This window comes from Oncorhynchus mykiss, chromosome 25 (assembly GCF_057628025.1).
Source record: "Oncorhynchus mykiss isolate SJ-2025 chromosome 25, ASM5762802v1, whole genome shotgun sequence".
Classification (NCBI taxonomy): domain Eukaryota; kingdom Metazoa; phylum Chordata; class Actinopteri; order Salmoniformes; family Salmonidae; genus Oncorhynchus; species Oncorhynchus mykiss.
The window spans coordinates 34849707-34921795 of NC_143046.1; the positions used below are offsets into that span (position 1 = coordinate 34849707).

Consider the following 72089-nt stretch of genomic DNA (forward strand, 5'->3'; position numbering starts at 1 on the left):
AATGGTATGAACAGCAACCTGCAGCTTTACCACACCTTAAGGGAATGAACTCGTAACACACAAACTCCAGCTGACATTGGAATGGAGTGCAGTGCACATTAAGAACCCCGTTCTCTCACAATAGCGCCATGCAGATGTTGATTCTATGGAGTGAATGGTGTTTTTGGATTTGATTGTGTTTGTCATTTTTGTGTGAACAGCCAGATGATACGCAGATTCCTACTTCTCTGCGGAGAAACTGCATGGCATACTGTTTTAATGAGAGGTTGACAGCACTGGAGGAATAGACAGAGGAGAGATGAGCGTGTATGTGTGATCATGGGAGAAAGGCTGGGTTCAATATATAGATTTGCTTATCTCTCTCTGGCGCGTTCGCTGGGGGCATCTCTATAAACATACATTCCCCAGGTGGTGAGAGTCAGGCAACGCTTTTACACGAAGGAAAGGTATTTACTAGGAAATTTAAACACTAATTTAGACTCTGTGTGATCTGCAAGAGAAAATGTACCGGGCACAAGCAACACTGTTTTAATCACAATGTGCAAGCATGTGTTGGAACTGCAAAGTAATTATTTTTTTTGCCTTTATTTCAATGGTCAACCTTCATCAGTGATCATAAGGCGTGTGGGAATGCCTGAAACGATCCCTTTTAACTCTATGCAACATTGTTCTAATAAAATTATTTTATCATTGTGAAACATCTATGTAAATAAAAAGAAAAGCTGCTGCAGTGGTTTCAACTCAAAAACGTTACACTCGTTATTAATGTTCTATAATGCAGAAAGTCAATGTGTTTCTTATTTTAAGGCCCTTATAATGGCGGCTTCGGTACCTATAAAACTCTAATTCCCATCAGACGTTGCGTCCATCCTGCGTGTGTGCTCTGAATGCAAGCGATAGAATATTAGAATGTTTGGAGGCTGAGAGACTGGTTAAGTATAGTAGGCTGCAGCGCTGTGTTGGATAGCAGGAGGAGCCGCGGCTGCTGAAAGAAAGAGAATGCAAAGACGCTGATGGAAAAATTCGAAGATTGCGTTTAGAAACAGATTAAGCTAATCAAATATTGCTTTTGAAGCATAGCATTTGGTTAGAGAGACAAATGGTTTAATCACGGACACAGCAACCAAATGAAAAGGGGGATTCAGCAAGAGGTGAGAAGCCGTAGGCTATACGGTATTTCAAACTGTAACATTGAAAAATGGGCAAACGTTCCACATTTGCTTGAAGTTAAAAAACACTTTTTACATTGAATTTTACAAGATTAAGGGCCGCGTTCAGCTCATTGACCTATTCTTTGTTTGTATGAATGCCATTGTATTTTAGATAGTGTAGGTTTTTAGACTGACTAAAGGTGTTAAATTCTATTCCATTTGAAATGGGTGAGGTTTTTTTTGTCATACAAAAGACGGCGTAGCCCGATCAGTGTTTGGCCCACTTTTCATCGATACCTATGACAGTTTACTACCCCTAATACATATTTGTAGGCTTTTGCTTGCGGTTGCATTTCTTTAATGAGTTTAAAACTGCCTCTTTGTCATGTATTTCCAAAATGAGAGCGCTGTAGCAGGCTATTGGTTACGCGATGAGGTGGGCGCCTAGAAAACAGGAGAAAGGTGAATAACATTTAACAGACATAATACACGTGTTTTAAATTGAAAGACATATTCCACTCACTGTATTGGCGATCTGAAAAGAAACCACACTTCCAAGTTATTTATTTTAGTCATTATTGCATCGTGGGATAGGGAACGTTAATGTCGCTGTATGCAGATAAAAGGGGGTCCTCTCATTTGGAGTTTTTTTTCCCCGGATGTGAAATGTTTGCGATTTAAAGCCACCTAGGAAGGAAGGGAGATCAGTGAGTAGGTTAGAGATACTGAACGAAACCTTGCCAAGACTCCAAGAGTGTGGACCATCTACAATGTCTTGTTAGTTACTGTGTTATAAACACGCTCCCCCATTCTGCAAAGCTATGCATTTTCCAGTGAGAGTGAACTGTGTAATTGTATAGGCTAGATAAAAGTTGAATCTGTAATCTTATTATTATTTTTTTTTTTTTACAGCAAGCTTCTGTTTATTCCAGGAAAGTGACCAGGCAATCAATGTTATTGGAGAGACCAACACAACTCTGGCACTCTCAAATGTTAATGTAATGGAAACTATATACCCGCTCCAGTTTCCCTATGAAATGTATCAAGGGAAACAAATCACTGACTCTCAGGGCTAATTTGATCAAGCTGTGGTTGAGTTTGATAGTGGATGCACTCAAAGCCCTGTGCCCTGTCATGCACAACACCATGTTAAAGCAACAAACCTGGAATAACACTGAGCATTCAGTCCAGCCAATGAGAAAGCCATGGAAGAAGTTAGTGGAAAATGTACAGTACAAGCCTCAATTGTGACTCTTTTTTTGCCCCAGATATTCAGCGACGTCCCAAAAACTGCTTTTCTCGCCCACAGCCATTCTGTTTTCTCAGAAGGGAGCTTCAGTTGCACACTGTCTTTATCACAACACTAAGGACAGCTGCAATCAACTTGGAAAGGCACATGTGGAGGCAAAAAAAAAATGGATACTCAAATTTACAGCTGGCCTACTACTGGGTTGAAAATGTGAGGGCAAGGAAAGCCCTATGAGGAAAAGCCAGAACAGCAGTATCTCAAAATGGCCCAAACCAGTTTGCTGCAGGGGAAGCGCTTTTACTGCAGGGAGTGGGTCTTCCACAAGATCCAGCACTGTCTCCAGGAAAAGACTAATGGCCTGAGTGGTTTGACCAGCACTCCCAGCAAGCAGGCCGGTGCCTCCGGCACTGGCGCATCTAACCCCTGTGGCAGCTCTGCAGCAGGCTCTGCGAAGGCCACCGCCTGGGGGGTGTTGCTGGTGGGGGGGCCTGGGAGTGGGAAGACGGCCCTGTGCACGGAGCTCCTGTGGCCCTCTTCAGCCCAGGGCACTCATCGGGGGCTGCAGCAACAGAGTCTGGCCTTCCATTTCTGCCGGGCGGACGACTCGGACACACTCTGCCTGGGCGGCTTCATCCGAGGTCTGGTGGCCCAGATTTGCCGGAGCGGCCTGTTGCCGGGTTACGAGGAGAAGGTGCGCGATCCAGCGGTGCAGAGCGTCCTGCAGCCCGGGGAGTGTGAGAGAAACCCCACTGAGGCTTTCAAGAGGTAGGTGAAGCCTGCTGCCCCACCCACTTCCCTCCACCCCCCTGTCCTTACCCCACCCCTCCCACTTTTACTCCTCACACACTTCCCTTAACCCTACCCCAGCAGTCCTCTGTCCCGCTACCCATTGACATAGTGTTTGTGTTGTTGTTTTCCCGTTCTGTGGCATGCGGTGGGACTGTCCCCGCTAGCCCTTAGTTGAGAAAAAGGTCAGTTATTTTAAGTGGCACCCAGGCTCAGTTGGCTGGAGGGAAGAATGTACTGCTTGGAAGTGTGTGACTGACTGCCCTATATGACGACGTGGGCTGCACATGTGAGACAAAGTACCATACAGGATCAAGCTTGGTCATAGAATGTGATCCACACAGACTTTTCTCTCTGTAAGACTGGGGCTTTAAAAAGGGGTTTGAACCTATATTTGTAAAGGAACTGCCTTGTGTGTATGCTACTTGCACGACTTGTCAGCACGATGGGTCAACCAGTCTATACTATACACACATGGGATGGAATGCGGTGTTGAACACACATGCCTCTTGTCTGGCCATCTGGTGATGCTTATTGCACCATCTCTACATCACACACTGGGAAAGTGGGTCAAACGTTCGGCGAGGTAAATCATTTTTTAAATGGCCAATGGACTCATTGATTTCCCCGGTCTTTCACATCTTTCCCAAAAGAAGCTGAGGAAGTAGCCCTGTGTCAGTTATTATAGTAATAAGGCCACTATTGATGCCTGGGACTTGACTGTGACATTTGCGATAGAAGGCAGGTTAACATAGGGGACATAAACAACCAGTGGACAGACAGAGGTCCAGTTCTGGTCAGTGTCAAGGGAATGGAAAGCTTCTCACAGACAGCATCACCAACCCAGCCTGGCCTAAACAAGTGCATTTCTTTACCGCTTGAGGTTTGGTTCAGACTCTGTGGACAACGGACAGAATTGTTATCCAACGGAGATTACAGCCTTTTGTTTGTGGAGTAAATATGCACTCTGGAGAATGTCTTATCACCATCTCTGGTGTAAAATAATCTTGGGCACTGTTGTACACAAATACTAGATCCTATCAGGTTGCAGAAAGTTGGGAAGTGGAAGATCTGTATCACAGCCAATATCCACCGCTCGATCTTTGTGTCCGGACATGTTCAATGGGCAAAGCAAGCAATGGAGGATTATAAAAGTGTATTATTTTCCCAAACTTAAGGGTTCCCCTAATTTACTTTAGAAATGGAATCTCATCTCAGGTGAACATGTTCCAAAAACAAGGCTACATTGTTGCTCAATAATGAAAAATGGTGTGTTCATTTGTAAAGGTTGGGCTCCTGGTAAACAGGACTGGTGGAGCCTTGACCTCAGACTCTGTTTTAAGGCCTTACCAGCATGTGAATGCCAGAGGGGTTGGCCAAATTCCTTGGCCTAACAAGCATGTTTGTTGATCGTAATCACTGGTTGTGTCAATACATTAAACCTGGTTCAACCTGGTCTCCATCCTATGCACTGCCATCCTCTCCATTCACCGTTGTGTGTGCTATTGTAGTCACCAGAACAAGTTACATACCTTTACTCTTCATCTAGATAGAAACAACAAGTGTGAAAACCCGGGAGGAAGGTGGGTGGGGCGGAATTCAAGCAGTGTGTAGGACTGTTGATAACCAACAAAACTGCACAAACTTGGCAATATACAATGGAATCTCACCAATTTACTTATGTCATCTAATTGCAACATGCTTTCCCTCTAGCAATGGCCTCTACCGTGTTTTGACCAGAGTACTAACAGTGGAATTAATTTGACCTTGTCGTTTGAAACTATCAAATAGTCTCCCTGCAACATGTCTAGCTTTTTTCCCCAGGACAAAAGAGCACAAATAAATAGGTGGAATAAACTCAGTCATGTGGGCACTCTAAAAGGCACTGGGAAATGTGCTGAAAGGGCAGGTTCTCTTTTTGTTTAGGTGAGAGCTTTTGGGGTTTGTTTGTAAGGGGGATTTTTAAATGAACGTGCAGTAGTTTGAATAACTGCCAGGCAAATCTGTGTGTTGGGAGCAAAGGAACCTTGGAAAGTGATCATGGCTTGAATCTGATAACCAGGTTTGAGTTTCTTGGCAGTATTTTGTTCACTCAGTGGGTCAAAGTGTTTTCCTTTATGATCCTTTTGCTAAGAAAGTTGAAGGAAGTTTTTCTAAAAATTAGATTTCTATTTTCCTCCAAATTAACATTAGCCACTTAATTGAAAATTGAATTGACTCATTAGTCAAAATATATACATCTCTTCAAATGTTTGGGGTCACTTAGAAATGTTAAAATAACATCCAATTGATCAGAAATACAGTGTAGACATTGTTAATGTTGTAAATGACTATTTTAGCTGGAAACAGCTGATATTTAATGGAATATCTACATAGGCGATTTGAGGCCCATTATCATCAACCATCACTCCTGTGTTCCAATGGCACGATATGTTAGCTAATCCAAGTTTATCATTTCAAAAAGGCTAATTGATCATTAGAAAACCCTGAAGATCTCATACAACTCTGTGTAGGGCTGGGCGATATGACAATATATATCGTGTGACGATAGAAAAATGTCTATCGTTTCATATTATGCTCTATAGTTTATTTCATTGTGTTGCAAATCCCACTCTTTACGGGCAATATTTTTTGTCAATTGGACGACGCTTTGCATTCTTCTACTAGTGCCGTGTGGGAGGAAATTTGCAGTACAGACAAACATGGAGGAGAGTGAACGTGACACAGAGCACAGAGACACGGAGCTCGTAATCCAAACGCTCTTGCAAGTCCATCTGAACGTCAAACTTAAGTATAGAATAAATCTTTAAGGTGTTGTTATCATAAATCTTCAATAAAGTTCCAACCGGAGAATTCCTTTGTGTGTAGAAAAGCCATACAGGTTGCTATCATGTGAATTGCGCGTGACCAGGACCTGGCTCTCTGCCAGTAACCTGACTCATTCAGCTCTTATTCAGCCCCACAACACAGTAGAAGCCTCATTCAAGTTTCTAAAGATGGTTGACATCTAGTGGAAGCCCTAGGAAGTGCAACTTCATCCATATCCCGCTGTGAATTCAATAGGGGCTGGGTTGAAAATCGACCAACCTCAGATTTCTCACTTCCTGTTTGGATTTCTTCTCAGGTTTTTGCCTGCCATATGAGTTCTGTTATACTCACAGTCATCATTCAAACAGTTTTAGAAACTTCAGAGTGTTTTCTCTCCAAAAATAATAATATGCATATATTAGCAACTGGGACTGAGCAGGCCATTTACTCTGGGCACCTCTGGGCACCTTTCATCCAAGCTAATCAATACTGCCACTGCAGCCATAAGAAGTTTTAACAATGTCTATACTGTATTTCTGATCAATGTTATGTTATTTTAATGGCCGAAAAATTTGCTTTTCTTTCAAAAACAAGGAAATTTCTAAGTGACCCCAAACTTTTGAACGGTAGTGTATATATATATATATATATTTTAAATACATAGGCCTGCAGCTAGCAGAGCAAGGTAATGTTCTAAATCTTTATACATGCAATGGCTGTAGGCAATGACTAGCTTGTTGCTAACATTTACAAATCAAGTTTGACAGCAATATGCAGCTTTTCGTCTACTGTAATTTGGCACTTCAGATGTTGTTAGTAACATAAGGAGAAACTTTCAGAAACTCTGTAAATTATGGATGCGATCTGGATGTAGGGCTGGGCGATATATCCAATTCATTTGATTAATTCAAATGTATGTTCTAGCGCAATGTTCCAAATGCCTGTATAGCAAGAAACTAGTTTTTTGGGGTTTTGTTCCTTCGGTGCTATGTGTACAATGCACCTTCCCACTCCCACACAGACTCGAAGCCCCTCCCCCTGCCACTCACAACAACAAAGACGAAAGATCACTTCTTCCTTACTGACAACAAGCAGTTTCAACTCACTATTTCAATTCCAGGTTTGGGCCAACAGAATCGGTCATATGGACAACGAAACACACTGAGACATTATTTAACTGTATTAGAGGATAACTTCACCTACTAACGATATGCTTGTTTTGTCTCAACTCCCAACAACTCACATACGTGCGTATCAATGAACATGATTGTGGAAAATGAATGCTCAGTTTCTGTCAAGCACTGTATTGTAAAGTACTTATGCAAAAATTGTTTAAAGTACTACTTTAGTAGTTTTTTGGGATATCTGTTTACTTTACTATTTATATTTTTGACAACTTTTATTCCGTACATTCCTAAAGAAAATGATGTACTTTTTACTCCGTACATTTTCCCTGACACCCAAAAGTAATCATTACATTTCAAATGCTTACAAGGACAGAACAATTTTCAAATTCACACACTTATCAAGAGAACATCCCTGGTCATCCCTACTTCCTCTGATCTGTCAGACTCACTAAATACACATGTTTTGTTTGTAAATTATGTCTGAGTGTTGGAGTGTGCACTGGCTATTGGTAAAACAAAAATCTATTGTGCCAAATGATTTATACTTTGACATTTGATACTTAAGTATATTTAACACCAAATACTTTAAAACATTTACTCAAAGTAGTATTTTAATGGACGACTTTCACTTTTACTTGAGTCATTTAACTCTACTCAAGTTTGACAATTGGGTACTTTTCCCACCACTGGTGACGCACGACATTGCGGTACCACGTACCGCTAGCAGGATGTTCGCCACAGACTGTTAGCGCTAGCTGTCTAGTCTATGTTGTCTATGTTTTTTAAATGTGTAATGAGCATAGAAAGACGCAATTGGTAACACAATCTCATATTGAGAAATAAGCATCTTCTTCACCAGGTTGGCCACTTGATTTCAACATCTAAACAAAGTGTTGGACAGGAAGGTGTGTTCATAAAAGTAAGCAAATAGATGAATGCTGACTACTCAGTAGCACGTGGGCTTGTGCTTGAGAGATTGTTTGTAAGAACTTTGTTATTTTTCTATAATGCCTGCTACCAGACGTTGGTCATTGTGCATGGTTCTGGTTACATTTGTAACAAGAAGTGCATTTTCATAGAGAGAATTGAAAGCAAGGTCAGTGATTATGGCCAAAAAGCAGTTTACATTTTTTGTAATAAAACAATTGAATCATTAGTGGGTTGTGGAAGGCTAACATTTAGCCTAGGTATAATTTAACAAGCCCTGAATTCATTAGATTATTGCTGGCTGTTTGAAAAGCAGTGTATTTACCTTTAATTGTGCAACAAAGTTTATTTTGAGAAAAATATATATTATAGTATATTTTGATTCGTCCATAAGTTTAAACAAATCTACATATGATTTTTAGGACGTATCACCCATCCCTACCTGGATCTATTGAAACTCTGCTGACACTATATGTTCATGACATATGTGACCTGATTCAGGAAACTAGGCGTATGTCGCAAGTCATGACCTCACAGGAGAGCCAATTGAAACGTAAAAAAATATGTTTTTATCAAAATTAACTTTCACGTGGGGCGGCAAGTAGCCTAGTGGTTAGAGCATTGGACTAGTATTCGAAAGGTTGCAAGATCGAATCCCTGAGTTAACAAGGTAAAAACAATGTCGTTCTGCCCCTGAACATGGCAGTTAACCCGCTGTTCCTAGGCCGTCATTGAAAGTAAGATTTTTTTCTTAACTGACTTGCCTAGTTAAATAAAGGTAAAATAAAATAAAAATGTGCCTTAATAACAACCTTGTATGCCATCTAAATACGAATACAATTGTTAAATTACCAGCCTTGTTGGTTAAGCCACAGAAAAGAACAGCAACTTTCCCACTAGCCATGATTGGCTGAGATAATGAGAGGGCTGGACATGCCGAGAGAGGAGTTCGGTTTGGTCTGCCATGTAGAATACATTTGTCTATTTGAGCTGGTCAGTTTGTGTTGGTAATCATGTCGAACTCATATTTTTTTTAAATGTATTGTGTAGTGGAGCTGCATAAGCGTTGCTCTCCACTTTCAAATCAAATGTTATGTCACATGCGCGGAATACAACATGAAAACAGCTAGCTAGCCAGGTAAACAATGAACCTAGCTAGGTAAACAAAGTGAAAGATCACGTAACAGTGAAATCCCCTTACAGTGAAATGCTTACTTACAAGCCCTTAACTAGCTAACGTGAGCTGGCCGGCTCGTTAGCGAACGTTACGTGATGTGTGTGATCTTACAATTTTTTTTAACCTAGCTAGGTTCATTGTTTACCTGGCTAGCTCGCTGTTTTCATGTTATCCAGAGGTTAACAAATTATCAGCCAGAGCACCAAGTGTGCGCTCTGAATGCTCCGAGAGCGAAACTAGATGGGTGGGGCTAAAGCTTAAGAGGGTGTAAACGATGCTGAATGGTTGTAGATAAAGAAGAGCTCTTCAATAGATACCAAAACATTCAAAGGCCATTTTCTCAAAAGTGAGTTTATAAGTTTATCAACTTTCAAAGCAGAATTACTTTCCCATTGTTCCTCAAAAATACAGTGTATGATATACCATTTTTTAGCTCTGAGTCTCTACTTATATCCAACGTAAAAAACTAAATTTCAAATTTTGCTACATAAGACCGAATCCAGGTGGTGAGTCACACATGGTTGTTCTAACCTCACAAACCTGTGTCATGATCATATATCCTAAAAATGCATCTCAACTCTGAGTTTATTGGCAAATTCTTGAATTTGTGCATTCTACAGGTGCAACCGTGGTAAATACCATGAAACATGAAACACTGTACCTGCACACCATGGAAATACATTATTATAAGGGACACTTATTGTGAAGTTGTACCAGTACATTTACTCTTATTGTAGTCATTTCAATTAGTAATTGCTAGTGGCGTTGGGGATTACAGAGCGGCAGTTGGAGCGAAAAAAAGAGGATGCTAATCGAAGATGAAATGCTGCGCGCCCGTCATGCGTTGCTCGGCTGCAGAAAGACTCACTGCAGATTAGGCCACTTTTTAAAGGATGCCGCGATGACTCAGCATTCTGGAGCCAGCCTCCCTGTCCACGTCGCTTTGACTTGGCATACAGGGGCTGTGGGTATGGGAGGGGGTGTTATCGCACTAAAAAGCCCAAACATGTGCATCAGATCCCCTTTGCGTGTTTGCATGACGAACGGGTTAAATGTTAACGGAGCTGTTGCCTGTGCACGTTAGGAGGTCGCTAAGTGATATGAAATGAAAGCCCCAGCTGCGGTTGATCTTCTGTGCTCTCAGAGGATGTCAATCGTGCAATGCTGTGCAGGATATCAGCCTTCTTATTCTGTCTCATTCTAACCCGAGTGAATGGGAGGGGAGGCAGTTACTTACGCTTTGTCTGGCACATTATGTTTTCTTGTGTTTCCTCATCAGGGTGAAATACAGGAGACCATCTCATTGTCATTGTCAGACATCTAGCATGCTGTGTACTGTGTTGCGTGTCCCAGAGTCAAATTTAACAGTGGTATAGAAGAAGGCGCAGGGGGTCGTGGAGTTGGAACGGATGACATTTCAGATCCCACTGACAGTGTTGAATAATTGTCCATCTGACCTGGGAATGCACACCTCGTCTGGGCGTTCAGGGGTTAGTTTTTGTTCATTCAGCTATAGCTTAAGTTGTGCACTTGTTCTGCTTTTAAGCCATTTAAATTCATTTTCGGTTAATACCAAATTGATCTCGTGTTTTGTTTTCTTGGTCCAAAGCACAAAGTAAGTTGCTTTTGTGCAGGTTATTTAATTGTATACGCTAGCCACTTCTGTCTCTATCTTGCATTAACTGAGCTGTCTATTGAGCACTGTTTATTAGACAGCTTGAACATTTTTATTACCAGATGCCCTTTTTGTCCTTAAGCCAACTAATTTAAAATACACAGCACCATTGCACCTCTCACATTCACATTGATACCCCCCCCCCCCCCCCCCCCTTTTTTTGTACACTGCTGCCACTCGCTGTTTATTATCTATGCATAGTCACTTCACCCCTACCCACATGTACAAATGACCTCAACTAACATGTGCCCCCGCACACTGACTCGTTACCGGTACCCCTTGTATGTAGCATCGTTATTGTTATTTTATTGTGTTACTTTTTTATAATTTTTTACTTTCGTTTATTTGGTAAATGTTTTCTTAGCTCTTCTTGAACTGCACTGTTGTTTAAGGGCTTGTAAGTAAGCATTTCACAGTAAAGTCTACACCTGTTGTATTCGGCGCATGTGACAAATAAAGTTTGATTTGATTTGTATGACCAGAGAAAGGGAAATATTCTTACAAAAAACACACAGACTCTAATAATTACAACACAAGCCTACCTATACGCTTTGCCTCATTTATTGAAGCTGCAGTGCAGGTCACACCGCGGGTGTAGAAGTAGATTTTCGTTGAAAGTCTCTCACTAGCCATGGTTTTAGACGCTTTGAAATCACAGTATCAACGAGGAAGCTGCAGACACAGTGATCTGAGCAATCTGATTGGTTAGCGGTAGGCATATATGTGCTAGAGGTCGACCGATTAATCGGAATGGCCGATTAATTAGGGCCGATTTCAAGTTTTCATAACAATCGGAAATTTCTGGACACCGGTTTAGCCATTTTTTTTTTTTTTACACCTTTATTTAACTAGGCAAGTCAGTTAAGAACAATGACGGCCTACGAACGGTGGGTTAACTGCCTCGTTCAGGGGCAGAACGACAGATTTTTACCTTGTCCGCTCAGGGATTCAATCTTGCAACCTTACAGCTAAATAGTCCAACGCTCTAACCACCTGATTACATTGCACTCCACGAGGAGCATGCCTGTTACGCGAATGCAATAAGCCAAGGTAAGTTGCTATCTAGCATTAAACTTATCTTATAAAAAACAATCAATCAATCATAATCACTAGTTAACTACACATGGTTGATGATATTACTAGTTTATCTAGCGTGTCCTGCGTTGCATATAATCGATGCGGTGTGTATCGTTGCTCCAATGTGTACCTAACCATAAACATCAATGCCTTTCTTAAAACCAATACACAGAAGTATATATATTTTAAACCTGCATATTTAGCTAAAAGACATCCAGGTTAGCAGGCAATATTAACCAGGTGAAATTGTGTCACTTCTCTTGCGTTCATTGCACGCAAAGTCAGTGTATATGCAACAGTTTGGGCCACCTAATTTGCCAGAATTTTACGTAATTATGACATAACATTGAAGGTTGTGCAATCTAACAGGAATATTTAGATTTATGGATGCCACCCGTTAGATAAAATACAGAACGGTTCCGTATTTCACTGAAAGAATAAACGTCTTGTTTTCGAGATGATAGTTTCCGGATTCGACCATATTAATGACCTAAGGCTCGTATTTCTGTGTGTTATTATGTTATAATTAAGTCTATGATTTGATAGAGCAGTCTGAGCGATGGTAGGCAGCAGCAGGCTCGTAAGCATTCATTAAACAGCACTTTTGTGCGTTTGCCAGCAGCTGTTTATGACTTCAAGCCTATCAACTCCCGAGATTAGGCTGGTGTAACCGATGTGAAATGGCTAGGTAGTTAGCGGGGTGCGCACTAATAGCGTTTCAAACGTCACTCGCTCTGAGACTTGGAGTGGTTGTTTCCCTTGCTCTGCAAGGGCCGCGTGAAATCACTCAGTCCAAGGAGGAATAAAATGAGTTCCTTTCTGATTTTGGAGGAAGTGAGAGAATTGCTAATGCAATGGGGTAACAGCGCTTGCTGTGTCATGGCTGCCATTTTGCTAAATTCTCAGAATCCACATTGCTCCCAGCAGAACCCCTCACATTGTCTCGCTCAGGTTTATTCGTTAGGAGAATATGATTGGAATTACACCATGCTTTATGTATAAATTAATAATATGCATTTTCCAGATTGGGAGCTGGTTGCTTTTTCTTTCTCCACCCCCTGATGGGGCCATGACTCAGCTGTTGTCATGCAGTCTTTTTCTGCTAATCTCTCCTGACTAAGGCAAAGAAGCTGAGCAGGCTTTTTTCTCCAAATGGAATCGTTAAATGAAGAAATCTTCATTTTCTTCATTGAAAGAGTCTTGTTCAGGTTTCCAGTGGACCCTGTGCTAGTCGCTATTGCCTTTCAATGGGGTCTCTGCAGTGACTAGTTGACCCACCTGCTGTTCTTTTCCATTAATAGAATGGTGTCATGGCCGGCCATGCACGGTATATTGGACCTGAGCCACAGTCTCCCTGCGCCATTGCATGATGAAGGAAATTTCAGGCTCAGCCCCCACCCCATTAAAGCGTCTCAGTAAATGTGTAAGACGTGAGCAAGGTGCCCAGGGCTGCCTGTCGGCCTAAACATCTTCACTGAAACTTCAAAGCGAAGCCCACATTGCACAATGTGGCCGGGCCGTGGAAGATGGGGACTGCAGCACAACAGATGGCGGGTGCGTTAGGGACATTTCACATTCTCTTTCTATCTCTAAATGATAATTGCTCTCCGCTATTTACATATGTCGAAGACGGAATTAGAACAACCAAAATAGTTAGTGTTAACGTGCGGGGCAAAGGATGCGTCACAAAGACACTCATCATTGGCTGAGGCTCTTCGGACGTTAGTCTGGCACCCAGCCCATTGTTGTGCTCATTTCAAGCCCCTGTCTTCGTTCCGGCAGGGAGGTCAGTTATCAACAGTTCTGAAAGCAGTTGATTGTAAGGAAAAGAATAGCTCTTTGTCTCATAACAAGGCCCGCATTGCTGTCTCTGTGAATTTGTTTGTCTGCAGGCGGCGTTGCTGTAGTTGTTGGCAGTACACAAACTCTGCAGATTGGCATTCCTCTTGGCTGGTTTTCCTGTCTGTGCTGCAGATTCGATGTGGGGCTGCAGCCGTCAGAAAGAGCAATCGGCCATGTTTCTCTGAGATGGAGCGATGTAATGATGGAGCTTGCAGGTTGATGACTGCGCACTACCCTCTTTTTCTTGCACTTGAGAAATTGAGCTGTTGGAAAAATAGAGGATTGGAGGGGAGGTTTGGCTGGAAAGTGTTTGCTGAGCCCTTGCATTGGAATTGCAGTCTGACTAAAAGTCATGTTTAAAAGGCTCCAATTGGATCAGCGAGGGATATGCATAACTAAGCGATGTTTTAGCGGTGGCGGTAATTTACAACAGCAAAACAACAGTCTCAAGACTGGAATCAGGCTGGGGGTAGCAGCTCTGTGCTGTACACAGGCACTGAAGTTTTTCCAGCACAAGCATGCAGGTTGGGAAAATAAAACGGGAACAGATACAATGCTGGCTTCATGGCATTTATGCACGCAGTCATAATACACGTTATCATTCGAGCAAATGGGGTCTTCACTTTTCCCTTTGGCTTTCACGCTCATGTTATTTCAAGGTTAATGCAGCATTTAAACCCTTGGGTTTGTGAGTATAGACAAGGATTGATGTGGTTTAATACTGTACATTATTCACAGTGTAGTGAGGCTGTTTTTTTGGGGGTGTGTAGGCTCAAACACAGACAGCGGTTTTTTAACGACTTTCAAAAGATTTTCCTGGCTATTCCAGACAGTCGTCGGCCTTGTAAACTGTCACGTCATCATTTGATTAATATGGACCTGCTCTGTCTGCTTTCAATTGAAATTCAGTTGAAATTCAGTTATTTCAGGTCCCGGCTAAGAACAAATATTTAGGACACAGTCTATATACAGTACATACAGTCCAGTGTTTTCCCCAGGATTTTTTTCCAGAAACATTTGGGGGGGGCATGTCACCTGTTATCTATAACTGCAGGTTTCAATTCCCTAAGGATTTGCATTTGCACTGTGAAGGCCTGTCAAGGGCCTGAAAGCTGAACTGTGGATAGAGAGACAGTTACTAAGATACAGTCAAACATGTGACTCAGACCGACATTAAATCTATTGTTGTTGATGTACGGTCTGCAATCATCCTCAACTCTCTTCAACAGCATCAGCTCGCAGTGGAAAGCGCTAGGTGCACAGAGAGCGTTCTAAATCTCTCTCCTCTTCTCTCTTGCCCTAAAGGTGTGTTCTCCTCCCACTCTTGAGTGCCAAGCCACCTCAGCAGGCCCTCTTCCTCCTGGTTGACTCCATCGACGAAGGCTGTCAGCTGGGTGAGGGAGAACAGAGGTCTTCAGGCTCAGGCACCCCCAGGACCATCGCTGAGCTCCTGGCCAGCCACCACGAGTACCTCCCGCCCTGGCTCCTTCTCATCTGCTCAGCACGTCGCCAGAACAGGGCCATCACCAAACTGTTCACAGGTAAAAATAAATAAATAAATATGTGAGTTCATACAGGCACCCAAATGAAGAGGGTGATGGGGCCCAAATCTGGGATTCACCATATGGTGATGCTTTTGTTCAGTATTTGGTATTACTGTAAAATGTGTTTGTTTTATCACCGAAAGGAGGAAAATGTATTGCAAAATAATTGTTGTTCCCTTTAGATAGCACTGCTGGCCACGCAAACAATTAACTGGGATTTGGCATTTTGTATTGACACTGGTCTGTCTCCTTGAAGAAGAAAACAGAATTCTAACTGCTTTCATTTGCATACATTAACCTGATGTTTTTCAAGAGATGTATGGATTTCCTTTTGTGTCTTCTGTAAGGCGATCCTTGCAAAAGCCTAGTCTTTTCACTTCTATTTAAACTCTTACTGAGCAGGTCATGCCTTGTTCTTCCGCACTACAAACTTTTCTATTGCGTATTGTGATAAATGTCAGCCTTTTCTGCAGCTATTAAACAAAGCACACGTCATGCTGTGCTTCCAGCCGAGTCGGCTCAGAAAAGGCTAATTCCGAAGACATTTTAACATCATCAAATGCTAAAAAGATTAGGGCCTGCCACAGAACGTCTAAATATCACGATGCCTTACGAAAACGACTACTGCTCGGTACGCCATGACAAGTCGAACTAGCAGCCATTATCTAGTTGTCAGAATGCCAGCCCACTATTGGGTGATGAGCAGAGATGCTGGCGTAGCATTAATCAAACCAGAAAGAGAGAGTGTGGGTGTAATACCCGCCCCGCCGCAGAACCTGCACGTTTGTGTGTCCCCTTTACCTCTCCAAACACAACATGTGGGGAATTCAGATGCCCTCCTGTTGCTGCTTGAAACATTATGTAAAACCCCGTTTCAACACCTCTGCTCATTCTGTGCTCTGTTCAGAAAGTGGTTAATAATAATAATAATAATAACAATTAGTTTCCTGAATAGAATTCCTATGCAATGCTAGTTTAGGTGGGTGTTTCTGGAATTGGGCACAGGGTTAATGCAGGGAATCTGGCACTTTTGAACAAGACGATGTGCTGACATATTCTGCCAAATAACTGCAAATATGAATGTAGCTGGGCAAACACATCACAATAAATGTCTAGAGAGATTCTAATATATTTACATGCGCTATGTAAAAATACTAACTTGGATCTCAGTTAAAGACTTGGGATCGAATGGGGATCAAAAGCAACCTTTGGGTTTTGGAAACCTGCCTGAAGCTCTTCTATGGCAGTGTTATCTTTTGTACATGAACAGGAATTTGCTAGAGGATTTTTTCCCCCCTAATCGATATTTTGAACCTATTGTGGACCCGGCATGTTAATTCCGATGGACATAAAATAGATCTGAAATGAAAATGGAAGCATTGCACCGAGACAATTAAATGTAACAGTTGCCGGAAGGTCTGCAGTGGCATTTATTTCTTATTAAACCAGTTTACACCGGTGACCTGGACCTGCTGCCTAACAGTCTTAATTTAACATAACCTAGCAGCGGGTGAATCAGAGCTCTGTCATGTCTCCTTTTCATACCATCATCAACCCACAGAACACACAGGTACATTGTTGAATAGGATCTGAGAGGAAGGTAGGGATGTAATGATTCACCGATACACATCCGCCCCGATTCAAATGTTTAAGACACAAGTGCAGTCCTGGGACCCCAACCCTAACCAAATGTAGCATGAGTCTGTCAGAAAATTCCAACGTTACAAATAGCTGGTTCACATTTTTTGTTGTTGTTCGTATTACATTCTATCTAACCTTCCGAAAATACCTCTCGTCTTTTGTGACAACTGTTGACAGTCATTGATCTCCAAGTCATTTTGCATGCCGCACAACCCCAGGCAATATCAGTAGCCTAGTCAAACTGCACTGTGCTCAGCTTCGCTCGCTGACCAACGCGAGGCAGGCAGTTTGTTCCTGATCTTGCACATCTGCACGGCACCTTCAGCATTCTAATGCTACATGGATTTTGTGATAATAGGCTTTATTAATTGAGTGACAGCCTATGTAGTTTGCTAGGTTATTGTTATCTATGTTGAAAATGTGTTTTGCCAGATTAAAAGTATGCTACAGGAGACAACTCTCTTCTGGCTATACCTGCTGAACGGGGCTTGCAAATAGATTTCATTTTGATTATTCGAGGTTACCATCAGCAATAGTTTTGTTAATTTTGCTTTAAACAATCAGTTTATATGGTAATTTTGTGGTAATTCTGCTTTAAACAATCAGTGTATATGGTAATTTTTCGACATACAAGGTAAAATGTATAATTTCATAACGAGGACCGCAATCACTTTTGCGAGGCGCACTGCATGGCCGAAGCGATAGACGAGAAGATCACTATGTGAAAACCCTTCGATTTTGAGATGGGGGGGGGGGGGGGGGGGGGTGAAATGTCATAGTTCATTTGTAAACAGTAAATATTGATACATTACTAGCTCAAACACTTAATCTGCAAAAATGGCAAGTTAATTAGTGGGTGATGGTGATTTCAGAACCCAGAGTGGGGGGGGGGGCGACCAAAAACATCTTGTAGTGAGGGTGGTAGATGCCTAGTCTCCCTTATGGCTCAGCTCAGGTGCCTACATAGTATACACAACATACATCATTTACGCGCGCGCGCACACACACACACACTAGTGATGGAAAGTTCCGCTGTTTTTATTGATTCAGATCTCTTCAACTCATTCAGTCAAAATAATTAATGTTTCAACTCATTTTGTTCATTTCAGACAGTAATGCCCAGAGCACGCAGGAACCCTATCGGCGAACGATGAACTGAAAACTCGAAAGAGCCATGATTATACAAGCATCTCGTTCACATGTCATTCACTTCAAGGGGCTTATTAGAGCTGTCATTTGTGACTGAGAGTTGTTCAAGTGTGCTTTATACAATGTACATTTGTTGACTGCTAGGCCTACAAACTCAATTATTTATGATACATTTCAAACAAGGTCTAGTTGTGGCCGCAATTGGACTAGATTATGAAAGACTTGGTGTAAAACATTGCATAAGGGTAATAGCACAATATTGTTCGCGAACTGCAGCACCCCAAATGATTCGTTCTCGAGTTCCAGTTTGTCGAGCAGGGGCTGTGTTTGGTTCTACAAAGCTGTGTCCATCATAACATTCAAAAATCAATGAATTGCATTCAATCTTGCACCATGCAATAAAACATTTCTTTTTATTCCCTATGCTGCCTCGTTCAACTGTAAGGGCTTTAATTATGAGTGAAAACGTCTAGGAGCAACAACGGCACAGCCGCAAAGTGGTAGGCCACACATGGTTTTCATGGTTTGGGCTAGGTCCCTTGGTTCCAGTGAAGGGAAATCTTAACGCGACAGCATACAATGACATTCTAGACGATTCTGTGCTTCCAACTTTGTGGCAACAGTTTGGGGAAGGCCCTTTCCTGTTTCAGCATGACAATGCCCCTATGCACAAAGCGAGGTCCATACAGAGGTGGTTTGTCGAGATTGGTGTGGAAGAACTTGACTGGCCTGCACAGAGCCCTGACCTCAACCCCATCGAACACCTTTGGGATGAATTGGAACGGCGACTGCAAGCCAGGCCTAATCGCCCAACATCAGTGCCCGGCCACCCTAATGGTCTTGTGGCTGAATGGAATTAAGTCCCCGCAGATTTTTTTTCTTCCAACATCTAGTGGAAAGCCTTCCCAGAAGAGTGGAGGCTATTATAGCAGCAAAGGGGGTACCTACTCCATATTAATGCCCATGATTTTGGAATGAGATATTCGACGAGCAGATGTCCACATACATTTGGTCATGTAGTGTACGTATAGAATCATCTTGAAAGGGAAAGATGCACATCCCTAGTGGAAGGCTTTGTCCAATTTGCATACGATTGACACTTTTCAATTATTCCATTCATCCTGAGCGGAAATGCATCAGAATGTTGTGATTGCCTCCAACCATAGATCCTCGGATTTAATTTGAGACAACACCAAAGGTTGGTGATGGAATTACCGCTGGTACATGCCACCAATCTAAATCTCACATGATAATCCTTATCAGGAAGTTGCTTCCTGATATAATAGTGATTTGAATTATTACTGGGATTCTTTCTTACAAGCTGCTCGCTGCTTAAACAGACAGCCCTGTGTTTTGGTTGTTTTGATATGGTTTTATTGAGAGGATTATTCTCCATGGAACAATCTGATAAACAACAGTTATCTCTTGTGTTTTCGCTTTGACTCCCCTCCTCGTTCCCTTTTGTTGTCTTTTTGATAAGGGACAAACCCATGTCTACTGTCACTGTAAACACCACACAGAATTAAAAAGGGGGTACATTTTACCTGTCTGTTGCATGTTTTTAATGCTCCCAGCTATTGTACCATCAGTCACAGAATCAAAGTCTGCACATGCGATAAAGTGGCTTGTGCTTCTGAATTGCCACTCTGTGATAGGTGTAACATTCACAAATTCTACACCGAATGCAAACTCCAATCTCTTGATGTATTCAAACTATTCATTTTTGTTCTGTCTGTATTCAGTGCCTTGTGTTTTACACGCCGTCAGCTACCATTCAGCTCTGCAGCCCCTCTACACACATACACACTTACTTTATCTTCCATTAGACACACTGGCTTACTATAACCGCTGTGAGAATACTTACAAATCCTGTAGCGCATGACGAAAATAGACCAAAAGACTTGTTGAGGCCAAGCATACACAAAAAAACACTCCTCCATGTTGTTTACAAGGCCAGTTTGTTGGCAGAGTCATGCGTTACACTATCTGCCAAGCAACCGAATGTGACTATTGGAAATAACCCTTTTGTCCTGAGCGGAGGAGATGTTTGAAGACCAGTACACACTGTTTTGTGGTTGTGTGAACTTTGTGGTCGCATGAATACAGTAAAGATTGACTTTGGAGAACAACTTCTGACGGAAAGGTAATTTCGAAGCTAAAGCATTGGGTGGGCCACCATCCAGCTCAAATGATCCTTATAAATGATCCTATATTTGTCATCTCAGTATGGGAAGCACAGTTTTGCATGGCTTTGAACTCAAAAGGAATTCCGGATGACTTTTACTTTTCTACCTGAGGAGCAAACTTGGAATTACTTGTATTAAGTACTTGCTCAACTGTTATGTCTCTTTCTCGCTCTCTGTCTCTCTTACTCTCTCTCTCTCTCCGAGAGGAATGTGCTTTGGGAAGTCTCAACACTTCAGAGACCATGCAGGAAGAGTGAGCCACCGACTAGCCAGCAGCATCACGTCCGCTCTGCTAATGCTACACAAACAAACGAATGTGCCATCTGTGAAGAGGCTTAAATATATATATATATATATTTTTTTTAAAGAATCCTTTTAGTCTGAGTCAGATTGTAGTCCATTTCACAAACCCTCTATGATTGCTGTGTACTGTATGCTCTGTGATCGTCTGCCGGAAGAAGGCACATAAGGTTGTACATGTGTTGCAAGGCTGCTCTTTTACATTGTGTCAGGCGGCCTATTGTAGCATGGTTGACTTTCCCCCCTATGTTTTCTGTGCTACTGTAAGGCCATCGGTGGGCAAGTGAGGTGGAAACACTTAGGCAGCGATTCTGGTTGTGAGCTGGGTGGAATCTGTGCCAATTTAACTGGGCCTTCGGCAAAAGGAGAGCAGGGAGAAGGGGGCCTGGCGGGACATGGAAAAGCCTTTTAAACAGAAACAGACCATTTATTTTCAACTGTAGATATCTTCATCGCTAATACATGTGGAATATCTCAGACTTTGCAATACATTTGGCCTGAAGGTTAACAAGATCAGGGTTAAAGATGGTAGTTTAGCACAATACCTCTGATAAAAAGTCTGTTCAACCACTAATGTAACAGCTATCTGAAGACATTTAACACTCTTTGGTCTCTCCAAAGACGAAAGGTCCTACTTTTTGAAGAAATGTTCTGTTTTATTTTTGGGATTGATATACACTAGTCTATTGAAGACTTAAGCTAAAACAGCCTCTTCGCGGACTGTTCGATTGTCCTACTATCTGTTTGCCCTGCCCTCTTTGTTAGCAGTGTGCATTAGAGGTCGACCGACTAATCGGAATAGCCGATTAATTAGGGCCGATTTCAAGTTTTCATAACAATCGGAAATCAGTGTTTTTGGACACCGATTTGGCTGTTTATTTATTTTTTTATTTTTTACACCTTTATTTAATCTTTATTTAACTAGGCAAGTCAGTTAAGAACACATTCTTATTTTCAATGAGGGTGGGTTAACTGCCTCGTTCAGGAGATTTTCACCTTGTCTGCTCGGGGGATCCAATCTTGCCACCTTACAGTTAACTAGTCTAACGCTATAACCACCTGCCTCTCGTTGCACTCCACAGGGAGACTGCCTGTTATGCAAATGCAGTAAGCCAAGGTAAGTTGCTAGCTAGCATTAAACTTATCTTGTAAAAAACAATCAATCAATCATAATCACTAGTTAACTACACATGGTTGATGATATTACTAGTTTATCTAGCATGTCCTGCATTGCATATAATCTGACTGAGCATACAAGCATACAAGTATCTGACTGAGCGGTGGTAAGCAGCAGCAGGCTCGTAAGCATCCATTCAAACAGCACTTTCGTGCGTTTTGCCAGCAGCTCTTCATTGTGCGTCAAGCATTGCACTGTTTATGACTTCAAGCCTATCAACTCCCGAGATGAGGCTGGTGTAACCGTTGTGAAATGGCTAGCTAGTTAGCGGGGTGCGCGCTAATAGCGTTTCAAACATCACTCGCTCTGCAACTTTTGTGGAGCGATGGGTAACGCTGCTTCGAGGGTGGCTGTTGTCGTTGTGTTCCTGGTTCGAGCCCAGGGTGGAGCGAGGGGGGGGGGGGGGGGGGGGGGGAAGCTATACTGTTACACTGGCAATACTAAAGTGCCTATAAGAACATCAGTCAAAGGCTAATGAAATACAAATGGAACCACCAGCTTTCTGGTTAAAAGGAACCACCAGCTTTCATATGTTCTCATGTTCTGAGTAAGGAACTTAAACGTTAGCTTTCTTACATGGTCCATATTGCACTTTTACTTTCTTCTCCAACACTTTGTTTTTGCATTATTTAAACCAAATTGAACATGTTTCATTATTTATTTGAGGCTAAATTGATTTTATTGATGTATTATATTAAGTTAAAATAAGTGTTCAATCAGTATTGTTGTAATTGTCATTATTACAAATAAATAAATAAAATCGGCCGATTAATCGTTATCGGCTTTTTTGGTCCTCCAATAATCAGTATCGGTATCGGCGTTGAAAAATCATAATTGGTTGACCTCTAATGTGCATCCCGTTGATGCTGAAACATTGAGGTTGTCATTGAAAATGACTGACTAATCACGTGAAAACTCATTCAAAATGCATGATGCATTCCTGTGTGATCTCCATATCAAAGAAGTGTCACTGAACGGTAATGGGTACCATCTGTCAAAATAAAGTTTGGCTGACACACACACACACACACACACACACACACACACATTATGGTATTTTCCTTTTGGCTATGTATAGCAACTGGATTTTAAGACGGGCATATTTCAGTTACTCACCCAGGAATGGTGGTTGAAAGCCTAAACCCATCCAGGGGACATTATTCTGCCCTCCATAGGAACAAAATATTTTCCACTTCATTTATTCTATTGAGATTTATACATTGGACTCTTGAGCACAAATCCTTCCCATAGCTAAAGTCTACAACATACATACCTTTATCTCAACTCCCCCCACGCTTGTGTATCCGTATTAATGCCACATCCGTTCTCTTAAACCATCCTCCACCCTAAAAAAAACATCTTATTAGATGGTGCCATTTCCCTCATTCATTTGAGATTGAGACCTGCAGACATCTTGATTTTAAGACCATCTTTTGAGATATTGACAATCTTCATCTGTTCCTGACTCTGGATAGTGGATTAAAAAGACCATCAATCGACAATGATATTATTGTACAATTCTGAACATTGCTGATATACTGAGTGGCAAGTCAAGATATCTGCTGTATTTTATACTGTCTGGTTTCGGGTAGGTGTGTGTTTTTGTTTCCTTCTCTCACATATCTTCAGAGAGAAGCTCAAGCCCACCCTAGTGAGGAGCTGTGCCTCCTTCTCCGCGGCTCCAGCCATGAATGGACCTTTCTCTGCACCAAGGCCAGGTGACAGGCCTGATTTACCACCACTGACCAGAAATTAAAATAGCAGGCCTGTTTGAAGTGGGCTTGCCCCACTCTCCAGCCCCCACCACGGCTCTCAGACCAGCTCTTGTCCGCAGACCGAAGTGTAGCTACGAGGGGCTTGCAGAGCATAGGGCCCCGCAGCAAGAAGGTCACAGCACTCTTAACATCTATATCCTGGGAATTGGTTTTCATACTATTTGGGCAACTGGAGAGGCCTCACTTGAGGGACCTCAATATACTGTATTCTGGCCTGCTGACAACACAAATACAGCTATAAAGCATCTAGGACTGTTTATTTATTCTGTGCCAGGAGTGGAATGCTCCCCGAAGAGGGGCGAAGGCGGTGTTTGGACTGCCTATCATTGTCATTGATGCAGGAAGCTTGGATGTGGTATGGGTAAAATCATTAGAAGTGGAAGTGACTTTTCAAATAACTTCCTGCTAGATATGTGGACCACTTAGAACGTATTGCTTACGGGATGCATAGCCTCAACAGACTAAAATATACTTAAAATGATAGTATTTGGTTGGACTAGTGACTATTTAAATGTGTTTGTTTTGATTGCAAAGTCTCTAACACTATTGAGGCCATTTAATTGTTAACCATATTTAGATATAGGTTATAATTAGCTAATATCTTAAGAGGCCAGTTGCTGTTAACACCCGAGGTGGTGTTTAGACGTGCAGATTGTGCATCCGGTCTGTATTCCTGTATGCTGGCTAACCTCTGGGTCTGCGTGTTGAGTTGATACTTGCTGTCTGACAGCCAAGCAAATTACAGGTCTATAACATCTTTGGTGCTGCACTGCAGAAATGTGACTCGAGACATGGTTGAAGAATTGGGTCTCTTTGCCTCCTCGGTGAGGGCCTTTCGTATGCAGCATGGCCTCTTCCAACGATCCCGGTGTCATATACAAAATTAGTATTCCTATTTTGTTTCTGTGTAGAGAGGCATGTCGGTTCTCGTTTCGATCTTTAACTAGGTGTTAATTTGATTTAAGGAAAATAAATGCCCTGTAATTGCTGGCACGCCAATGGTTCGCCTTGCAACGGGGGGTGAAGTTTGCTAAAGACAGGGTGGTATCCCAAACTGCCGCCGACTTGCATGCCAAGAATACATTTGCTAGTACCTGATTTTACAGCGAGCTCTGTGAAAATTCCATGGGCTGAGCTTTAAATCTGTTGTGTGGACATGCTGACCAAAATGGTTCCAGACTGCACACCAGTAGCAGATACAAGTTTATTTGACGTGGCTAATAAAACATGATTGGCATCCAGGACTGAACACATTACTGTGCAGGAGAACAGGAAATCATGGCGAGTGGGCCAAATGAGGTCACTAAGAGGTCAGTCATGGCAAGACCGTAACCAAAACAAGACTGTTCTTTCTGATAACTAGGCATGTGGTCAGGAAAAATGTCTGGCCCTTAGTTGTAAAACATGGTAGTATTTTTATCTCCATAAGTTTAATGAAGGTGCAGCTGCATGCAGTAAGGAGGTTTCATGTCGCAGTGAAACCCAGCTGTAGATATAGTGACCCATTGTGGGTCATAGAGTGAGTTGAGCATAGGCACTCGGATGTGCTGCCTTCTTAATCTCATACCACTATGCTCTGGCCCTCGCTCCATTCAAAGTATATCTGGAGTACAATACAGTGTTTCATTGGCTGGAAATCTCCAACCATCTGGCGCCAGGCTCTGCAGTGTTTCGCGTAAATCATCTTTGGGATGTATTCCTGCAGCTCATGATGCGTTTTCATGAAGGTGGGCTTGATAGGACTGTTGGATGGTAGACTGTAACGCTAGGCCGTACTGAAGGGCCTTGAGTATATCCCTTTCGGTGTAATCTTCGTTTGCGCTCAGCTCTCATTCAGTAAACCCAACAGGTCTAACTGGAAGGTCTCCTCTCCCATGTTTGAAATTGAAGGTGAGGACAAGTTCAGGCAAAAAAAAACTGTTCATGCTTGTGTCACCAGGATAACCACTCTGCAAGTAAATTGTTTTTAATGTGCATGTAATTCTTTTCCAGTTGCACGTTTGATGCAGCTTCTCATGTCAGGGTGCCCGTGCACGGACAAAAAAATGGCATAGGAATTGAAGGGAGAAATTCTGTATCAATTACATAATTACGCTTCTCCCAACAAATAAACCCGACTGCGGGTAGGCTACAGTTTGCTTCGCACTGCCTTAATAAATACCAACTACCATCTGCATTTCCTTTCTCAATAACAAATGGACTACAGCATCTTTCCACTGTTCACTAACATTTACCTAATGTAAATCTACATTGGAGAAGGCAGCAAACAGTTTTCAAAAGGAAAAAGGCAACTGGAGCTTTGAAAAAAAAACATATTTTTCTACAGATGGTTTAAGCAGTCTCTCGTTCCACGTACTTGTGTTTGGAAGGATGCCGTTTTCGCTTTCAGAGCCAAGACCTCTGCAGCTGTTGTACAGGCGTTTGTCGAGTGGGGGTTTACAGCAGGCTAGAGGAGATGAGCTTGGCTTTCTGTTTATCTTTTGGATCTTATGAATTAAAGATGGTGGATCGCTAAGAACTCGATACATTTGAGATGCTGACGCTCAGAACCAGGTCCATGGGCCAGAACCTGTAAACCCCCCCCCCCCACTCCAAACACACGTACACACACCCTGCCTCATTTGTCATCTGAAAACAGTTCCTCATTGTACATAGGGCCGTGTCTCTCCTGGCTACTATCCAGTTTCGTAACGAGCAGCAGCTGGCTCCGAGGCCTGTACTCTGGGCTGCATCCCTTGCCCTGATGAATGCATCAGTTGTTGGTTGTTTAGCAGTCCCTCTCTGTTCAGACCTCTGCCGTCCATGCTCGTACTGTTGCAGCCCCCCCCCCAGTTAGAATTTACTGTGGTTCCAGTTGACCTGGAAAAGTGTCAAGGCCAGGCATCATGTCATTGCCTGCAGTTAAATGAAAGCAATCTTCTTGGAAGATGTGTGCAACGTTAGTCACGTTCATTGTGTAGCTAGTGACCACATCTGCTACTGCAAGTTCCTCTCCTTGCGCCTGTGCTTATCTGTGCCACGTGAGGAGAACGATGATAATGCCATGACTGCACAGCAGAGTTTCAGGCCATATGAAGTGATGTCTGTGATGGCTCAAGTGGAAATTGTAGGTCATCTTCCTCCATTTATAGTAATTGAATGAAAAGGCCTCTTTGGCATGTTCAGACTGGAGGCCCCTGCTTGTTCATTTCTTTCTTTCCCTTTCTATGGGCCTCTGGAAATATTTTTAAAGGGTTTTCAAGGCTAATGCTCTATTTCAAGATGGCCGCGGTTAACTCGCTGTCTCTCTTTTCCTCCTCTTGGGTTTTCCACACCACAAAGTGTTCATAATTTACATATGATCAATTTTGTGGGAACTGTGGGAGGCCACTAATCTCAAAACTGTAGGAGAGAAGGAGTCTATTTGTTAATCATTGTCTGAATAAAAAAAAAAAAACTTCTACGATTTCCTGGGCAGTGTAGTCTGATTCACTGATACTCTCTTGGTGGGTAACGCACATCTAAATTAAACATTGAGACAACCTTTGAAAACAACATGCTGAGGCAAAGGCTCCCGGCTGGCTAAAATTGACTTTTAGGTCATCTGTCCTAGATATCGTTCAGCCCCCCCCCCCCCTCTTAATGGCCTCTTCCTCTCGGCCAGTGGGTTTCCTGTCTCAGCTGAAGGCATCCAGAATGCTTAGTGGAGAATCAGTCTGAGGTGGAGCAGGAGGTCACAGGGCCTGGGAGAGGCAGTGGAAAATGCTCTGTTGCTAAAAACATTGACTGACACTGAGGCTTTGGGTCACTAGGTTATTATAATCCTACTGTACTCTGTTGGTGGTGACTGCATGGTGTAGGACAGAATAGATGCGTTGTTTTTCGTCGTTTCCGTTATAGCTCGGAATGGTAGCGTTCCACAGGTAGCCACCGCAAATGTTTTTGTTAATTAGGGCTGACATTTTAGAACATAATTAGTCATTTTAAAAAACCATTGTTTCTTAATATTCCTCAGGGATAGGTTTCTCACGCCTGTTTGAGTACTGCCAGGTTCGTGTATCGAAAGCTACAATGGCGATGATTAGAGGGGTACCTACTAGTGGTGTGAACACTTTAAATGTTTAAACGAAGTTTGGATCCTTAACGTTAAGAGAAAACCCTTATCTCAGGAACAATGTTTCCCCCATATAATTAATATCACAGTGCAGTTATCACAAAACATATTATTTTTGGTGTTATAGCCTAACTAGACTGGGGACAGTTGTGTATATTTAAATACAACCAGAGAGAAAGAGGCTGACTTTAGGCTACTTTGGTGAATTTGCGAGGCATGCACGACAAGACATTGCGCGATGCATAGTACCAAGACATATGCACTTGGTTCTGGCTGCTCCTCCTCTCTCCCCCTTCACACTGGGCTACCTGCTCTTTCCCTTTGCTAATGACACATGTGTGTGTTCAGTCTTCGGTCTGTTGCCTGTAGGATATCTGGGACCGATGTCAGCGGGATACAGAGGTATCTTCAGGACAGTCTTGCGAGCACGGGGTACTCTTCATTACTGGGTGGGTGGCAGGGCCGGCCTGCTCATTAGGCAGGATTAGGCGGCCGGCTATGGCGCAGATTGACGAGGTCGGCATTTTCTGTGCTAAACTGACCTCCAACAACACGTAAAGCCTCACTAAAGTTTTTTTTCCTCAACCAGTGGCAGATGGGCTTTTTAGGTGAGCGCTGCCATAACCAGTGCCCACTTTCTCAAAGGCAGGGCCACAAAATATTTTGCTTGTCCATTCCCAGTGTGCCTCTCTGTTGGATACACGCATCGCTGTGGCGCTCCACCAGCATTCCGTCAAAGAAATTATTTAACATAAATCACGTAGCAGATATAGGATAGTGTAGAGTATGTGGCCTTTTCTGTAGTCTACAGGATGGAGATGAAGTGTATGATAATGTAACGAGGTGTACACTTTTTACAGCACGCAGATTTCTCCGATCAAAGTACCTAAACTAAATGGCGCCCAATCAAATATAAAAATGCACTGAAATTGTAACAAACAACATATCTTGAAAACAGGACAGGTCAAAGGAAAATGGACAATATGGAATGGACAATCGGGCTACTCACAACTGTTGTCCAGGAGTTTCCTCCTGTGGGCTAAATTGTCATAATCATTGGTTTCAAGATTGAATGCGTACATTTTTGACGAGCTGATCATAGTGAAAAGGAAAATACACTGCTCAAAAAAATAAAGGGAACACTTAAACAACACAATGTAACTCCAAGTCAATCACACTTCTGTGAAATCAAGCTGTCCACTTAGGAAGCAACACTGATTGACAATACATTTCACATGCTGTTGTGCAAATGGAATAGACAACAGGTAGAAATTATAGGCAATTAGCAAGACACCCCCAATAAAGGAGTGGTTCTGAAGGTGGTGACCAAAGACCACTTCTCAGTTCCTATGCTTCCTGGCTAATTTTTTGGTCACTTTTGAATGCTGGCGGTGCTTTCACTCTAGTGGTAGCATGAGACGGAGTCTACATACAATCCACACAAGTGGCTCAGGTAGTGCAGATCATCCAGGATGGCACATCAATGCGAGCTGTGGCAAGAAGGTTTGCTGTGTCTGTCAGCGTAGTGTCCAGAGCATGGAGGCGCTACCAGGAGACAGGCCAGTACATCAGGAGACGTGGAGGAGGCCGTAGGAGGGCAACAACCCAGCAGCAGGACCGCTACCTCCGCCTTTGTGCAAGGATGAGCAGGAGGAGCACTGCCAGAGCTCTGCAAAATGACCTCCAGCAAGCCACAAATTTGCATGTGTCTGCTCAAACGGTCAGAAACAGACTCCATGAGGGCCTGACGTCTACAGATGGGGGTTGTGCTTACAGCCCAACACCGTGCAGGACGTTTGGCATTTGCCAGAGAACACCAAGATTGGCAAATTCGCCACTGGCGCCCTATGCTCTTCACAGATGAAAGCAGGTTCACACTGAGCACGTGACAGGCGTGACAGAGTCTGGAGACGCCGTGGAGAACGGTCTGCTGCTTGCAACATCCTCCAGCATGACCCGTTTGGCGTCAGTCATGGTGTGGGGTGGCATTTCTTTGGGGGGCCGCACAGCCCTCCATGTGCTCGCCAGAGGTAGCCTGACTGCCATTAGGTACCGCGATGAGATCCTCAGACCCCTTGTGAGACCATATGCTGATGCAGTTGGCCCTGGGCTCCTCCTAATGCAAGACAATGCTAGACCTCATGTGGCTGGAGTGTGTCAGCAGTTCCTGCAAGAGGAAGGCATTGATGCTATGGACTGGCCCGCCCGTTCCCCAGACCTGAATCCAATTGAGCACATCTGGGACATCATGTCGCGCTCCATCCGCCAACTCCTGGACAGTCTGTGGTGCAACGTGGCGTTGGTGGATGGAGCGCGACATGATGTCCCAGATGTGCTCAATTGGATTCAGGTCTGGGGAACGGGTGGGCCAGTCCATAGCATCAATGCCTTTCTCTTGCAGGAACTGCTGACACACTCCAGCCACATGAGGTCTAGCATTGTCTTGTATTAGGATGCTTTAGTCCAGGTCTGGGAGGAGATCCCTCGGGAGACCATCCGCCACCTCATCAGGAGCATGCCCAGGCATTGTAGGGAGGTCATTCAGGCACGTGGAGGCCACACACACTACTGACATTACATCAAAGTTGGATCAGCCTGTAGTGTAGTTTTCCACTTTAATTTTGAGTGTCACTCCAAATCCAGACCTCCATGGGTTGATACATTTGATTTCCATTGATAATTTTTGTGTGATTTTGTTGTCAGCACATTCAACTATGTAAAGAAAAAAGTATTTAATAAGAATATTTCATTCATTCAGATCTAGGATGTGTTATTTTAGTGTTCCCTTTATTTTTTTGAGGAGTGTACTTCTGCATTTCTCGCTGTGTAAACACATAGGCTCAGGATAACTCCTGGTGAAGTTGGGTAGCTGATATTCAGAGCTTAAATGGCCAAATGGATTAGTCACAGGAATCAGGATTAATAAAGCCAATGCAACAGCCTGTTTTTACAAACGGTGGGCCTACCACGTGGATGAGCATTCATAAAATTCCATTGCAGGCCGACACCGTAGGCTACACCAGATTATGCATGGGCCGATGTTTTTTGGACGTCTTTTTTTGGTCCTGTCCGTACCGGCCGTCATTTTTTGTTTGTTGGTGTTCGACAAACGTTGGTGCCTACCACATGGATGGGCATTAGTAAAATAATACGTACTTTCAACATCCATAAAAGACACCTTTTCAACCTCCCGGGAAATATGCATTCTAAATGTCCAGAAAACATTCATTTGATTTCTTTTCAACGTCATTTTTCTTATAGGGACTATTGTAATTTTGCAGGGGGTGGCAATTTGTTTGTCTCGCCTAGGGCGGCAGAACGGCCAGGACCAGCCCTGGTGGGTTAGGGTTGTTTTTGTTTCATAATATGAAATTGCAGCTACATGTAGCCTGTATCGATTACCCTTTTCAGATATAATGGATTGTGGTCCGTCAAAACGCCTCAGGTACAACATGTTTGTTTGTCTGTTAGGGTTGGCAACATTACGGCTTTTTAAATGCCGGCACGAAACCTCCTCTGGAGATATGAACAGCATTTGTAAAGTAATGCTGCTTCTGAAGCGGGACTAACTTCCATCACTAGGCGACCATAACTGTCAATCAAATCATCTCAAGCTGCTGCACGCAGCCTGCCTGCTGCCTGCCTGCTGCCTGCCTGCTGCCTGCCTGCTGCCTGCCTGCTGCCTGCCTGCTGCCTGCCTGCTGCCTGCCGGCAGACCACGCCCCTAAAAAAATACTTAGAAATGTTTTAAATACCTTGACTTACCAATACATTTAGTAGAAAGAGAGCACATCTTGCTACACTGCCATTAAAAACAGCATACAAAACACAGCAGCACATCAATCGGCAACATTTATTGTTGTCAGGGAAACAATAGAACATTATATGCCGGAGCAGAATTCTACTGTCTGAAAAGATACAGACTCTTCTGATGCGGCACATTTATCGATTGTCGCTATTGACATGTTACTGTAGCTGTGTTCTATGTCTCCAAAGGGTCGTGGTAGATATAACTTCATTGCCCGGCCCTAGTAGTCATACATACACTACCGTTCAAAAGTTTGAGGTCAATTAGAAATGTCCTTGTTTTTTAAAGAAAAGCACATTTTTCGTCCATTAAAATAACATAAAATGTATCAGAAATACAGTGTCGACATTGTTAATGTTGTAAATGACTATTTTAGCTGGAAACGGCAGATTTGTTTTAATGGAATATCTACGTAGGCGTACCGAGGCCCATTATCAGCAACCATCACTCCTGTGTTCCAATGGCATGTTGTGTTAGCTAATCCAAATTTATAATTTTAAAAGGCTAATTGATCATTAGAAAACCATTTTGCAATTATGTTAGCAGAGCTAAAAACATTGCTGATTAAAGAAGTAATAAAACTGGCCTTCTTTAGACTAGTTGAGTATCTGGAGCATCAGCATTTGTGGGTTCGATTACAGGCTCAAAATGGCCAGAAACAAATAACTTTCTTCTGAAACTCGTCAGTCTATTCTTGTTCTGAGAAATTAAGACTACTCAATGCTAGAATTTTATTTATTTTTACCTTTATTTAACTAGGCTAGTCAGTTAAGAAGAATTTCTTATATTCAGTGACAGCCTAGGAACAGTGAGTTAACAGCCTGTTCAGGAGCAGAACGACAGATTTGTACCTTGTCAGCTCGGGGATTTGAACTTGCAACCTTTCGGTTATTATTCCAACACTCTAACCACTAGGCTACCCTGCCAATTGCCAAGCAACTGAAGTTCTCGTACAACGCTGTGTACTTCTCCCTTCACAGAACAGCCAAACTGGCTCTAACCAGAATAGAAAGAGGAGTGGGAGGCCCTGGAACACAACTTAGAAAGAGGACAAGTACATTAGAGTGTCTAGTTTGAGAAACAGACGCCTCACAAGTCCTCAATTGGCAGCTTCATTAAAAAGTACCCGCAAAATACCAGTCTCAACGTCAACAGTGAAGAGGCGACTCCGGAATGCTGGCCTTTTAGGCAGAAGAAAAAGCCATTTCCAGCTACAGTAGTCATTTCCAACATTAACAATGTCTACACTGTATTTCTGATCAATTTATTTTATTTTATTGGACAAAAAATTTTGCTTTTCTTTCAAAAACAAGAACATTTCTAAGTGACCACAAACTTTTGAATGGTAGTGTACGTAATAAGACCACATTTGTACAAGATAAGATAATTTCTTATTGCTTAAATTTGTATTTCTTTTGCAGTTTAAACTTTAAGCAAAATTGTCCATTTGTAACATCCCTAGACCCTACCACCCCATTTTGCTACTGGTGTGGCTACATTGCCCCTGTGTGGGGTAAGATTTCATAGTCTTCTTTCTGTACAAAACCATTCATGGAGGGAACTACTCCTCAGGCTTTGTGACAGTTTGAGATTTGTACACAGAGAAACTTTGATTATATAATCCAAGCAATCCAGTTTAGAATACTTACTGCACGGATTGATTATAGACATGTTAATTTTGTCTAAATGTTGTCATTAGTCTCTCAGATCCCCATTTTGTAGTGTTTGCTTTATTTATCATTGAGGGTGTTTAAGGTAGCTTAATTTAAGATGCACATTTTAATTAACCGGTTATCCTAACCCAGACAGCAGTAAATGAGCCCATTTCTTCAGGAAACATTTAGAAGCAGCTTGTTTTTCATGATATAGGTAATTAGATAAAACAAAAGAATGTATTACTCGTTTCCCACAGCAGGAGGCAAGTTTAGAATTGAGAAAAATCACAACAGCATTGAACAATTCTCCGCCGAGTCCCCCCCCCCCCTCCCTGTCCCCCATCAGGCCTGAGACCATGGAAACAGTAAATAAAACTATCCCCTGCCCTTGAGTTTGTAGCCTGATCTGACTGCTCTAACCTGGAGAAAGTTACCCCTTTATGTCTGGGAAAGGATTGCTACTGAACATTAGTGGTAATTAATTAAGACCCCCATGGTGATTTCTTCCTAAAGGTCTGTGCTGGTAGCATGTAGTCTGTTAATGTGTGAAACAATAGAGTTGTCTTATGGCCATTTGTATGCTATGAAATGGAAATAGCTCTTCCAGGGGTCTACTTTGTGTTTTTCTCTCAAATATGTGAGGAGAGGGCCTTTTAAATAATTAGTTGGGCCTTGAGCTTTAAAGGGACAATCTGCAGTTGTTACATCCATTTTTTGGACGTATAAGTTAATGATATGTACCCATTGATTCTTGACGAATATAGCTATTAATGCCTCATGAGCTTAGTTCGTACCCCACCAGAACCCAAAATATAAGCTGATTTTACTCCACTGTTCGTTAACAAAGTATATGTAAACAAACACTATATAGACTCAAAACATGTTTTAAACTATATTGTTGATATCAAGGACGGTCCTTGCATCCATAGCGCTATCCATGAATTTGAGAGTGGTTACTTTTCTCCAGCACCATCCCTCAGCTTTTTACCAAAAACGGGCAGGGAGTGTGCTTAGTCATTGTTTCAACTGCTGATTGCCCCTTTAAATATATTGATCTGTACATAAAAGTCTTTCTTCTATACTTTTGCAATCGTATTGATATTTTATTTAGTTAAATGTATGGCTGGGATGATAATGTACTGCGCTTTCTTAGGAGAATCAAAGGTCTTCTGCATCAAATACCCCTCTAGAGCATCAATTACGCCAGCTTTGTTTTCCATAGTCCTTCACAAAAGATCTGTCATACTGATGCTGAACTGATTACTGATTACTCTGCCAGAGACCAGGGTCATGCTCTCAATTCCTTTGAATGGTTTTATTTTTAACAACATGGCTTCACCACTAATTAGTCTGTGCCTTAGGAAATTAAAGGTTGGCGTAATAGAATTCTTCAAAGGTAAAAGATCAATGGGAAAATGGAGTGACTATATTCTGAAGGTCAGATATCTATTTGAGAATATAAGGGCATCATGTAAAAAAGGAATTAGTCACCTTCGTATGATCACTATGAGCACTGAAACTCAGTGGAAAGACTAATTATGCCCTCTCTGTATTACTTTGATAAACTGTAACACAGCCATATTAATCTTGGAAATGTGTTGAAAGAAGTTGGGGTGAACATTGATGTTTAATTCATTGCTTTTGATGTGGTAAACGAATAGTTATTTTTTTTCTCTTTTCTAGGATTCCGTAAAATTAGCCTGGACGACCTTCGCAAGGCCTACATCGTCAAGGACGTGCAGCAGTACATCCTCCACCGGCTCGACCAGGAGGAGGCCCTTCGCCAGCACCTCACCAAGGAGACAGCCGAGATGCTCAACCAGCTGCACATCAAAAGCAGCGGCTGCTTCCTGTACCTGGAGCGCGTGCTGGACGGGGTGGTGGAGAACTTCATCGTGCTGCGAGAGATCCGCGACATCCCCGGCACGCTCAATGGCCTCTACTTGTGGCTCTGCCAAAGGCTGTTTGTTCGGAAGCAGTTCGCCAAAGTCCAGCCTATTCTCAACGTGATCCTTGCAACCTGCAGGCCACTTACTTTCAAGGAGCTTTACCATGCTGTCTGGACCAAAAACATGACTCTCACCATGGAGGACTTTCAGAAGAAGATGGACATCCTCTCCAAGTTGTTGGTTGATGGCCTCGGAGGTACTAGGATCCTCTTTCACTACAGTTTTGCCGAGTGGCTCCTGGATGTTAAGCATTGTACACAAAAGTACTTGTGTAATGCAGCGGAGGGACATAGGATGGTGGCGATGAGTTACACTTGCAGGGCCAAGCAGCTCAAACCGCTGGAGGTGCAGGAGTTTGCCCTGCATCTGATCAACTCCAACCTGCAGATAGAGCCTTTCAACCTGGCTCTTTGGATGGTGTGGAATGGTACACCCGCCAAAGACTCGCTTTCCATCTCCATACCTAAAGAGCAGGAGGTGCTACAGCTTCTAGTCAAAGCTGGAGCTCACGTCAACAACGACGACGACCATGCCTCTTGCATAGTGCAGCAGGCACTGGAGAGAGAGGATTCGATTCGGACGTTGCTAGACAATGGAGCCTCTGTGAACCAATGTGACTCTAGCGGGAGAACTTTGCTGGCCAATGCTGCATACAGTGGAAACCTGGATGTGGTGAACTTTCTCATATCCAGAAGAGCAAACATGGAGATGGAGGACAACCATGGACAAACGTCACTTACTCTTGCGGCAAGACAAGGGCACACTAAGGTCGTAAACTGCCTCATCGGCTGTGACGCAAACATCAATCACACAGACCACGATGGGTGGACCGCCCTTAGGTCTGCAGCCTGGGGTGGGCATTCGGAGGTGGTGTCTGCTCTCCTCTACGCCGGTGCCAAAGTTGACTGTGCTGATGCCGACAGCAGAACGGCCTTAAGAGCCGCAGCTTGGGGAGGTCATGAAGACATTGTGCTGAACCTCCTCCAACACGGGGCAGAAGTCAACAAAGCAGACAATGAAGGAAGGACAGCTCTCATTGCAGCGGCATACATGGGGCACAGAGAAATCGTAGAGCACCTCTTGGAGCATGGGGCAGAGGTGAACCATGGTGATGCGGACGGAAGGACAGCCCTCTCAGTTGCTGCTCTCTGTGTGCCTGCCAGTAAAGGTCATGCCTCTGTCGTAAGCCTCCTCATTGACAGGGGTGCAGAGGTGGACCACTGCGACAAAGACTGCATGACCCCCCTCCTTGTGGCTGCCTATGAAGGACATGTGGACGTAGTTGATCTGCTGCTGGAAGGTGGAGCTGACGTGGATCACACTGACAACAATGGCCGAACGCCTCTTCTTGCTGCAGCGTCCATGGGCCATGCCTCTGTTGTCAATACCCTGCTTTTCTGGGGTGCAGCTGTAGACAGCATCGACAGTGAAGGAAGGACTGTTCTGAGCATAGCGTCCGCTCAAGGGAATGTAGAGGTGGTCCGAACTCTGCTGGACAGAGGGCTGGACGAGAATCACAGAGATGACGCAGGCTGGACCCCACTGCACATGGCCTCATTTGAGGGTCACCGGCAAGTATGCGATGCCCTCATTGAGCAAGGTGCCCGATGCACAGAGGTGGATAACGATGGTCGAATACCCCTGATATTGTCTGCGCAAGAGGGTCACTATGACTGTGTCCATATTCTTCTGGAAAACAAGTCTTGCATCGACCAAAGAGGATATGATGGGAGGAATTCTCTCAGGGTGGCTGCACTGGAAGGCCACAGGGATATTGTTGAACTGTTGCTGAGTCATGGTGCTGATATAGACTGTAAAGACGCAGACGGACGCCCGACATTATACATATTGGCACTTGAGAATCAACTAGCAATGGCAGAGTACTTCCTGGAAAATGGGGCCAATGTGGAAGTCAGCGACACAGAGGGAAGGACGGCCCTCCATGTGTCCTGCTGGCAAGGGCATGTAGAAATGGTCAGGATGCTGATCAACTATCATGCCGATGTGAACTCTTGTGACAACGAGAAGCGATCCGCCCTCCAGTCAGCGGCTTGGCAAGGCCACACAAAGGTTGTGCGGTTCTTGATTGACAATGGCACTCACGTGGATCACACATGTAATCAGGGGGCTACAGCGCTTGGCATTGCTGCCCAAGAGGGGCACAGAGATGTAGTGCAGATCCTTCTGGAGCACGGCGCTGACCCCAACCACGCAGACCAGTTTGGACGCACAGCCATGCGAGTGGCTGCAAAAGGGGGGCATTCAATGATCATCAAACTTCTTGAGAAGTATGGGGCCTCAAGTCTTAATGGCTGTAGTCCTTCGCCAGTACACACTATGGAGCAAAAAACCCCACTCTCTGTAGCTGGGAAAATGCAGTCTCTCACAATTAAATCCAACAGCTCTGGCAGCACAGGAGCTGGAGACATGCAGTCATCTGGACGTGGTCTACAGAACGGTCCTGTCCACGCCTTCAGCTCCCCTTCGGAATCTCCTGACTCTACCGTGGACAGACAAAAGTCATCTCTCTCAAATAATTCCCTCAAAAGTTCTAAAAACTCACTGAGAACCACCTCGTCCACTGCGACTGCACAGACTGTGCCCATAGATAGTTTCCACGGAATGACCTTCACCGAGCAAATCCAGCAACACTCTCTGCCTCGCAGTCGGAGCCGACAGTCCATCGTCTCACCTTCCTCCACCACCAAGTCCATTGGACATCATCAGGGGTCTCCATCAAGTGAATTTGACTGGGCTCAGGTTAAGCCAGGTCTCAAGTCGACCAAAGGGAATAAGCCTGGAAATGACACATCCAACGGCAAAGGGGGGTCAGGAGACAAGAAAAGGCTCAAGAGCATTGGCTCAACCCAGGGTCAGGAATATGAGATGACCCAGTTTGATAAGAGGACTGCGCTCAACAAGTCTGTAGCGAACATTGCAGTGAAGGATCCTCATTGTAAGATCATGGTTGGCGGCTCCACCCAGCCAGATGGGGGACTGACCCAAGAGCAATTATTCATCCAACAGCAGAGCATTGCAGAGAAGAAGCGAAATGGAATTATGACCAACCCCAACTACCATCTTCAGGGCAATCAGGTTTTTCTCGGGAGGGTTTCTGTCCCAAGGACTGTACAGAATAGAGGGCACCAGGATGTGCTGGAGAACTACCCTATAGGGGAGACTGAATTAAGCCTTAAACAAGCACTGAAACTGCAGATAGAAGGATCAGACCCTGGGTTTAACTACAAAAAGGAGACACCATTATAGCTGGTAAGTTTTCATTCTCAAACGAATCTGATGTAATTAGAATGTAAATTTTTTTCTAAGCATTAACCACCATCTATAGAGTTATTCTAATGTTCAACATAATTGTTTTACTCATTATATTAGAAGTAGATCAGGTCAGACATGCTTTATTTTCATTACGATTTTAAACGGGTTCGTCGTGAAGATAGTAGAAGTATATGTTAAGCATCCAGGGATGGTATGTAGGCTGAAAAATCAGAATCCCTGTATGCTATTATGAAGGTCTTTATATTACTTCTAGGATTCATGGCCACATTGTTGATACAGTATGCTGTTATTAAATTACAATTGAATGACTCACTCACCACTACTGAAAACACTGTCTTGTCAATATTTTATTACGGTCCATTGACCTATCATTAGTAGAACTTAAACTTACGTGAATGATGGATTTCAAAGAATGCACTTTTCTGGCCTAAAAGACGACCATTTTTTTCCCAACTCAGCACTAACACAAATCATTCCCATTACCATTTCAGATGTCTTGAATGCCATTCGTCACGGAGACATCGGGAGGGAATGTGCCAAAGCAACTTTTTTTCCCCCCATCTGCATAAGACATGATAAAATTAAAAAAATCCACTCTCTCAAGTGGAACACCTCAGAAAACCTAGGAAAGAATGTTGATCGCTGCACAAGGCCTAGATGAACTGATACTTCAATGTGCCTACATCTGTTACAGCCTTCTCAGTGTAATCATGCACACTATCGTTTTAATGTATTGATATTTAATATGCAGTGTATGCACTTTTTACATAGAGAAAATGACAAACATGTATTTGTTCAGCCTCCCCTTTATGCTCCTGTGTTTCAAACTAATTGTTCCAAAAAAAAATCATACATTGTTTCTGTGTTATACTGTATGTTTGTTTTTGTTGTCCTGCCTGCAATCATACACACCGACAGCAATGTACCGCTGAGCGCATCATCACATCTTACCAGAGGACATCAAGATAATCGATGACATGGGATAATGTTATGCGCATTGGTACTCTGCCTTCCTGAAGACCCCAAATAATCTGTGTTAACCTCGTTCGGTGTACTAAACATATGCTGTGTGTAATATGTTAATAGCTAAGGCAATTTACTATACAAGTATAACCAACCATATTTATTTAGGAAAAAGCCACTTTAAGTTGTATTGTATGCTCTATCATGGTGCTGTGTTCAAAAGTTGCCTGCAGTTATTTTGGACTCCATTTTGGTCGTCTTGATACCATTTTCTTTGCTATGTGTATTGTAGTGTTAAAGATACCTAAGGGAGAGAGTTAATTGAAAACGTTAAACCCATGTGACTTCATTTTGTCCCTGTGGGACTTTTCATGTTTTTTTTTTTTGTGTGTGCATTTGAAAATGATTAAAATAACCATTGTGTATACTGTCAACTACGGAGGTGGGGCTTAAATGCAAAAGTCTGAAGCGAAAGCGGCATTCGAGTGCATTCGTTGGTGGAATTATTACTATTACAACCTGCAATTCAAGAAACAAAATTCAAACTTTGTTTCCCCTATTATTGCAGTGTGGCTTATATTTTGATAATTGACGTATATTTCGGAGCAAGACGCACACACAAAAAAAACGGCTTAAGGTTCACTCGTCGCGGCTTCACTGAGTAGGAGACTTCAATAATATTATGGTTTTAAAGGATGGTTTGAAATGTATACCTGTCAAGCCAAAGTTGGAACAAAGCATTTTTTTTTTCTTCTCTTGAGCGGCTGCATGTCAGTTAACCCAGCAGTAGCTCCGCCGTAGAGGGAGGGGCTTGAAGATGGTGCTCTCGGATTGCAAACATCTGTTTTTCATGGACTATGTGGGGGCTGTGTGAGCATTTGTGTGTCATGTTTTTTTTTGGCAGGCTTTTCACAATGTTAACAGTGAGAAGGGGGGGAAAATGGAAAAGCCGTCGCAAACATACTGTATAAACCCAAGTCGAAGCCCTCCGCTCTCCAGTACAGCTTGAAGGTGTGGTATGAAGGTATAAAGGAAGAAGGACTCATTTTTAGGATCAATTCGGGACAGTATTCAAACTTCTTTCGCCATCTCTCAAACCTCATGTTGTTTTGAATTGACCCTAAACTGATTGTAAATAACTTACCATGTACATTGAACTTTTCATTTCAAAAATGTATTTCCTGTACTATATTAAGCAGAATGGTCTGATGTATATTAAAGTGCTTAATAAACATATTTGCTTTACTGCTGGAAAATTACAGGTTCTCTATTGTTACATCATTGTAATTGAATTATTACCATTTTCTCAATGTATCCTTTAAATCACTGTACAACTGAGCAGACACTTAACAGAGATCCATACTATGCCATGTCTATGCCCTATTGGCTAACCTTACATCGAAGGCCATTACATGCATCCCTAAGCATTAAGCAACCATTAACCCAACATTTTGATCGATTGATCGTCAAATAATTGCCTGTTTTGGCAGTGTTGCCTGCCTTAAATTCCTCGACTCTCAAGAAGCCTACGTATACACACGTAGATTGACCAGATAATTGTGTACACCCGAGAAGAATGTCACCTTCTGGGATAGTAATTTCCCAATTAACCTTGTGTCAATTGTGTTATCTATGGCTAATACCTGGCTGTCTACCGTTTACTTCGGCAATGACACGTAGGTCAAGGTTGTGTAGCAACTGTAATTATTTCTAGCTGACTCACCCGAGCAGACCGATATATCAAGTCAAATAAAGGCCTGATTCAGTAGCCTCCAGTGGGGTGGACATGTTGTCGGGACTCCAGAAGGTAGATGTAGAAAAGGGTCAGATTTTCCTGTTATTAAAGCTGCATAACCACAGGGTACACTGGATAGTTTCCCCACCGTGCAGTTGATGGTGGAGGGCCAGACCAGGACACTGCATGCATCGCAGCGTTTGGATCAAACTGAAGTGGAACAGAGGTTCTGTGCCAAGCTCCATCACAGCTCTGCTTCATTAAGTCCACCGCATAGGAAGAGATCCTCAAGAGGTCTAATCACAGGGATGGTATTGTATGTTACAAGGGCAATGAACTGTTTTATCTAATTCCAAATAAATAAAAAATAAAAAAATCTTGCTTTTTGGATTACAGAGTTTCAAGGGGGACATGGTCTTTGATATGCCTGCCCTGTCATATAGGCCAGTAATAAATCAGCTCCATGTTGTAGGTCCTCGGCTATAGATTGTGTTAAGGTGTTTGGGGATTCAACCAGGGTGTTAATGAGCAAACCAGCTGGCGATGACATCATCATGCGCTGTAAAAAGGAGTGTTCTTGGTTGTGTCTGTCTCTTGGACTCCACAGCGACCACATCTGTTTCTCCTCCTCCGCCCTTGTTTTGGATCCCAACAATCTCTCACAACACAACCTCTGAGAAGAGCACAATTTTTTTTCCCGTAGACCAATTTCAAGAGGTATTGCATTCTAATGGACACACATATGGCATGTTTTGATGCCAGTCTGTTCAAGTGAGTGATCTTTGGACATGTGATGGGACAATATGCTGCTGTGTTCTTTTTTCCAAAACAAGTTCAATTAGTGGATGAGCTGGATTGGTGTGAAGCAGTGCCCCTCCTGTCTGCCCAGACATAATTACTGTTAAAGGAAATGGGCATGCACAAACAGCTAAATACTCCAGTTTAACAGATCATTGTAGGAGCTGGTGAGGAGGTAGCAGAGTAAGGGCGTGGAGAAATATCTCAATGGGAAACACTGTGCAAATCCACTCTTCAATTTTTTTAGGACAAAAAGTACCGGTCTGGGTTTCAAATGAACTCGTCAGAGGTTGCGATTGCTTTTCTTAATAATCATAAATTGTGAAAAAAAATGATTTTGAATTTTGCTGAACGCTCCTGCAATTATATGATAATTCACTGGAGGAAAAGGTAATGATTTGCCCATGCTGGATGGAGATTTATTATGTCGCAGATGGAGGCGGCAAATGCACTTCAGAGCAGCATTATATACGTGCCCTGCTGCATATCTCACGAGCTTGGGAGCTGGTGCTGCGAAAGCCTAATTGTACATTTGTGAAAGGGATGGTTTATTTTCTTATGAGGCAACATTTTAATTAAGGCAGACGACGTGACTGAACCTATACTAAACAAATATGTTAAACGGTCATCTGTTAAGAAGATGCAGCAATCATAAAAGCCATGGGGAAAGTCTGCTTGTGTTCTAAGATGAGACTCTTCAAAGGAATTAATGAATGGGACCTCATGAGCGACAGGGTACAAAATACATAATTTCAAAGAGATACGTGTCAGACTTAATAAGATACGTTTTTCACTTTTTGACCAAAGGTAGCATCAAACCAAATATTGATCTACAATGCTAAAAACATGCCTTCTTTCAATAAAGGTAGCTATGTGGCTATATTTTAAAGGCAGGTGGCTCAAGACAGATAATACTAATATTTGACGTAAAATAATAATAGAATATGCATATACCGTCTATACACTCAGTGGCCCGTTTATTAGGTACACCCATCTAGTACAGTGTTGGACACCCCTTTGCCTCCAGAACAGCCGGAATTCTTTGGGGCATGGAAATCGACAAGGTTCAAACTTTGATCAATTGGTATCAAGGGACCTAACGTGTGCCAAGAAAACATTCCTCACTCCATAACACCACCGCCACCAGCCTGTACCGTTGACACCAGGCAGGATGGGGCCATAGACTTATGCTGCTTATGGAAAATCCTGACTTTGCCGTCAGCATAACGCAACAGGAACCGGGATTCGTCAAACCAGGCAATGTTTTTCTATTCCTCAATTGTAAAGTGTTGGTGATCGAGTGCTCACTGGACCTGCTTCTTCTTGTTTTTAGCTGATAGGAGTGGAACCCGGTGTTGTTGTCTGCTGCCATAGCCCATCTGTGACCAGGATCGGCGAGTTGTGTGTTGCGAGATGCCGTTCTGCACACCACTGTTGTACTGCGTCGTTATTTGCCTGTTTGTGGCCCTCCTGTTAGCTTGCATGATTTTATATTTAGATATATTTATATATATTTTATATTTTATTATATATATTTTATATATATTTTAGATTGCACGAAGATATAAAACTGTATTTTTTTGTGAAGAATCAACAACAAGTGGGACACAATCATGAAGTGGAACGACATTTATTGGATATTTAAAACTTTTTTAACAAATCAAAAACTGTAAAATTGGGTGTGCAAAATTATTCAGCCCCTTTACTTTCAGTGCAGCAAACTCTCTCCAGAAGTTCAGTGAGGATCTCTGAATGATCCAATGTTGACCTAAATGACTAATGATGATAAATACAATCCACCTGTGTGTAATCAAGTCTCCGTATAAATGCACCTGCACTGTGATAGTCTCAGAGGTCAGTTAAAAGTGCAGAGAGCATCATGAAGAACAAGGAACACACCAGGCAGGTCCGAGATACTGTTGTGAAGAAGTTTAAAGCCGGATTTGGATACAAAAAGATTTCCCAAGCTTTAAACATCCCAAGGAGCACTGTGCAAGCGATAATATTGAAATGGAAGGAGTATCAGACCACTGCAAATCTACCAAGACCTGGCCGTCTCTCTAAATTTTCAGCTCATACAAGGAGAAGACTGATCAGAGATGCAGCCAAGAGGCCCATGATCACTCTGGATGAACTGCAGAGATCTACAGCTGAGGTGGGAGACTCTGTCCATAGGACAACAATCAGTGGTATATTGCACAAATCTGGCCTTTATGGAAGAGTGGCAAGAAGAAAGCCATTTCTTAAAGATATCCATAAAAAGTGTTGTTTAAAGTTTGCCACAAGCCACCTGGGAGACACACCAAACATGTGGAAGAAGGTGCTCTGGTCAGATGAAACCAAAATTGAACTTTTTGGCAACAATGCAAAACGTTATGTTTGGCGTAAAAGCAACACAGCTGAACACACCATCCCCACTGTCAAACATGGTGGTGGCAGCATCATGGTTTGGGCCTGCTTTTCTTCAGCAGGGACAGGGAAGATGGTTAAAATTGATGGGAAGATGGATGGAGCCAAATACAGGACCATTCTGGAAGAAGACCTGAGACTGGGACGGAGATTTGTCTTCCAACAAGACAATGATCCAAAACATAAAGCAAAATCTACAATGGAATGGTTCAAAAATAAACATATCCAGGTGTTAGAATGGCCAAGTCAAAGTCCAGACCTGAATCCAATCGAGAATCTGTGGAAAGAACTGAAAACTGCTGTTCACAAATGCTCTCCATCCAACCTCACTGAGCTCGAGCTGTTTTGCAAGGAGGAATGGGAAAAAATGTCAGTCTCTCGATGTGCAAAACTGATGGAGACATACCCCAAGCGACTTACAGCTGTAATCGCAGCAAAAGGTGGCACTACAAAGTATTAACTTAAGGGGGCTGAATAATTTTGCACGCCCAATTTTTCAGTTTTTGATTTGTTAAGAAAGTTTTAAATATCCAATAAATGTCGTTCCACTTCATGATTGTGTCCCACTTGTTGTTGATTCTTCACAAAAAAATACAGTTTTATATCTTTATGTTTGAAGCCTGAAATGTGGCAAAAGGTCGCAAAGTTCAAGGGGGCCGAATACTTTTGCGAGGCACTGTATCTGTTTTCGCCCACAGGACTGATGCTGACTGGATGTTTTTTGTATTGTTGCACCGTTCTCGGCAAACCCTAGACACTGCCGTGTGTGAAAAGCCCAGGAGGCCGGCCGTTTCTGAGATGTTGGAAGCGGCACACCTGGCACCGGCGATCATACCACGCTCAAAGTCTCTTAGGTCACTCGTTTTGCCCATTCTAACATTCAATTGACAGTAACTGACTGCCTCGCTGCTTGTCTGCCTGCTTTATATAGCAAGCCACAGCCACGTGACAATGGGACCCATGTCGTCCAAAAAGTTATACTTTTGACCTATCTGTCCGTCCTTCCAAGAGTCTTGATGATCATCCAGGTGGTTCCAGGATGTCAACTTTTTGGGACGAGATGGGTCCCATTATGTCTGGTGAAAACCAAACACATTCCACAGTAAGAACCTCATACCAACGGTCAAGCATGGTGGTGGCAGTGTGATGGTTTTCGGGATGCTTTGCTGACTCAAGACCTGGACGACTTGCCTTAATAGAAGGAACCATGAATTCTGCACTGCATCCCATGAATTCTGCTCTACAGGAGAAAGTCAGGCCATCCGTCTGTGCGCTGAAGCTGAAGCACAGCTGGGTCATGCAGCAAGACAATGATCCAAAACACACAATCAAGTCTACATGAAACATGGTTAAAAATAAATAAATGATACGTTTTGGAAAGGCCAAGTCAAAGTCCAGACCTGATCACAATTGAGATGTTGTGACATGACTTGAAACGAGCAGTTCATGTTTGAAACCCACAAATGTTCTGCATGCAAGAGTGGGCCAAAATTCCTCCACAGTGATGTGAGAGACTGATCAACAACTACAGGAATAATTTGTTTGCAGTCATTGCAGCTAAAGGTGGCATAACCAGCTATTGAGTGTCAGGGGGCAATTACTTGTTCACACAGAGGATTATTTTGTTGTTGTTATTTATAAACTCAGCTTCCATTTATCTCATTTTAGGTTTTGGTTGAAGATCTGATAACATACAGCATCAAAAATATGCAAAAATAGAGAAAATCAGGAAGGGGGCAAATACTTTTTCACAGCATCGTATATATTTTCCCCCTTTTCTGATTATACCCTCATGTCTGAACATTCATATCTGTAATTTCTTCACAATACTTGGAGATTATGTGCAGAGACAGTCGTTTTGAAAGGCTGGCCTTTAGTATGTGAATAGCCCGTATTCAGTACCCTTGTACCATTGTACCACACAGACGTCATTCCTCATTACAGATGAAGCCAAAGACAATAAACAGTACTGCATTACAGCCCAACTGTCCCAGTGGCCAAGACAGAGGGCTACATTTAACTGCTGTTTACAGCATTTGATACTGTAGCTTGTGATAGCTTCTCTTTTTTCACGTGTTTGGGACACAAGGGCACTGGGAATCTCACAGAGACAGCTGGGAATGATCATCAACAGATTCGCCTTCCCCCTTTCAGCTATAAACATTGTGCACAACGGAACGAGATAGAGACTCAATCGAACATATCATTCACTATCCAACCACGAAATTGAGGAATAACTCAACGCACGCATTTATGCATATTGAATAGCTACACGCACAGCTTATTGTTTGAGCTATCACAGCGGGGAGCTGGGGAATGTTAGTAACGCTGGCAGCGGAGACTCTTTCTCTCCCTGGTGTTCTGTCAGCAAACAGTCCTCGCCGACTGCTGCAGGGTTCAGCTCAGGACTCCGCTGCGCTGCTCTCCACGGCGTTTCAAGCAAATCAAAGTCCTGGGTGTAACGGGGCCCTGGGACAGATGGAGAATTCTGGAGGAGAAACTGAAAGCAGTGGCCGTGCATGAAGGGATTGAGAGTGAGCACGGAAGGGTCTGGGAAATCAACATAGCGAAGACACCGGGGGAAGTGAATTCGTGGGTCTCGACGATATTTTACATAGCCCAAACCTGTCTGAGGGTATTGGACACCAATAAGAGTTATTCTAACCAACCCACTATCCCCATGACTCAATGGCCGAAGAAATATTATTTGGATAGACTCCCGATGACAAACTGGCGAGACAGAAAGGGCTAACTCATGGGCAGCCAAAGTGTTCAGACAGACATGTTGCCCTGCTCACTGACCGCCCCGTCAAAACCTGCCACCCCCATCCAGCCGCGCATTGACTGACCCTCAAAGTTGACCGTCATTCAGCACAATCAGTGCATGACCTTCCGACTCAGCGCTCCACAAATGCACATTCTCACTGGCCCCGTGGCCCCTTACGTTCCCCTCTCTTTATTAGCAACCCCTATTCCAGGTCAGTACCTTTGGCTTCTTGTAAAGGGGCTCCCCTCTGCTGCCCCGGGCAGCCAAGCAGCACATAGAGTCTGAACTCATTAGCCACAGAGGCACGGCTGTGGAAGAGGTAAGGGCTCTCAAGTAGCCTGGGTTTATTTGTCCTGCAGACTGTGTGTACACATACATGTGCCACAATTGCACTTTGGTAGTTTGTGGTAGTCAATTTAAATTGCGGTGGACATAAATACATGTACAACACGTAACCTTGGGTTGTACTTTAACCTAGACTACACCACTCTGGGTAGTTCTGTGTACTTTTCTTGATAGATGTATGAAACAATTAGTTTTGTCCCTTTGATCGTGTCTGAAACTGGTTTCAAATGAGAGTTCCACACGGTTTATTTGGAATGAGCAATTGAGACAAATATGTTGGGTTTGACGTTTCAGGCATCTGCGCATGTGGGCTACATGGAGCTTAGAAGGGATATCACACACACGTTGAAGGATTCACATGTCATATGAGCTCAAATTCACAGGAGTGTTGAAATTCCTTTATGTACAGTAGTGTTTGAGGGGGTGAAACAGCACAGGTCCAATGCTCCTTCACTTTGACAAAAGGTACAATCCATCATGCAAATGGTAAGACTCAATAGTGCTGGGTTTTAGTTAGTAGTCCATGAAGAATATCACTTCCCCTTTCTTCTTCACCTTCAGTGTGAGTTTGAAAGAAATAGGAACGTACAGTATATCCTTCGCACTGGACAAAAGGCAAATTCATATGTTTTGTCCTCGGGATACGATTATGATTAGCCATGGTTACAAGGCTGATTTAAATTCAACAGTCATTTAGCTCTACACCAGTTATCTTCTAAATAAATGGGACAATTATAGAGGCTTGAACACAATGCATCGCAGGACGTACACAATGATGGATTGCCTCTGTGTTAAAAGCATGTATAGGCTCTACATGACCGGTAGAATATATCCAGCTGAATTCATTACCTTGCCTTAAACGAGAATCACTCAAGGGCCCAAGAACAAGGCTGCAACAGATTAACATATAAATGGAACTACAGGCAAGATCTTTTCCTATCTGTTCATTTTGACTTTCTGTGAGGCCAGTGGGGTTTAAAAGGAGAGATGGGTGTCTTGCGAAATGGATGTCCCACACAAGAGGAGACGTGCGTGGCAATGTTTTCTTTGGTTTTGCATCCCACACGTGATGCATCCTCTTTGTCAAGGTTTCTTTGATGTCAGTTCTCAGCTACGTTCAAACTATAGATATTGTTTTTACAAAATATGTAGGCCAAAACAGTCCTCTCCAAATTTACTTGGACAGCAGAGCTAAAATATTTACACTTGTCTATATACTCCAGCATTTTGAATTTGAGATCAAATGTTTCCTATGATTCATGAATGAATCGTCAACAATGATGAGTGAGAAAGTTACAGAGGCACAAAGATCACCCCCCCCCCCACAAAATGCTAACTTCTCACCATTACCAATAACAGGGGAGGTAATCATTCTTTGGGAGGTATGATCTCTGTGCCTCTGTAACATTCTCAATCATCATCATTCGCTACTCATTCATGATTATTTCTAATCACGGTAGCATTCACATTCATGTAGAATGTAGACTTCTTATTTACAATAAAAGTGACTCCAAATTGGCACAATACCGTTCACCGTTCAGTTCCTATTGAGCAAAACATGAAACACAACCAAAACAAACTGCTAATGCATCAAACAAGTTTGTAGAGTCACAAGCTTGATGTAGTCATTGCGTGCTAGGAATATGAGACCAAATACTACACGTTTGCCTACTTTAATACACTATAAGAGAATGATTAGATACATGAAGTGATTTCATTTCTAAATGGTACAACAGATACAGTATGTATGAAAATATCCTAAAATAAAAGGTGACATTCTGTACTGTTGCCAGATGTTTGATATTTGAACTCAATTCCAAAATGCTGGAGTATAGAGACACATTTTTACGTTTTAGCTTCACTGTGGAAATGAATACAGAGAGGAGTGTATGTTTGATATGTTGACTGGATATTGAAAATTGCAGAAGTGGCACTAGACGCATAACAACACTTCAGTGGAGAATAATCATTAATTGAAAGCCACACTAATTATGGAGTGTTGCCTCAACAACAGCTTCTGAGCATCACTAACAGGTTTTAGCCAACCTGAGATCATTCCTAATTGGTTCTCTTCTGAGAGTTTTCTCCTATGTTTATTCCACCCCTCAAACATGCAGTAAATTAAACCAAATCAACACAGGTAGCACTGTAATCGCATGTTGAAAAGTATGAAATGTATGCACACACTCTGGATAAGAGCGTCTGCTAAATTACTAATAATGTATTGCTATGTTAGCTTTGCTATTGCGAGTGGTGCAGCTATAGCATGTGTAGTTTGTATGTATGTGTGTGGGTTGGCTGTGTTTAGAGCATTTGACAGAAAGGAAATACAGGTAACTGCCAAAATAATGGAAACACTTGAGTAAATGAGGGATGCAAAGTATATTGAAAGCAGGTGCTTCCACACAGGTGTGGTTCCTGAGTTAATTAAGCAAATTGTCAAGGCTGTGGGTAACTGGTGAAAAGGAGTCAGGCGCAGGAGAGCTGAGATGCGTGGACAAGGTATTTAATAAAGTAAACACCAGAACAAACACAATACAATGGTGCAGGAAAAATACAGGAACCCCGAATAAACAGGTGTAACAACAAAACTCGGCAACAATAATACCAGCCGTCAGAATCATAGCCTGACAGTAAAACAAACACACACACAAACATGGGGGAACCCGGAGGGTAAATAATGAACATGTCAGGAGGGGAATAAAAACCAGGTGTGTAGAAAACAAAGACAAAACAAATGGAAAATGAAAAGTGGATCGGTGATAGCTAGAAGGCCGGTGACATCGACGGAAGTCATGACACAAATAACATCCCATCATGCATAGGGTCATGTATAAATATGGTAGGCAGGCCATTATTTTGTCAACCAATACTATGCCCCCATAGGATGACAATGTCCACGTCCACAGGGCACAAATGGTCACCGAATGGCTTGATGAAAATGATGTGACCCATATGCCATGGCCGTCGCAGTCACCAGATTGCAACCCAATTGAACACTTTTGTGAGATTCCGGAGCGGCGCCTGAGACAGCGTTTTCCACCGTCATCAGCAAAACACCAAATTATGGTATTTCTTGTGGAGTGGAGTTGGAACGGGGAGTTCCAGACACTTGTAGAATCTATGCCAAGGTGCATTGAAGCTGATCTGACTCGTGGCAGCCCAACACCCTATTAAGATACTTTATATTTAATTGCCCCATTATGGGGCTCGTGAGTGACGCAGCGGTCTGTGCTAGAGGTGTCACTACAGACCCTGGTTCGATTCCAGGCTGTCACACAAGCGGCCGTGATTGGGAGTCCCATTAAATGTGTTGGTGTTTCCCTTATTTTGGCAGTTACTTATATGTACAATAAATTAATACATCTATTTTGTAATCTAATAGTATTTGTGAGTTATTTTCAGTGAGCGTTGGTCTGATAATGTTATTTGTTTGTCATAACTGGGGACTGTGATAAACAGAAACCTTTCATTATGAACAACTACCTGCAATATGTGATGTACTCTAACTGTATAACAGACAAACACATAACAAAAGTGGGCTTTTATGAAAGCATGTTTTAACAGCACACTTTATCACCTTGAAACAGTGATCAGAACAGGAAGAGAGAGAAACCTGTATGCAGGCAAGCTCTGAATGGCTGAGTCATAGGTAGGAGCTACTGCCAGGCCCTCAGAGGACAGACCACCCCCTCACATATCCATTAGGGTGCTATGCACTACATGCGCATCAACGCCCCTGGAACAAATTACTGCTCAGGCACACAAAAAACGACAGAACAGTGAAAGAAAGGGCATTTTTAATGAGACATGGGTCAATTCTCAGTCGTATAAAGCAGAGACAAGGGGAAAACCCTTTTCCGTCCACTGCTTGTCTGCTTTGTTCTTCTTTGGCTCATCATTTCGATTTTGGCCTCCAACGACGTCTTTTATTTTTCAAGATGTTGCTCATTAAATGTCAGCCTGTGGACCTTTTGGTCTTCTTTTAGGGAAATATACATATTTAGACAACTTGTTCCAAACACAGTTTGGATGACCCAAACAGCAATAGCATTACAATGCGTGTATATACAGTGGGGCAAAAAAGTATTTAGTCAGCCACCAATTGTGCAAGTTCTCCCACTTAAAAAGATGAGAGCGGCCTGTAATTTTCATCATAGGTACACTTCAACTATGACAGACAAAATGAGAAAAAAAATCCAGAAAATCACATTGTAGGATTTTTAATGAATTTATTTGCAAATGATGGTGGAAAATAAGAATTCGGTCAACAACAAAAGTTTATCTCAAAACTTTGTTATATACCCTTTGTTGGCAATGACAGAGGTCAAACGTTTTCTGTAAGTCTTCACAAGGTTTTCACACACTGTTGCTGGTATTTTGGCCCATTCCTCCATGCAGATCTCCTCTAGAGCAGTGATGTTTTGGGGCTGTTGCTGGGCAACACAGACTTTCAACTCCCTCCAAAGATTTTCTATGGGGTTGAGATCTGGAGACTGGCTAGGCCACTCCAGGACCTTGAAATGCTTCTTACGAAGCCACTCCTTCGTTGCCCGGGCGGTGTGTTTGGGATCATTGTCATGCTGAAAGACCCAGCCACATTTCATCTTCAATGCCCTTGCTGATGGAAGGAGGTTTTCACTCAAAATCTCACGATACATGGCCCCATTCATTCTTTCCTTTACACGGATCAGTCATCCTGGTCCCTTTGCAGAAAAACAGCCCCAAAGCATGATGTTTACACAGTAGGTATGGTGTTCTTTGGATGCAACTCAGCATTCTTTGTCCTCCAAACACGACGAGTTGAGTTTTTACCAAAAAGTTATATTTTGGTTTCATCTGACCATATGACATTCTCCCAATCTTCTTCTGGATGATCCAAATGCTCTCTAGCAAACTTCAGACGGGCCTGGACATGTACTGGCTTAAGCAGGGGGACACGTCTGGCACTGCAAGATTTGAGTCCCTGGCGGCGTAGTGTGATACTGATGGTGGGCTTTGTTACTTTGGTCCCAGCTCTCTGCAGGTCATTCACTAGGTCCCCCCGTGTGGTTCTGGGATTTTTGCTCACCGTTCTTGTGATCATTTTGACCCCACGGGGTGAGATCTTGCGTGGAGCCCCAGACCAAGGGAGATTATCAGTGGTCTTGTATGTCTTCCATTTCCTAATAATTGCTCCCACAGTTGATTTATTCAAACCAAGCTGCTTACCTATTGCATATTCAGCCTTCCCAGCCTGGTGCAGGTCCACAATTTTATTTCTGGTGTCCATTGACAGCTCTTTGGTCTTGGCCATAGTGGAGTTTGGAGTGTGACTGTTTGAGGTTGTGGACAGGTGTCTTTTATACTGATAACAAGTTCAAACAGGTGCCATTAATACAGGTAATGAGTGGAGGACAGAGGAGCCTCTTAAAGAAGAAGTTACAGGTCTGTGAGAGCCAGAAATCTTGCTTGTTTGTAGGTGACCAAATACTTATTTTCCACCATAATTTGCAAATAAATTCATTAAAAATCCTACAATGTGATTTTCTGGATTTTTTTCCTCATTTTGTCTGTCATAGTTGAAGTGTACCTATGATGAAAATTACAGGCCTCTTTCATCTTTTTAAGTGGGAGAACTTGCACAATTGGTGGCTGACTAAATACTTTTTTGCCCCACTGTATTGAATTAAAGTTGGTAGGCCACTATGGTCTTTCTTCATGAAACTGAGAATTAAGTATAATTTAGTATCATTTTTACAACCAATTAAAAACATGTAGAGATTTACGCACTGAGGGTGTTAGGTGAACAAAAGAGAGGTGTAATCTATTCTAAATTGTGTTCACTAACTTTCATTTTTTTTTTCCGTTGTGGGAAATTATGTTATGTCACTTTGGTCCTGAACTTCACCCAACATCCTCTTCATGAATAAACCTGTACAAATGAACAAGTTGTTTATACTGTATACCTCAATCTGCTTTTCAAGCTGTCAAGGACATTTGTAGAATGAAGTCAGCTCCAGTAAAATGTATTCAATATTTCTAAACAGAAGTACTGAGAAGCTTGCTGTAATCATATCTACGTTTTACATGTACTTGACATAAACAACAGGCTCTATTAAACACACGTTAACAAATCTAACTACTTCCCTATGTTTGTCATGACACACTTCACATGACAACCTACCCCGGCCACACCCAAATGAAGCTGGGCCAATTGTGCACCACCCTTTGGGAATCCCAATCACGGACAGATGTGATGCAGCCTGGATTCAAACCAGTTACTGCAGTTACGCCTCTTGCACTGAGATGTCTTAGACCACTGTGCCACTCGGGATTCCAGTACAAGAAGTGGAAACAGTGGGAGGAAATAAGATGACATCTAACAATGCGCCAAGCATCCCACAGCCTTGGTGTCCACAATGAAATTCAACTCAGCGTGTCATGGTCGTGTTCAGCTCAGAAATGGCTGCCTTGGAGACTTTTCAGACTGGCACATCTTTGTACCTATAGATACACGACCGAATGTTGAATATTCTAAGAACTTTTGTCATCTGTTTGTACCGACATCCGGTTATATAAGCTTGGCAGAGTTCTTTAAAGTTGCATAATGAGGTGAAGATGATGAAGACATGAAGTAAATACTAAGCTTACAAGTGCACACTTGTAGTCATTGACAGTGGTGTAAAGTACTTAAGTTTTTGGAGTACATGTAATTTACTATGCATATGTTTGACTACTTTTACTTAACTACATTCCTAAAGAAAACAATGTACTTTTTACTCCATACATTTTCCCTGACTACCAAAAGTATTCATTACATTTTGAATGCTTTGCAGGACAGGAAAATGGTCCAATTCGTACACTTATGAAGAGAACATCCCTGGTCATCCCTACTACCTCTGATCTGGCGGACTCCCTAAACACAAATGCTTAGTTTGTAAATGATGTCTTGGAGTGGCCCCTGGCTATCCGTACATTTTAAAAATGAGAAAATCGTGCTGTCTGGTTTGCTTAATATAAGAAATGTGAAATTATTTATACATTTACATTTACTTTTGATACTTAAGTATATTTCAAACCAAATATTTTTTTACTTTTACACAAGTAGTATTTTACTGATTGACTTTCACTTTTTTCATTTTCTATTACGGTATCTTTACTTTCACTCAACTATGACAATTGGATACTTTTTCCACCACTGGTCATTGATTTGTAAAACTTCTCAATAGAAAATGTTCTTCATTTGTATGCAAATATCAAACATTGAATAAACGTTTTTTCAGCGGGGAGATAGAAATGAGTGGAACAGATGCAGTAGGCGACAAACTTTAATCCGAGGAATACCAATAAACAGAAATGGTGTCTGCTGGCCTGCTGTCACACCCTGGCCATAGAGAGGCTTTTATTCTCTATTTTGGTTAGGCCAGGGTGTGACTAGGGTGGGCATTCTAGTTTCTTTATTTCTATGTTTTCTGTTTCTATGTTTTGGCCGGGTATGGTTCTGAATCAGGGACAGCTGTCTATCATTGTTTCTGATTGGGAATCATACTTAGGCAGCCTGTTTTTCCACTTTAGTTGTGGGTAGTTGTTTTTGTTAGTGGCCTTTATATCCCTAGTAAGCATCACGTTCGTTTTCTTGTTTTTGTTGGTGACATTCATAATAAAAATAAAATTATGCTCACCACGCTGCACCTTGGTCCGGTCATTTCCCTGACGACGTTCATGACACCTGCAATCAATTTGTAATCAGACAGAGTTATTGAGCCTGCAGTGCCATCCACTAGCTACAGACAGTACATAATGCACTATCCTATAAAATCAGAGGCCCAATTTGACGAATGCAGCAGATGGAAACACATTGTCCCATACTGTCGGAAACTATAAAACAAATGTGAAAGCAATTCCACAGTGTAACTGGCAAAAAGAAAAGGACTGCCATGATTGTTGATGACGATAATACAATGATAGTATATTATCATAGCAATTATAGTATACCGGTATGTATTATGATAATAGCCATAATGTCTCTGAAGGCTCATAGGTTTAGACTGGGACTGATGGTGATTCTAAGGCCATAAACAGATTATTTTACCTCTATCCCAGAGTTGAATTACTTTGAAGGGAATCAATAATCTCTCAGTGGCTGTCCACCTTTTCTAAAAAAGGCATTCCTACCTACCACCCTCCATCCCTTCAAGGTGATTACTGCTCTGGAGTGACAAGCCTTGACAGATGGCACTGTATAGATAAGGAATCATTGGGTTTGGAGCGATGGGTCTCCAACTCTCAAAATCCAGAACCCTGTACATGTCCACCATGTTGCTCTTCTCACCAGTCTCCTCAGATCTGTGATTAAAAACGATAGAAGAGTGTCAGGACTATGTCTTTCAGTCAGAGCAGAGGGTAAGTAGGGCTCACTCCACCTCCCAGCTGCAACCCATTGATTAACCGAAACACATGCAATCTGCAAGGGTATTCTCTTCAATTCACCTGTCCATGTGGATTATCGTCACACGACAACTGGAAATTGGGTTCACCAATGGTACACACATCTCACGCCGTCCTCCTTCACGTTTGTGCAATTAATATTGATTTGATTTGATTACTATTCTATGTTATCGAGGGGCAGCTAACAATGCATGAAATTAATTAGAATGCGTAGCCTGACAGCTGCCAGAGGATTACATGTGGACCTTTTCCTGTGTGCAAACACAGACACCAGATACGGGTCATGGCTATGCTAAAGACCAGCACTCCTACCCATGACTGTTATTCAATGTATATTATGCATAGCATGATTATTAAAGTTAATTCTGCAACTAGATTGGCTCAAGCCATATGGTATAGCACGATAGACAGAATAAAGGCACTAGCATAACTGCAAGTTATAATTCTTTAAGCTATTTCTACATATTTAATCAATAAAATTCATCCTTTTGACTTCACGGTATTCATATCGGTATTGCATGGGAAGACTAAAGTCCACTCCCTATACAAACGACCTTAGCAAAGACACTGCATAACATTGAAGGTTAGCAGCCAAACACCGTTCCATAAAAGTAAAGAAGACCAACTAAACCGGCCCAAGGCACAGTGTGAGCGTGGCTATAACTCGTCAGGGGATGTCTCCTCTCTCTGATCATCATGGAGGAGTAATGGAGTGGAAGGGTCCACAGGTGCAGCCAAATAGGGGTGTGGCGTCGTAATGGTGCCCTCTGATCAATTTTGTCTGCCTGCTGCTCGGCAACCATACATATTTCATGACCGTCTATGGGTGTCGGCACTAGGCGGCCTCCCCACTCCTGTCCCCTCCCCCCTCCTGTCCCCTTTCCCCAGCCCAGCTTCTTCATCCCTGTACAGATGAAAGGGAGGCTTGACTTGTTAGTCCCTGCACGTCAATTAGCTTCCACTATGGAGGGAGTCACCACAGCAGGGTGCTAGCTGGTGCTAGCTAGATCCTCCCCAGGCTATGGGGGTTCTCTTGCTAGCTTGTCTTTGTGTGTATAGAGTGTGTCTACGTTGAATGTATATTAATATGCTATAGGCCTGTGCTAACATTTGGATCAATGGAAGATCTAACAAGCTGCATTAATATTGTATGGTTAAGAGGGATGAGCAAAATTATTATTGACGGTATGTAATGGTGATTTTATAGCCGCAACTTAAGGAAAGCAAGCATTTATTTTTCTTACCACTTTGAATAGGATTATGATGAACCACATAATAATAGTTTTGAACGTTCACAATCCGTATATGAATACGATGATTGGAAGCTATGCTATCCCACTAGGAAAAAACTGGTTGAATCAACATCGTTTTTTCAAACCCCAAAAAATCTGTGATGACGTTCAATCAATTTGGAAAACTGGATTTGGAAAACATCATCAACGTAAGGGGATTTCGTATTTTTTTCACCCAACTTTTAACCTAAATCCAATGACATAGTGACCTTTTTTGTTGATTTCATGTTGAATTCACATTAAATGAAAACTCAACCAAATTGAAAACTACAATTTGATCTGACGTCTGTGCCCTGTGGGTTAGCCTACTTCATTCATACAGTAGTAATGTATAAGTACTACAATATTTAAAAAACATGTTTTTTTTCTCTCTATGTCAAAAGTGAGTGTTTGAGAATAGACACAATTCAATGCCTGGAGTAGCACACAGACCACTTCTTTGAGGCTCAATCACCCCACATTGTACCCCAGTGGCAGGGAACAATCAACTCAATGAACGCTCCAATCGCTCTGTTGTGATTGGTCCAAGTTCCCATGGTGTAGGTCAGTCAATTTTCAGCCACATTACTTTATTTTTATTTTTTTACAATGTCTGCCTCATGTGGAATATATCTTATTCAATGCAGAAGCCATTTTGGTTCAAGGGGTGCATTGACAGTGCAATAATTGTCGGGGGAAGGGAGGGAGGAATGGAGGTGCGGTGGTGCGTATTGCGGAGGCACTTGGATGGAAGCCTATTTGAAATGCTGTGTGTCAGTCTTCTGGCTCCACCCAGTCTCTCCTTTTTTTTGTTGAAGAGATGCCAGATGTCTATTTCTGGGGTTAGAGCCTCAGTGATATCAAATGGATGTTCCGTAGACACACAGAGCAAAATGATTTTCCAAAAAGGTCAACATGGGGGGGGGGGGGGGGGATCAGTCTTTACTCCTAATGTGTAATGACATGGCAGCCTGACTCTATTCTACATCTGTAACTTGAAAATGACACAAAACTGGTGTACACATTTTTTTTTTAAATCCTCCCTGCCTTGGAACAAGACAATAATCTATCATTATGTTCCGTCTGTTCTTGATACGGGAGTTCCATGCATGAATTCTGTAAATGTGAACCTCCTGAGCAGAGTGTGGTCACAATGACAAACCTCTATAGGCCAAGTCTCCTCTATCCTCCAACATATTTACTCTTCAGTCCTCAGAGAGCATGACTATCTAGCCTTTCTCTTACGAACCCCTATCTGTACACCGATGGTGTCGCATACAGATACGACATCAAAGGATACGGTGCCTTCAGAAAGTATTCACACCCGTTGACTTTTTCCATATTGTTGTGTTACAAAGTGGGATTCAAATGGGATTTAAATGACTTTTTTTGTGTCAACAATCTCTATAGAATGCCCTGTCGTGTAAATGTGGAACAAACAAAAAATATGAAAAATAAAACAGCAATATCTCCTGATTAGATAAGTACTGAACCCCCTGAGTCAATACATGTTAGAATCACATTTGTGACTACAGTGATCACAGTCTTTCTGGGTCAGTCTCTCTGAGCTTTCCACACCTGGATTGTGCAACATTTGCCAATTCATATTTTCAAAATTGTTCAAGCTATGTCAATTTAGTTGTTGCTATACAACCATTTTTAGGTCTTGCCATAGATTTTCAAGAAAATGTTTCGAATCTCATCATGGACAACTTTAGCATTTTAGCTAATTAGCAACTTTTCAACTACTTACAGTACTACTTTTTTAGCTACTTTGCAACTACTTAGCATGTTAGCTAACCCTTCCCCTAACCATAATCATAATCATAACCATAACCCTTTAACCTAACCTCTCTACTTAACCTTAACCCTAACCCCTAGCCTAGCTAATGTTAGCCAACTAGCTAACGTTAGTAACCTAGCCAACATGTCATACGTTTTTGCAAATTTGTAACATAATGTACATTTACTGAATTTGTAACATATTGTATGTTTAGTAATATCATAACATATTATACACATTTGTAACACGTCATATGAAATGGGTGATGGACATCCACAAATTAATACATACCACATGAAATGTAACATATCACATTAAACGAAGTGTCTCGGGTTTGCTTACAGAATAATACGAAATGCTATGAGACCAGGTTGGGTAAGCAACTCTAGTGTAGATTTGGCCCTGTGTTTTAGGTTATTGTCCTGATGAAAGAGTAATTCATCTCAATGTGTCTGGTGGATAGCAAACTGAACCAATGTTTCCTCTAGGATTTTCCTTGTGCTTAGCGCCATTCCGTTTATTTTAATTTAGTTTAGTTCTGTACAGGCTTCCTTCTTTTCACTCTGTCAATTAGGTTTGTATTGTGGAGTAAGTACAATGCTGTTGATCCATCCTCAGTTATTTCCTATCACAGAAAATATGAAGTGGTACGCAGTGATGGTTGTGTAGGATTAGCCCCAAACACAACACTTTCTTTTCAGAACATTTTCTTTTTTTGCAGTTGTACTTTAGTGGCTTATTGCAAACAGGATGCATGTTTTGGAATATTTTTTATTCTGTACAGGCTTCCTTCTTTTCACTCTGTCATTTAGGTTAGTATTGTAGAGTAACTACTATTTTTTTTAGTTTTATCCATCCTCAGTTCACTTACCACAGCCATTAAACTGTAACTGTTTTAAAGTCACCATTGGCCTCATGGTGAAATCCCTGAGCGGTGTCCTTCCTCTCCGGCAACTGGGTTAGGAAAGACACCTGCATATTTATAGTGACTGGGTGTGTTGATAGACCATCCAAAGTGTAATTAATAACTTCACCATACTCAAAGGGATATTCAACGTCTGCTCTTTTAGACTGACGTTCCCATGGGCAGGATGAATATCCATTGAATACTCCCATCATGCTCCTCTGATGGGCGTCACCATTGTGATACAGTATTTGGCCTGTTCAACGAAGCCTTTGTGCCAGTTCTGTCAGACAAACAGCTGGTTTCTATGACATTACACATTCAAAACAACCACAACATTCCATTTAGTCCATTGTGTAATTTGTGTAAGTGTTTTACTATTTAACAATATGACTAAATACTGTAGGCCTATTTTCATAGGGAACTTATCTGAATCCTATAGCTGCTCTAGTATAAATATAATGTTGTGTCTTCATTTATAGTTCATAACGATAGGGCTTGGGCTTTGCTATTCTCATCGTGAATTCTGTATGATCTTTTCATTATTACATTCCCTTCAGCCATATTTTACAGATCTATTGTTAGGCATTGACATTTAATTTAGGAATAATCTATACTGATTGTCTTATAATAGCGAGAATATAAGATGGCAAATTCTTAACAAAAGGTTACCAGGACACCAGGGCATCTTGACATAGTATTGACCGTAGAGCCAGATTCTTTGACAAAGTGGTAATTGCTTGGGAAATGAATTCCATGGATAGATTCCAAGAACATGCACTCTACATTGAAATGTACTGTTTTCTCAGTGAATTCTCCTCTCGTTACGTAACTCATATTTCCTGACTCTCTGCATTGTTTTTTTTGTCAATTAGGCGAGTCCTCACTTAAAAATCAAACAACTATTTCAAGACTGACCTTGTTTAAATATTGATAAAATAAATGTTTAAATCTGTTTTATATCTTTTAATGTTATGCTGATAGAGGGACGAATATAAAATATACTGTACCAGATGCAGACAGTGTCAAAGAAACAAATGTTTATTTCTAATAATAAAAATAAGAATTTGTTCTTAACTGACTTGCCTAGTTAAATAAAGGTCAAATACAAATAAATAAATAAATAATACAGGGGCAGGAAACGGCAGGTCACAGTCAGGGGTCAATAATCAAGAGAGGGTGCAAAAGGTCCAAAACAGCCGGCAGACGCAGGATCAGGGCAGGCAGGGGTCAATAATCCAGTGAGGTGTGGTAATGTACAAAGGCAGAACTGTCAAAACTGGGAAGGAGCAAAAAATAAAAGCAAGCGCAAGAAACAGGCAGGAGCAGGGGAACAAACGCTGGTGGGTTTCACAAACAAAACGAATTGGCAATAGACAAACTGAGAACACAGGTATAAATACACAGGGGATAATGGGGAAAATGGGCAACAACTGGAAGGGGGTGGAGACAAGCACAAAGACAGGTGAAACAGATCAGGGTGTGACACTGTATGGACGCAATAGGCTTCCAAATTATGTAATCATCAACAAGATGATTGTTTTTCGGAGACCAAGACAACAAAAATACAAGGGGTGTCCAGGACTGGAGAAACCACTGCTTGAATAGTCAATTATCCCTGTGAATGCTGACAGAACATTCTACACCCATTCGTCAGATGTAACACTTGCGCCACTTTCACATGCGACAGTACGGCTGGCTAACAGAGTGACCTTCTATAGACACTCACTGTGGTGCTAGGTCCTGACACTTCAACACTACTAAAACATGTACTTCTGGTGGCAGAAGTTCTTCTGATCTTATCAGTAGATGGCAACATAAAATACAGTATATAAGACCATTAAGTATAACCACATGTTATCAAGCTACAGTATGACTCATTAACGACCGCTAATGCTTGCTACAGTACTTTCCACTAGCATGGGAAGATAAACACGGGATCTTATGGTGTATATTTCAGACACACTCTCTCCCTCTGTAACATTTTTCTGAGTCCCAATTGGTCAAAAGAAGTGCACTACAGGGAATAAGGTGGCATTTGAGATGCAACTTTTTGTTTTAGACAGAAGGCAGCTTGGTTTGGGCAATGAGAGGAAGTCTTCATCTAGTCAAGAGAGGGAGGACTTAGGTTACCTTTCATGTCAGGGTAAATCCATTTGCATTCAATCACTTTTTGACAGCATCCCTTTGATTACAAACACTGTTGTCAAATAATTGAATTATTTCTTGATGAAAATTGTACATGGTTTTAAACCTTTAACTTAAATTATCTAAAAATGTGTAAACTCCTATTTCATATAATTGGAGGTTTTTGTGTTGTTCCCGCCATCGTTTGAGACAACATGCTCTTGAAAATAGGGTGGGTGTCCTTTCAATCATAGAAGTACAATTCATAGAAAGGACATTTCCCTTCAGACCACTGCAATTTAGCTGGCATTTGACATTAACATTTAAATAGAATTTACATTTACATTTCTATTCTAATTGCTACCACAAAGATGATCACCAATTCACCCACCGTTGAATGTCAACTTAAATAGTCATGTCTATTCTATTACGTATATTTCTATGATTTCATATGGAAGACTGACAGTATAATTTAAAACAAGAGATATTCCCATTCAAGTCAACATTCTCTGATTTGTGGACCACCAACCATCTTTGTGGTACCATTTGAAAGTTGAAATGTCTATTTCATGCCCATGTTAGTACATTTATCAGCCAAAACATAACACCCACCCTGTATTCAAGAACATGTTGTGTCTCAACCGATGATGGGCACTACACACAAACCTTTGATGATGTAAAATAGCGAACATATGCGAGTATGAAAAAGATTTTACACCTTTTTAAATAATTGACGTTAAAGTTGAACATTTCTATTATAACATTGATTGACAACCATGTTTTAAAACTTAAATGTTTTATCAATCTCAACCATTTATCTTTTCCAGGGCTGAAGACATGAACGTCTCATGGTATGGTAGGGTATGCAAAATGGGTTAACTTTTGAGCAACTTTATCTCTTGAATGTTTTGGCATGTAGGTCCAAAAAAGTAACTTTCAGAGCACGTTTACAATAGGCAAATATGTATAAACGGTTTGGTTCAAATCAAAAGAGGTCAAAAAGTGATTGAATTCAAATGGATTTACCCGTAAGGTATCGAGCAAGTGTGATTTGTTCAAGGATCTTTAATTGAGTGCAATATTTAAAGGAGGTCACGTTTCTGAAGGACATATCTCATTGTCATATTACTGTACAAGCAATACAGCTGCATCTTCCACATTACCATGGGAATTCAGGTTTTTATTCACTGGGATGTTTCCCTGGGGAATAATCCACTGTGTGTGAATCAGTTTTGGAAATATACTTGATAAGAAAGTTGTTGATGAGCCACGGCTGTGGAAGGGAATGCAGAAAATGTTTGAAAACAGTTCATGGGAAAAAGACTGTGTTTATCATGATTTAACAGAACATGTAATCTCACTAACAGCTGGCTGGCACACTGGGCATCCTCCACCGACTGGCTTACACAGATGTAGTCGTTAGTGTGAGAGCGAGAGCGTGTGTTTGTGTGTTAGAATATTTGTCGGGTTTGATGCAGTGCAAATACAGATTTGTCTGGTTATACAAAGTCTTAATTGTTTTGACTATGGGTTGATATCAAGAGACGTAAGAGTGTGTAGCAAAACAGTATGGTACAGTACCTGTATACCTCATTAATAGCAGCAATTTATTATTTGTAATACATTTGCAAACATTTCTAAAAAGCTGTTTTCGCTTTGCCATTATGGGGTATTATATGTAGATTGATGAGAGATTCTTTCTTTCTTTTTTTAATAAGGCTGTAACGTAACAAAATGTGGAAAAAGTGAAAAGGGTCTGAATTTCTTCCGAATGCACATTACTAGCAGCAACTGTTTTTCAATGACCATCCGTCTTCTCCTCATCCAGATACGGTTCAAGAGCTATTCCAAAACAACAACCATTCTTAATCGGATTTACAAGATGACCCGTATTGCTGTTATACTGCTGTTATACTCCAAAGAACAGTCCCCCTAAGAATACTGTGCAGCAGTCTTTCCCAAACGAATCACCAGGGACCACCAGCCATTTCACATTGCGTTAGATTCCAGCACTATCACACCAGATGCTCATTTAGATGTGATCATGTGCTAGCGTTGGAATTGAACAACAACAAAAAATGAAACGGATGGTGATTCTTGAGGATTGGTTTGGTCAAAAGAGCATGTAATGTAATTCAGGTTGTAAAAGGTATGGAAATGACTTCTGTCCATTTCCATTAGGCAACAGAGATTCTGTTCTTGGATGACAGAATAACTATAGTAGCTGAACTTTTTTTTGGTCTTTTGGTCACTTTAATATGTCATTATCACTCAGGCAATTTGCCTCAGGGAAAAGACTAAAAGTCCTAAATTCCTAAAAATGCCCCTAAGCCGGGACTGAGAGTGGATTTGCTACGGGCATCTCATTAATGCGGCCTTAACATGGTGAAGTAAAGCTGCTTGTTGAAACCATCGTCTGAGGGCCAGAAAAAAAAGAGAGAGACACATAAAGAGAGAAAGAGACAGAGAAGAGAGAGGGAAAGAGAGAGATGGAAAGAGAGAGAGGGAAAGAGAGAGAGGGAAAGAGAGAGAGAGAAAGAGAGAGAGGGAAAGAGAGAGAGGGAAAGAGAGAGAGAAAGAGAGAGAGGGAAAGAGAGAGAGAAAGAGACAGAGGAGAGGGAAAGAGCAAAATAAAGAAATAGAGAGATTGACACAAGACAGACAGAAAGAAAGAGAAAAAGAGAGCAAAGACTGGAAACACTGTTCCTGAGTGCGAGAGGATTTTATTTGTATTTTCATTGAACCTTTATTTAAGCAAGGAATCATGCACACCACAGTCTCTTTCACAGATGAGCCCTCATGAACACATCAATAAACAACAATTACACTACACATACACTATATATACAGAAGTATGTGGCCACCCCTTCAAAATAGTGGATTTGGCTATTTCAGCCACAGCCATGCAATCTCCATAGACAAACATTGGCAGTAGAATGACCATATTGAAGAGCTCAGTGACTTTCAACATGGCACCGTCACAGGATGCCACCTTTCCGACAAGTCAGTTCATCAAATTTCTGTCCTGCTAGAGCTGCCCCAGGTCAACTGTAAGTGCTGTTATTGTGAAGTGGAGTTTTCTAGGAGCAACATCGGCTCAGCCGCTAAGAGGTAGGCCACACAAGCTCACAGAACGGGACCGTGGAGTGTTGAAGCGTGTAGCTCGTAAAAATCATCTGTCCTCAGTTGCAACACTCACTACCGAACTGCCTCAACTCCAAACTGCCTCTGGAGGCAACGTCAGCACAAGAAATGTTTATCGGGAGCTTAACAAAATAGCTTTCCATAGCAGTCACACACAAGCCTAAGATCACCATGCGCAATGCCAAGCATCGGCTCAAGTGGTGTAAAGCTCGCCACCATTGGACTCTGGAGCAGTGGTAACGCGTTCCCTGGAGTGATGAATCAAGCGTCACAATCTGGCAGTCTCACCGATGCCAGGAGAACGCTGCCTGCCCGAATGTGTAGTGCCAACTGTAAAGTTTGGTGCAGGAGGAATAACGGTCTGGGCTGTTTTTCATGGTTTGGGCTAGGCCCCTTAGTTCCAGTGAAGGGATATCTTAACACTGCAGCTTACATGACATTCTAGACGATTCTGTGCTTCCAACTTTGTATCAACAGTTTGGTGAAGGCACTTCTCTGTTTCAGCGTGACAATGCCTCCACGCACAATGCGAGGTCCATACAGAAATGGTTTGTCGAGATTGGTATGGAAGAACTTGACTGGCCTGCACAGACCCCTGACATCAACCCCATCGAACACCTTTGGGATGAATTGTAACGGCGAATGCGAGCCAGGCCTAATCACCCAACATCAGTTTCCGATCTGGCTAATGCTCTTGTGGCTGAATGGAAGCAAGTCCCTGCAGCAATGTTCCAACATCTAGTGGAAAGCCTTCCCGGAAGAGTGGTGGCTGCAATAGCAGCAAAGGGGGGACCAACTCCATATTAATGCCCATGATTTTGGAATGAGATTTTTGACGAGCAGGTGTCCACATACCTTTGCACATGTTGTTTCAAAGGGTTCTCCTATGAGAACCCTTTAAGGTTCAAGATAGCACCTTTTTGTCTAAGGACCAGGACCTGTTAATTTAAATGTTGTTTTATTTAGTTTTATTTATTTGCACCAAAGAAAAAAAGTGATAGACAACAATAAAGATAACATTTAAAAAAAAATGGTTTGCAGGTGTGGACCTGTTTCTTAATTAACTGATCAACATGCTTTTTGAAGGATAGCTTTACGTCAATCCAAAAGCCCAGATATTTGTAAGTGGGGGAACCATCATTGAGGGCACCATCCAAAGTACGTATGCATGAATCATCAGAAACATTTTTACATTATATGGAAAATAAATTATATTTGATTTTACCTGCATAAAATACCAATTTCAGTTCAACATAGGCTTTGTGCAGGGCACTAAATGCAGATAAAGAGCCTGGTCAGCTGTGGGGACAATAGCATAGTTTAATCTGCATACAGGTGAAAGTATTTATATATATATATATATATATATATATATATATATATACTTTAAATATATATATATATATATATATATATATATATATATATACATATATATATATATATATATATATACAAATAAACCAACATTGTTAATGTAAATAGTGAAAAGAACAGGACCAAGAATCTATCCCTGTGGGACACCCCTTTGTTATGTCCAAACCATTAGTAAATACACACTGTGTTCTGTCCTTTAACTAATTTTCAAACCAGCTACATGCAGCCTGGTCCAGGCCAATTGATGAAAGCCTCTGAATAAGTAATGAGTGTTGAAAGTTTTAGACAGGTGAATTAAAAGGGCAGCACAATGTTTCTTCTTATCCAAAAAGTTAAGAACATAATTTCAAACCAAAGAATTAACAGAGATGGTGCTATGACCTGGTCTGAACCCTGACTAGTGTACATTTAGAATACATTTCACAGTTAAAAAGGATCTAAGTTGTGCATTTATCAAGGATTCTAAAATCTTTGCTGGGCAAGACATTTTGGAAATGGGGCGCTAAATATTTAGGTCACACGGGTCACCGCCTTTGTGAAGGGGGAGTATATGGGACGTCTTTAGGACCCTTGTGATGGTACAATAAATAATAGTAAGGTAAAACATGTGTTAAAGATTCTGCAATTAGAGTAGCGGAAAGCTGCAGCAAGAAAGGGTCAAGCAAATCAGCCCCAGCTGTTTTTTTTTTTTTTTACATAAAGTAGTCTAGCACATCCCAAGTAGAGCTTTCTTGAAATAAAAAAGATACACTTGAAGTTGATGGAACTTCTGTCGAGCTGACTAAAGGCTGGGAGAGGGGCAGGCAGTCAACTGGGGGACCAGGGTCAATTAAACCACAATTTCTTTCCAATAACAAGCCTGCCAAGATAAAAGCATCACTGACAGAGCCATCAGAAAGTATTTAAACCTGTTGACTTTTTGCACATTTTGTTGTTTTACAACCTTATTTTCCACCATCATTTGCAAATAAATTCATTACAAATCCTAAAATGTGATTTTGGGATTTTTTTTCTCACTCATTGAAGTGTACCTATGATGAAAATTACAGGCCTCTAATCTTTTTAAGTGGGAGAACTTGCACAATTGGTGGCTGACTAAATACTTTTTTGCCCCACTGTATGTGTCAAGATGCCCTAGTGTCCTAGTAACCTTTTGTTAAGAATTTGAGTCTTAAATTCTCACTATTATAACACAATTATAATACATTATTCCTAGATTAAATAGCAATGCCTAACAATGGATCTGTAAAATAAAGCTGAAAAGAACATACAGATGCCACGATGAGAATGGCAAGGCCCAAGTTTTACCGTTATTAACTAAACATGAAGACACAACGTTGTATTTAACATACTAGAGCAGCTATAGGATTCAGAGAAGTTAACTATGAAAACAGACCTACAGTATTTAGTCATATTGTTAACTAGTAAAACGCTTACACAAATTACAAAATGGACTAAATGGAATACAGTATGGAAATGGACAAAATGGACTAAATGGAATACAGTATTTAGTCATATTGTTAACTAGTAAAACGCTTACACAAATTACAAAATGGACTAAATGGAATGTTGTGGTGTTTTGAATGTGTAACGTCATAGAATAGAAACCAGCTGTTTGTCTGACAAAACTGGCACAAAGGCTTCATTGAACAGGCCAAATACTGTATCACAATGGTGACGCCCATCAGAGGAGCTTGATGAGAGTAGGTTTGGCCTCAAGAGTGTTTTCAGGGTGTCCATGACAAGGTTGAATGTGCCTCCTATTAGGACCTCAAATATCAAGGCCAAAGTCAGCCGAATAGTGAAGTAACAGATATTCACCTTGCCTATGGGACCGTCAGTCTAATTAAGTCAAAGTTGACCACTATCACAACACTATGAAATACAGTGCCTTCAGAAAGTATTTACACCAATATAATTTTACACATGTTGTTGTGTTACAGCCTGAATTTCAAATGGATTAAATTCAGATTTGTTTTGTCACTGGCCTACACACAGTACCCCATAATGTCAAAGTAGAATTATGTTTTTAGAAATGTTTACAAATGAATTACAAATTAAAAGCTGAAATGTCTTGATTGAATAAGTATTCAACCCCTTTGCTTTGGAAAACCTAAATAGCTTTCGGAGTGAAAATGTGCTTAACAACTCACATAATAAGCTTCATGGACTCACTCTGTGAGAAATAATACTGTTTAACAATTACAGTATCTGTAAGGTCCCTCAGTTGAGCTGTGAATGTCAAACCCAGATTCAACCGCAAAGACCAGGGAGGTTTTTCAATGCCTTGCAATGAAGGGCACCTATTTGAAGATGGGTAAAAATAAATAAAAAAGCAGACGTTGAATATCCCTTTGAACATGGTAAAGTTATTAATTACACTTTGGATGGTCTGTCAACACACCCAGTCACTATAAATATACAGGTGTCTTTCCTAACTCAGTTGTTGGAGAGGAAGGAAACCGCTCAGGGATTACACCATGAGGCCAATGATTACTTTAAAACAGTTACAGAGTTTAATGGCTGCTATAGGAGTAAATTGAGGATGGATCAACCACATTGTAGTTACTCCACAATACTAACCTAAATGACAGAGTGAAAAGAATGAAGCCTGTACAGAATAAAAATATTCAGAAACATGCATCCTTTTGCAATAAGGCATTAAAGTAAAACTGCAACCAAAAAAAGAAAGGAATATCTTTATGTTCTGAATAGAAAGCTGTCACGCCTGCCCCCGCTCCCCTTCTCTGGCATTCGAGGGGATCAGGCGGCCCATCATTACGCACACCTGACACCATCATTGCGCGCATCTGTCCAATATTGGACTCACCTGGACTCCATTACTTTGTTGATTGCCCCTCTATATCTGTCTGCTCCTCAGTTTGTTCCCCGTGTCAGCATTGATGTCGTTACGTTTTCCCCTGTCCAGGCGCTTTCCTTGTTTGTTTCATGTTTATTTTCCATTAAAAGTTCACTTCCTGTACTTACTTTTCCTCTCCCAGCATCTGTCACAGAAATTATTGTGTTTGGGGCAAATCCAACACAACACATCACGGAGTACCACTTCATAATTTCAAGCATGATGATGGCTACATCATGTTATGGGTATGCTCATCAATGGAAAGGACTAGAACGTTGTTTTTTTTTAGGATAAAAATAAATTGGATAGACCTCAACACAGGCAAAATCCTGGAGGAAAACCTAGTACAGTCTGCTTTCCAACAGCCGCTGGAAGACATATTCACCTTTCAGCAAGACAATAACCTAAAACACAAGGCCAAATATACATTGGACGACATTGAATGTTCCTAGAGTTTTGACTGAAATTGGCTTGAAAAACTATGGCTAGACCTGAAAATGGCTGTCTAGCAATGATCAACAACCAACTTGACAGAGCTTGAAGAATAAAAAAATAAAAAGTGCAAATATTGTACAACCAGGTGTGCAAAGCTCTTAGAGACTTACCCAGAAAGACTCACAGCTGTAATCACTGCCAAAAATTGATTCAAACATGTTTTGACTCTGGTGTGAATACTTGCAATACCCGTCAAAAGTTTATACACACCTACTCATTTCAGGATTTTTTTATTTGTACTATTTTCTGCACGGTATAACAATATTGAAAACATAAAAACGATGAAATAACACATATGCAATCACGTAGCAACCAAAAAAGTGTTAAACAAATCAAAATATGTTTTATATTTGAGATTCTTCAAAGTAGCCATCCTTTGCCTTGACGACAGCTTTGCACACTCTTGGCATTCTCTCAACCAGCTTAATGAGGTAGTCACCTGGAATGCATTTCAATTAACAGGTGTGCCTTGTTAATTTGTTGAATTTCTGTCCTTCTTAATGCCTTTGAAAAAATCAGTTGTGCTGCGATAAGGAAGGGGTGGTGTACAGAAGATAGCCCTATTTGGTAAAAGACCAAGTCCATATTATGGCGAGAACAGCTCAAATAAGCAAAGAAAAACAACAGTCCATCATTACAGTCTCTATTGAGGACGGCCACAGGAAAGGAAGACCCAGAGTTACCTCTGCTGCACAGGATAAGTGCATTAGAGTTACCAGCCTCAGAAATTGCAGCCCAAATAAGTGCTTCACAGAGTTCAAGTAACAGACACGTCTCAACATCAGCTGTTCAGAGGAGACTGTGTGAATCAGGCCTTCATCGTCAAATTGCTGCAAAGAAACCACTGCTAAAGTATACCAATAAGAAGAAGAGACTTGCTTAGGCCAAGAAACACAAGCAATGGACATTAGACTTGTGGAAATGTATCCTTTGGTCTGATGAGTCCACATTTGAGATTGTTGGTTCCAACTGCCGTGTCTTTGTGAGACACAGAGTAGGTGAACGGATGATCTCTGCATGTATGGTACCCACTGTGAGGCATGGAGGAGGGGTGAGAGCATGGGGGTGCTTTGCTGCTGACACGGTCTGTGATTTATGAAGAATTCAAGGCACACTTAAGCAGCATGGCTACCAAAGCATGCAGTGATACACCATCCCATCTGGTTTGCGTTTAATTGGACTATCCTTTGTTTTTCAACAGGACAATGGCCCAACACACCTCCAGGCTGTGTAAGGGCTATTTGACCAAGAAGGAGAGTGATGGAGTGCTGCATCAGATGACCTGGCCTCCACAATCACCCGACCTCAACCCAAATGAGATGGTTTGGGTTGAGTTGGACCGCAGTGTTTATTTATTTATTTGTATTGTTTAACTTTTTTTTAAACTTGGCAAGTCAGAGTGAAGTAAAAGCAGCCAACAAGTGCTCAGCATATGTGGGCACTCCTTCAAACTGTTGTAAAACCATTCCAGGTGATGCTGGCTGAGAGTATGTCCAAGAGTGTGCAAAGCTGTCATCAAGGCAAAGGGTGGCTACTTTGAAGAATCTAAAACATTGTCACATCTATGCCTGCTCCCCCTATCTGGCACTCGACATCGCCAGTTTATTCATCGTTACGCACACCTGCCACCATCGTTACGCACACCCGCACCTGCGGCTCCTGAGACTCACCTGGACACCATATCTGTCACTATTTTTGGTTCTTTCCCCAGGCGTTATGGCTTCTGTTACTGTGTTTTATGTTTGTACGCTACTCATGTTTCTTGTTTTGTTCAATGTTCCGTTATTTATTAAATTCACTCCCTGTACTTGCTTCCCGATTCTTAGGGAAGCAAAAGGGATTTACTGGTGCCGTCGGGTCCAAGTGCCGCTGCCGAAGCAACCGGGGAAGCCTCAGCTGGCTCGTCAGGCTTCCGTGCCTCAGCTGGCTTGACAGGTTCCCAAGCCTCATCAGGCTCCCATGCCTCAGCTGGCTCGTCAGGCTCCCATGCCTCAGCCGGCTCGTCAGGCTCCCATGCCTCAGCTGGCTCGTCAGGCTTCCGTGCCTCAGCTGGCTTGACAGGTTCCCAAGCCTCATCAGGCTCCCATGCCTCAAAGGGTATGAATACTTTCTGAAGGCAATGTATAAAAAGTATTCGCAGTAATGATGCCAGAGTCTGACACAGCTTTCTCATGGTATTCCCATTTTTTTAACTAGGCAAGTCAGTTAAGAACAAATTCTTATTTTCAATGACCGCCTAGGAACAGTGGCTGCCTGTTGGGCAGTTAATGTAGAGTTGTACCTTGTCAGCT

The 72089-nt window shown here is 42.0% G+C and overlaps 1 protein-coding gene across 1 annotated transcript; it reads left to right on the forward strand.

Annotated features, from left to right (window-relative positions):
• The first annotated feature begins 867 nt into the window (after positions 1 to 867).
• On the forward strand, positions 868 to 40612 carry ankrd50 (ankyrin repeat domain 50). Its single transcript, XM_021584042.3, has 5 exons — positions 868 to 1151; positions 2064 to 3165; positions 15125 to 15360; positions 34831 to 38366; positions 38882 to 40612. The coding sequence occupies exons 2-4, from the start codon at positions 2663 to 2665 to the stop codon at positions 38361 to 38363; spliced, it is 4272 nt and encodes a 1423-aa protein (XP_021439717.1). The 5' UTR covers positions 868 to 1151; positions 2064 to 2662; the 3' UTR covers positions 38364 to 38366; positions 38882 to 40612.
• Positions 40613 to 72089: the final 31477 nt, after the last annotated feature.

Coding starts and splice junctions, on each gene's coding strand:
- ankrd50 (XM_021584042.3), top strand. CDS start 2,663: ATGGCCCAAACCAGTTTGCTGCAGGGGAAGCGCTTTTACTGCAGGGAG. Junction 3,166..15,124: donor CCCACTGAGGCTTTCAAGAG/GTAGGTGAAGCC, acceptor CTTGCCCTAAAG/GTGTGTTCTCCTCCCACTCT. Junction 15,361..34,830: donor CATCACCAAACTGTTCACAG/GTAAAAATAAAT, acceptor TCTCTTTTCTAG/GATTCCGTAAAATTAGCCTG.